This window comes from Calypte anna, chromosome 8 (assembly GCF_003957555.1).
Source record: "Calypte anna isolate BGI_N300 chromosome 8, bCalAnn1_v1.p, whole genome shotgun sequence".
Classification (NCBI taxonomy): Eukaryota; Metazoa; Chordata; class Aves; order Apodiformes; family Trochilidae; genus Calypte; species Calypte anna.
This window is the reverse complement of record NC_044254.1, coordinates 12,158,432-12,230,520: the sequence shown is the minus strand read 5'-3', so window position 1 is coordinate 12,230,520 and position 72,089 is coordinate 12,158,432. Positions and strand designations below refer to the sequence as shown.

Below are 72,089 nucleotides of genomic sequence, written 5' to 3'. Positions count from 1 at the left end.
ACAGCAGGCAATAGGGAAGCAGAGGGAATCAGCACTTCAGTAATGACTGGAAGAGAAAACATCTTTTAAAGTATTTATTTGTGCAAACACCATGCACTATTACAGACATTTCTAGGACTCTCCCATTTGTTTTATTTCTGAATTATTCTTTCTCCGAGTGTTTGATGATTTCACTAATCTTGCCCTGTGCAAATGAATTTATTTGTCTGTAAAAAAGTCTAGCGTTTTATTTTTTAGTATCCAACATGCCCACTACATAGAGGTTACACCACTGGAAAACATATGTCCCTTTTTAAAGTTGTGCTGTGTGCAATGGAGGAAAAGCAGCACGTCTTTGAAATGTATATATGACGATGCAAAATGGTTACCACTTTTTCAATTTTGGAAAAATATTTTGTAAATAACAATTGGGAAACAGTAGTTTCTAAAACACCATCTCACTGAGATTTATAACTACTTACAGTCACTGTAAATAGTAATAATTATTTTGTAGAGAAGCATAAAAAAGGATAAAAATAAAATTCAAGCCAGATCCAAACTCCTCACCTTCTCCCAATTTTGATGACTCCTAAATACAGGAGCTTTGAACTGAACAGGTTATTTAATCTTTGTATCTGGTGTTTTTCTTCCTTTCTTAGGCATCTAATTTATACAGTGAAATATCAGGACAGACTGTAACACTCTGCCGCTGATACAGCACATAGAAAAATGAGGCATAATCTTTTAAATACAGTATTCATTATAATACTGGCATTTGCAATGCTTTACTTTTTTACAATTCAAGTAACATCTTAGTTATGGAGGTTATATATATGCATGTCACAAAAGCACATTTAAGGACAAGCAAATATATGGAAAAAAACAGAAGAATGATGATTAAATTCCATGGGGTATAAATCTGGTCATGAAGGACACTTCCTGCATTGTGCATAATGGAGAGTAGGGTGTATTGATTTACATTCCTCAAATGTGTACATTTCCAGTGTGTACATTTTCACTAATTAGAAAAAAATTTGGATGCTAGTGCTTCCCATAAATACTAAAGATCACCAAGATGCTGCTCTTAGGCATTTTTTTTCTTTTAATCTGACTTGAAATTTTTTTATTTCCCTTATGAGATTTCAAGAAATTGAAGTCCAAACCACCTAGCTGTATCAATAGCAAAGTAATTCAGATGACATGCTCAATTTTTAGAGTCATTAGCTATCTGCAGACATTGTCTTAAGCAGTGGAGTTCAAAATCCTAAAGAGAAAAAGAATATATCTGAGGGTAAAAAGCCTTTGTGGGTTTTGATGGAAGTACATGGAAGAAACCAGCAAGTACAGTGGATAATGGAAGATTGCTAGTGCAGGTAGTAGGCTTATCTATATGACAAATTGACAAAGAATGAGGAGGAAAACTATGTTGATTTAATGCTGGCAATTTGAAGCATAGGCTGCACAGCTGTTTCAGACAGAAATACCAAGATAAATCCAGAAGCAACCCCTGCTCTGACAGATTAATAAAATACCAGGAATTATTTGAGCTTCTTAGAGGAAGGGATCACTAAAGAGCCCTTCGAATACCCAAGGTATTGCACTTAAGAACAAAAGAACAGCTCATCCAGCCCTCGCCTGCCTGCTATCAAGAACATGCTTTAAACTGATAGTCAAGCTTTTCTAGCAGACATGAGAAAATACATGTGAGAAGTAAAGAAGTAAAGAATAAAGTGAACATCTGCTATTGATACAATTTTAGAAAAAAGACTGTCAGTGTTAGAGCCTTCAAACAGGACACCTAGCAAAGGCTTACCTAAAATAAGAAAAATGTGCCATACAGGATCTTCTGTAATTATGTTCAAATTATGTTTCAAATTATGTTCTTTAAACCCATTTCTAGCAATAAGAATGTTTATCCAGCTAAATGAAAAAGCCAGTCTTTTTTACACTTCAAAAATTAGACAATGTGGCTATGTATAAGCATTTTCACCACTACTTTAAACATTCCTGTGAATGCTGAGCCCTTAACTCTCTGATAAAAGATCTCATTTCCCAGAAAGAGGAGCTTGGAGAATCCTGGATCTGCCATGTGTCTAGTATGTGGTCTGCATGCTCACTGCTAACAGTACCAGTCTACCTGGTCATTAGAAAATGAATTTTAGCACATTTTACTAACTGGCCAGCTATCGGGAAGAGGGCAGTGGACAACACGCAGATTAATGTAATCCAAGTATTGCCCTTTATTGAGTGTAGCAGTAGCCCTTTTATACACAGGCTGATAATATAAGCATATTGCTGATTGGTACAACACATTCTTCATATGCCACAGGGTGCTATCTAACTGGTTAAATACAACTTGTTATGTGCTGTCTATGCGATGCTTTCCCATCCTGTTATTCTTTTCTGCTGCCAACTCCCTTATCTTTTGCCCGTAGCTGATCTTTTAATAACCTTGCAGCTGGGCCTCAAGGCCCTTGGCTCACTCTGGCTAATGCTAAGTAGTCAGGATTGCTCACATGTCCATTTTCTTCCAAAAACTCTCCAACAGCCAGCCATGCTTCTTAAATGGATTTCTGAGAAAGGGTTTGATTTACCAGAATTTTTGTTCAGTTCCACACAATCCAGCATTCTCAGGAAGGCCACACTGACAGCAGCTTTCCACTGCTCTGCTCCAGAACCCTTTGGAAAATAGCATGGATTAATTTACAGACCAAAAGATCATTGCTGAGAGTTAGTTCTTTGCTAGAAGAGAAGCCTGCTACGGAAAAGAATGCTTAGGAAGTGATACGACTGCAGGGCACCATTAAAAAAAGTTAAAAAAAAAAAAAAGAAAAAGAAAGAAAGTAGCTTCGGTATCCCTCTCCTGCTTCCCCAAAAGAAAGAAATATTGCTTTGGAATACTTAGGTGTGATGGCTCACTAATGAATTATTGATGGAAAGGTAAGACTTGCTTTCTTTCCCAGTGGTTACAGCAATGTCAAGTGACAACATGTCAGTCTGCCAAGAAATACCAGTGGTGTGAAATAATTCTACCAGAGTAACACAATCACCCTTTTAATGATGAGAGCTCTTTTGGTGGGTATATCTGAAACAGTCCTATAAAAGATGCCAGGCATTACCAGGAATTTAATATTTAATTTTAGGAAAACATAAAGATTAAGTAAGCCTCTCTGAGCAACTTCTTAAGCCATGCTTTATTTTTAATTTATCTGCATTATCTTACTATTTATTGAACAGTTCTTTTCCAGCACTGTTTTTAACAGTATAAGCACTCGAAGCACCAATGTTAATACTAAAATGACCTGTGCTGTGAAAATACCCAGGGCCTCCTTATCTCAATGCTGGGAAGAACTCTCAAACATCAGCCCAACAAACAGTTCCAGAGGCTGGTGAAGGGCATAGATTGCCAAATGTTCTCTACTATTTATGGTGAACCTACTTTTTTGAAGTCCCTATAGATGTACTACAGAAAATGTGGTATTTCAGACACTTCTTGTCAGGCTGTAGGTTCTGGTGGTCAAGAAGGAAATTCCTTTACTAGGGAACCCATTGGTAAAATCTGTTGCAATTTTTCACTTCATTCACAATATCATTGCTTAAATACAATTTAGCAATAAATTTAATTTTCCTAAACAGATTGAAGTTTAAACTTAATTTTATGCTTAGTGCTAGTGAGAAGTCTAAAGCAATTACTTTCCAGGACAAAACTTGAAATTCATCTAATGGACTTGATTCTTACAGGAAAAAATTTTGCAGACTCAAGTGCATTTTTGAAAATTTCTCTCTCATACTCAAGAATAAAGTTAAGATTATTTCAGAGTTAGTTGCATTCAGTTGGAGTCAGTTGAAGGAGAGTCTTAAAAAAATTCCATAACCTGCATTCTGCTCCTCTATAAAGTTTTGGTACTTTGTATAAGAAAGTAATAGCCTAAAGATGAAATCTGTGTGTGTACAAATCTTGATCTGCACATTATCTATCAAAACAAAGTCATGGGTATGGAATTAAGAAGAAATGCTAGACTGACCCATGCTCAGACACTTTAAAAAAAAAGATGTTGAATATCACCTGAAGGTATAATTTGTCTAGTAGTTGTGTTCAGCCTGCAGGTGGGGTAAACTTGTCCCTAAAAACAATCAGCCTCTGCTGCAGGTAAGTGTATGCATAATGCCCACAGAATGCTGCTGACAACAGCATCCTGTGATGGCCCAGCTGGGAACAGTCAAGCATTTGCAGGTGCAGAAAGGGCTCCCTTCAAAATTTCTTCTAAAGCCTCAAGGTCAGACTAATACATCTATAGCCCCCATTTTTACTTTTACCCAAAAATGATTTATTTGCTATCATATGGTCTCAGATACAAGAGCTCATAAGTTGGTCTCTTTCTGGTCAGGAAACTGTTAACCAACATCATTCACTAGGTCAAAATGCTTCTGTTTTGTTTGCATCTCAGCTACAATGACTTTTATTTTAAACCCTGTGAACTCATTCCTACTAGACAACCTCAAATTCCCACCACAATCAGCAGCATCACTTCTAATGAACACAGAATAAAGCATTTTCTTATTTTTAGAGTCATACATTTAATCTCTGAGCAGTGACCTCATGTTTTGTTTTCTTTCAGTGGTTTGTTTCTGAAATTGCTTGCTTAAGGCTGGGTAATTTTGTCATCTTTGATATCCAGTGCAAGGTCTATTTCTGCCCGACTTGTGTTCTATTCCCCTTATTCCCATGCCTCTTTACTTCTCTTGCACAGGCTTCTTTGCTTGTCAGTCCTTTCTGCAATCTTTTTTTCATTTTTTTTTATTAATTATGTGGCTACTCATCCAGTTAGATTCTTTCTACATTTCCTTTTTTGTTCTGGATATTAATTCTAGATAGTTTTCCAATTTTTGTGTAAGAAAGTTCCAGGCCTCCTCCACACGTGTGGCTGAGCTTCTTTGGTAAATTGATTTAATCATGCGTATCTGTAGAGTATCAAGCTTTGAAATCCTCAGTTACATACCTATTTGTTCTACTCTTGTAATTTAATTTTATCTGAATCTCACTGCATTCATTTTTCAATCTACATCTACATCTACATCTACAATATCTTCATTACGTAAATCAAACCTTAAAGTCGGCCTCTTATCAATGAGGTAAAACAACCTCTCAGCTATTACCATCAGAAATAAACAGTTCTATCAGCATTTGTCCTCCAAGTCATAATGAAGGAGCTAAGTATTTCCATATGTGGGGCTGCCCACCCGTATGGTCACAATTCCTGGTAGTACTTAAAGCTTTAAACATGCACAAAATATTAAAATATAAAATGCTTTAAAAAGATCCCTCTTAGTAACAAATCAAATCCTACAATATCCTACATATTCACAAAATTAATAGAATTTTTCTATCATTGCCTGATTTTGAAGCTCTTTTAATTCAAACAACATAGCTATGCTATTGCTATTTCTTTACCTCAAATTAATGTGTAGTTCTATTGGGTTTTATTACCACATCCCAAGCCACACCCATTTTTCCATTACATTCTTCTAATCCTTCTAACATCCCTCATGTATATGTATTTATATACATTTTATATTTATATACATTTATATACATTTTAATTACTTTTTCCTGACCATGAATTCTAACCTAAATTAATCAAAATCCTTCTGCTGATTATGATACCCAACTATAACCCTGAAGAACAGCTCTGGCCTACTGCTTCTCCCTCCAGAAGTCAGCTGCACTTCCCTTGCCAAATGTCCAACCTCTTCCTCCCAGCTGTGCCAGTGGCCACCCCTGCCCAGCTGCAGAGGAGAGGGAGGTAGAGGTGGCACCACACATCTCCCAGGGGTACAGCTGTCAGTGCAGGGCTGACAGAACAAGCCCTGACAGGGAACACATCCCTCACACTGTAGAAGAAGCTGGAATCAGACTGGCTTGTCTGTTGTTATGCAGGTTCCTATTTCCTCTTCTTACTGCCCAGGTTTCTGCTTGCTGCCAACTTTACCGTCACAGAAGATACTTGAACTCACCTTTTATGTCTAAAGGAGACTGGTTGATCAGTTCAAAGATCTCTCAGCCTTACCACTCAGTTTCAGACTCATTTTGCCAATTATGCCAATCTCAGTCCCCAGAGGCAAATTACCAAAGCTATTTGCTTATTTTCAGCTTCTTCAGTATGCAGCAATAGATGTCATCCTTTACCTTTTGATCAGTTGTGAGATAATTTTTTATCCATTCTACTCTGTGTTTTGGTTACCTTAAAACTGACCAATTAATTTGTGAATAGGCATAATTTTGTTCTAAAGCCATTAGTATTTCAAGCCATACTTTACTGGAGACTCAGTTCTTCAGCTTCTGTACTGATTTGTACATTACTTTGGTTTTTTGTACTATAAAAAAAATAAGAAAAATGCTTTATTAATTAGACAATACTTTAAAATATGTTTCATAACCAGAGGATTGTTTAAAACTTTTAAAATTTGGATTTAAGTCCACAGCTACTGTGCTTGCTCTGGTTGTTTTCTTTGACTTTCTTTCCTCACTTCTATCAGGCATGTACTTATGTTCAGGTGCAAATGTAAAATTAAGGAAAATGTTAAAGGCATTCGCAAACCAGCAGCACATTGTCATGTCACCCTTAGACCACTTTCTTTGTTGCATTGTAATTTGCATTGGTTCTGTTAAAGCACAGGAATCTTCCTGGGGAATGCTGCTAAAGCCCTAAAAAGGCACATAGATACCAAAGAAGATTTGCTCCATTCTACCCAGTAACTCTTACTGGGTAGACTGGAGCAGAGCAAACTCTAACGCAATAATCAAGCAGAGAGGATAGCTGAAGGCAAGAATGGCCTTCTTATGCTCCAGCACTATATCCAAAATACCCATGTTGCCTTACCAGCACAAGGCTTCAAGGCTGAAACCATACAGTTTATCAGGAGTTTTATTAGATATTTTTGGCAGCGTCTCCTATATTTTATAGTATTCCTCCTGGCAGCTTGAATAGGTTTGTGAAACAGCAATGCAAATTCACATGAAGGCACTCCTAAGCTATTCCAGCCCACTTGAAGAGGTGAAGTGATTCCCAGCTGATTCACAACATCAGTACTAAACTTATGAGTTTAGTACTGAGCCCCCTTCCCTTGCCCTCAGCTATTGTGTCCAACATCAACAGAGCTTGCCCATTCAAGAGGCAGTCTAAGAGACTTTAGAATGGTTAAACTGAAGTTTCCTCTTGAGCAAACCCTAAGATGTTGTAAATGAAAAAATAAACCCTTTCCACCCAGTGTTCTCTGTTTATTGCTGTTTTCCACATGTATATCCCATGCAAACAAGGTCACCAGTCTAAAATTCCAGGCTGTTTCATTAATTTCATATACAGTTGAGAAATTTGAACAAACTGGTAGCATAAGAGTAAATTTAAAGAAGAATTCTTACAGAATATCAACTACTGCAGCATACATGGCCACAGGCAGCAAAAAGGATTGCAGCAGACAGTAATTTGCTGTCTTAAGTGATACAATATTGAAAAACCTGTATTAAGGCTTCAGAAGTTCAGTAAAGTCAAAAATAGCATGCAGCTTTGTTTCACAGATAAGGAAAGCATAGTTATACACTTAAAGTAGAAGAATCTCTCTGATTTCCAAACTTTTTCACAGTATGAAGTAGGATAAGTGTAAATATTGTACTACATATGTCTCCTACATAGTTATCCTATAGTCCTTTCATTTTCTTAAGTTTATAGCTTCCTTCTAGCAATCACTTATCAGAAAGACAAATCAAGAAGAGACATTTCATACCTTTAAGCTTTCATCTAATATGACAGGGATTTAATTCCTGGGAGCTGGGGATGTCCACTCACTTCTCCCTGCAGTTTCATCTTGCCTGAAAACTTTTCGCTTTCTCTCGGTGGAAAACAAGTACTGTCTAACCTGAGAGCTCACTGTAACTCACCAGAATACAGTATTTCAATGCCACAGACCATCCACAAATCTCATTTTAAACACAAGTGCTCTTGCAAACACATAGGGTCAAAGTCTTAAGTGATCTGTTATCACATCATCCCTAAATACAAAATCATTTGAATAAAATAGGGAAGCAATTAATCTTGTTGTTAGTTCCTCTAAGATACAGATCAACCCGGTCTTTCTCATTTGCTCACAAACCAAAACTAATAATGGTTATTAAATAAAAGAAAACTACAGAAAGCACTACTGTAAATCACATCTGTTGGAATACTCCCTTTCCCATCTGATCTAGAGCTCTTGCAGCTGCAGTCTGACCACACTGTCCAAATTTACTTGGTCTTGGATTATGTCTCGGCATAAAGCCTTGAAATTTAACTTGTTTCATCTGCTATTCTAGAATTTGGCAATGGTTCTTCTAAGTATTTGGAGACAAATATTTACCAGTTTTGAAGACAGTCTCCAAAATTGTACGCAGTGCAAACTTACCAAGATATGTCAATAGTAAATAAAATGATTTTTTTTTCCTTCTTTGGGCTTTGAAATAATGAAATCTACTCTCCTGTGTACTTGTGCTGCCATCCCCCCCCCCCCCCCCCCCCCAAATACCCCACATCCACTATGTAGCATTCCAACCAGGTAGTATCAGATGCCTCAGCTAAGCCTAAAGTAGACAGACAGTGGTGAGAGAACAGGTTGATTTGTCATCCTGACCACACAGAAACAAATATTCTCCAGTACTTCACTGTCCTCTGGGAACAACTGATATTTTTACAGCATAAAGTTGTTTTGGGAGGTTAAATATAAAATAAATGGATAATAGTAGAACATCTGTCTACTATACTATCAGTTTCATATGTATGAATCCTGCCAGGAAAACTCTGATGTTTCCCAAGAAGGTTTGTCTAAGTAGGGGGTACAAGATCTAGCCAAAATGTAAAAAAAAGTCTTTAATATATAAATCTATCTTATCTCTTTTTCTGGTTTAGGCTTCTTCACAGTGTTGAAACTGTTTTGAGCTATTAGCAACTTTATAGCAAATATTGCAAGGAAAAGTATATTGTTGGACCAGCTGCCAAGTTTTCACCCAAGAGCTTTTCCACATTAATATTTGATAATGTAACTAACCTAAAATGTTGTAAACACAGCTGTTTCCATTCTAGGGTTGATGTCTTCTATGCTGGGTACACTCATTGCTCACAAAGTACCCTAATATTACTCCTTTGTGGTTATTACTTTTTCATAAGCCTGCTTTCCTGGCTAATCATATTGTCTGATAACATACATTGCTCTTTTGGCAACTTCCAAGCCTCATCAGTTTCCAGACTTTTTAAAATAACCTCCACTATTAATTTAAATACATAATTTGTTTGCAAGGACTTAACAATAGCTCTTTACAATATGTAAGCAGCCTTTGATAGGTCACAAAAAAAAAAAATCAGTTACACTCTGTGTAAATGTCAATAAAGGTATCTATGAGGTAAATTGAGAATTTACACCTGAAGATGCTGCAGTTACCTTGTCAGGTTATGTGGATTTCCTTCCAACTTTGACAGACTGTAATTGTTTGCTTAACCTGGATATTGATTGCAGTTAGACTGCTGCCTCGCTGCGTTCAGCTGCAATTCTCATTTTGTCAGTTTCCCATACATCACTTAAAATTCCTCTCTGCAGTTTCATTGTTCACGTTCTTTCCTCTGGGTCATATTTTACTGTCCATGACCATACTTTCATTTCTGCATGATGATGATGGGTTGTTGTTTTTTTTTTCACATTTTCTGGTATCTGTAGAACTAAAGGTAGTTTTTAGAAAGAATGACCTTGAATCACTGACCTTTACAATTAGTATTGTAGCGAGTTTTATAGAACAGATTTGCTCAGTGACAGAAGATTAAAGTGAAAGATTCTATAGCAGTGTAGCTATAGAATGAATTTTCCATTTGTTTTATGAATATTCATTATACATACAATTTTCTGTCAATAATATTAAAGTATTAATTAGGTCACATACAGGTCCCAATTTTATGTCAATAGTTCAGATGTGAATTTGAGGACCAAATCAAACCTTTCACATTAAAAAATTCTTAATAGTTTTCCTAGTAATAACCAACTAAGACAAGAAGTGCACAAAGTCTCTTAAAAAAAATCAATTAAAAATCATTAATATTGAGGGTTAATTCAATGACAATATGCCTCCTGGATTGGTTTGAGAGCCTCACCTACCTGCCAGCTCCTTTTGGTAAAGGTTTTTTAGTCACTGAAACTGAGTGTGAACAATAAAAGACAGCTAAATCCTTATAAAGCAGTTCTGTAAAGGCCAATAATCTTTGTAACAATGGCAAACCATAAAAAGTCAAACAATGATCACAGGTCTGAACAGTGTTTTGAAACCCTATACGCTCCACTCCAACAGCTGAATTAAAGAATTAACTTCAACTTAAATAGATTATAAACAGACATCTGTAAATGAGTAGCATTCCTATCCGCCACTGTCATTTCTTTTCAGTTATTTAACAAATAGGACTACACCTAGTCATTGATAAACAGGTTAACTGAGGTCCAGTATCAATTTTTTCCTTTTACCTGAAGTTCAGAGTCCCCACACTAGGCATCATGAAAATTAAAAATAGAAAGAACTCTGGTTCATATATCAAATTAATTCAATAAACCTTTAAAGGTATGTTAAATATTAATGTATTCATTGCATACTTCTGGACTAGGAGATACTCTAATATTTCATGACATGAAGTACAACTTGCTAAATATACCATTCATCAAAAAACAAGAACAGCAGCAATTATATGGAAACATGAAACCATTCCTTCAGCAGAACAGAAAATGCTAGATTAGAACAGATGGACTCTATCTGACAACAGCACAAAGTATTAAAAAAATAATCAATGCTTTCATATCCAGTGAGGCTTGATAACTCTTTTTAGATATTGCAAAAATTGTGAAACCCAGTAACACTTCACCTGAAATAGTTTCACATCTAAAATTTGGCAGAGTCACATAGCTTAAAAGGATAGCAAGTCACTAGGTATCGATCAGGGCTTTGTACATCTAGAATGTCATAAAAATGATCTACAGCTCTAAAAGAGATAACATGATTATGAGTACACTACACTGTAATTTCCTTTGGGCAGTCAGAAAGCAAAGACAGTCTGATAGTCTCTGAAAAAAATAAGCTTGGAGGATATCCACTGTCTGACGGATAATTTTACAATATTTCAATTAAAGCATCTTCTAGACTTAAACTAATAACAACAACAAAAATAACAGAAAATCTTAACAATTACCTTTCAACCAAACCACAGCAGGAAGCTGAAAAGCCAAGCAACTCACAATTTATCTGAGCTTTAATGCTCAGACTCCTTTGCCAGTTCAGGCATAGAACACAAATAGTTAACCTTATTTTGGGCCATTGTATGGAGATTACTATAACGCTCACTCTAATAAATGGTATGCTGTGAAGGTCAGTCTTAATTCACCAACAAAATATCTTCTGGGTGTAAATATAATGACTTCTGCATATGCATCGTAAAACCCTGACAAGAATGCTACTTGACAATGCATTTCAGCCCTGGAAAAATGCTCAGATTTGTGTGAAGGTGCTGAATGTCAGCAGATTCAGTAATATGCTTATTATTTTCCACTGCAGTGGTGGAACAGAGTAAAGCACCATGAGCCTTTCATACCAAACTACTGCCTGACTAGAAAGCCGAATAAATAAAACAAGATTTAATCCTGTCCATATCACTGTGCAGTTAGTGAAACTCAACAAGTCAACATTAAATATTCGAAGTGGTATCATGGCCTGAAGGGATCACATGCAGCCTGCACATGAGAGCAAAGGGATAGCTTGGTTCTGCTTCGGTGTTTGTAAATTTAATTTGTTCAAGAAAAAGCAGCTCTGGGAGGGATTACTACCTAGGATCAACACTCTTACCAAAGGAAAAGGGAAAATGCAAGTAGGAATAATATTGACATTTTTGTAAAACACAGTAGCTTTTTTGGGCTCAAGTGAATAAATAAAAAATTGAAGGCAATTGCAGCTCAGCCCTGGCATATGTAAATACTCTACTTGGTGGTCCTGAGTAGAAGAGACTGGAAGTTTTGAATATTTCGTGAAGATTACGTAGGTATTTTGAAAATATGAAAATATGGAAATTTACAAAACATTAAAATTTATTTAGCAAAATATCTAGTATTGTGCCTGTGCAGTAGTTGTTTTGTTTGTTTTTTTTTAATAAGTGAGGCAGTAACATTCATGGCATAACATCTGACATATTGACCTTTAATTACTGCCAAAAGCTAATTCCACAGGTTCAGGGAAGGATATCTGTTGTTAAATACATAAATCCCAGGCGCTGAGGAAACATAGAGCCTGTTGCTACACATGTGCACAAACACACATTGAAATGAAGACTAACCAAGAACTGCAGTAATTCACTTTTGAAATAACAGTACAAAAGAAACCTGTAAATTCCCTCTAGTAAGCATGGTTCTGTATTTATGTTACCTGCAATATCTCTGAATAGGACAATTTTTCAGCTGCTGAAAACTGTCTCTGGTCCTACAACAGAAAATGAGCAACAAATTCTTGAGTCTGTAAAAAAAACCCTTTTTTCTAAATTCTGCTTGAGGAGTGGCAGTACCACTAGGATTGTGTGGAAGGAAAGGTGCCCTGAAGTTATGCATACCCCCTGGGCCCTTTCATAAGAAACTAGGGACAGCTGGGATAGAAGGTGGAAGGGCAGGTATACGTGATGACAGAATGGTCTATTTTGTTTTAGCAAGGGTCCTTGGGATGATTAGAGCTTCAAACCACTGTTAAATGTAATGCATATTTTCCTAGAGCAAAGGACAAGGAATACCTTTTCCTCACAGATTGGTGCTTCAAATAAAAAGAACAAAACGATAAGCACTGCCACTGAGGGATCTAAAAATATGTTAAGCTTGATTAATGAGCTAATAAAAAGCTATAATAAGAAAAAATCCAATTAAAGCATCTTGTGAGATTTCTCTCAAACAGAGATAAAGAACCCAAGAGAAAGATAAAACTTTGAAAAATTAGCATGATCCAGATGACAGCCTTAGCATTCAAGCCTACAGTATCCTTTTTTTTTTTACTGCTGTCCCTTATTTATCATCTCTGATGTGTGCTGTCTGGAATTCTGATCCTCAATGAGTTTTCTTTTATTTTGTTATTGCCTCAGAAGTCTAACAGCTGAATTTAAATACAGACACATTATAAACTTTTTCTCTGTTGAGAAAACCTATAGGCCTTTGGCACAATGTGTGGCACTTAGAAACAAATAAAGGCAAAATCAGATTAAACAAAACTCATCCGCCACTTTTATAAAATGAGAAAACAGAAACAAACTATCTACACATTGATGTACAACAAATAGAGTAGAAACAGTAAAAAAATTATATTCTGATACCCACTTTTTGTCAGCATGTGGTACCAGAGGATTACAGGAACACTGAAAAGGAGCAGCAAAAGATGCAGAGGTGTAAAAAGCTGTAGATTTGGCACTGAATGGGATGCACCTGCATTCCACAGAACCCCAGCCTGCAACTTGAGGAGGCTGGAGGTGAGCAAGACACAGCTGAAGGCCTGAAGCAGCCTGCAAGGAAGGCAGCACACTTGAGAAATACGAAATTCCTCAGCGACACAGAGCTGGGGCACAGCAAACAACTGCAGGACAGGGACAATCTACACAGGATCGAAGAAAAAGAAGCCTGAGGATCTCCTACTGGGGTCAGTCGGTACTTTAAAACTACACCTATTTTAACTTACTGAAACACACTCTTGCAATCACCGAGCATCCGCTTAGCCCAGAAAGGCGCAGTCCATCTCCCTCTGGTGGCGGATCCCGGAAAGAGATGGACAGCAAAATCTTGTTGGTTAGCCAAAATCTGTGCAATCACTGCTATGTAAAGGTTCAATCTAGCCCAGCACATAGACAGTCCCGCCTGAATTCTAGCGGTTTTAGGTTGATTTGGTTTGAGTTTTTCCCTTAAAAAACCAAGAACACACCACAACAAACCAAAACTGATTAACTGCACATTTTCAATTGACCCTGCCTTATTATTTTTCTCTTTGTAGAATTCACTGAATACTTGGTGTTTATCTCATTCATTCAAGCTGTGGCTCAAGACTTCACTAAAAAGCATGAAATATCAAGAGAATTTCCTTATCAACTGCCAGGAGTGCTTAATGAACAAACACTTTTCAAAACACTTCCATTTTAAGCCAGGGCTTGTCTTTTCTAACTTGACAGCAAGGGAACCAAGGGACATTATGTTGTATTTGCCTTTTTAAGTAGCCACCAGGGCTCTTAAAGCCTACATTCACAGCAGAGTTCCCGTTGACTTCAAGCATTTCAGGTGGAACCTGTAAAGAAAACGTGTCTAGTTCTACACTAGTGCAAACGTCACTAGTTCTACACAGTGCAAACGTGGGCCTCAGTGCCTCGCCCAGCACCGCAGAGGAGCTCCCATGTTCAGCCCAGAAGCTGGCTCGCTAAAGCCCACCACAGGTTATAGTAGCCTTCCTATTCCCTGACCTGCCTGCTTGCTTCCCAGACAACCCCGCCTCCTGTAACGAGCAGCGCTGCTCATTACTTCCTGTTCAACACTGGCAACTTCACAACTTCCCAATACTGATGTTTTTACTTCCTGCAGCTTTATTATTTTAAAATGTTTGGCTCCCCGCACCTTTTCAGATGTAACGTGGTGCTAACTTGTCCTAACAAATTCATCTATAGCCTCCCATCAGAAAGCACACCAGACGCCTCGATGAAGGCAGGAGTCAGCCTCCTCTAAGGACACTTCGGCTGCGGCCTCAGGCGAGGGACGCTCCCTGGCTGCTGCCCAGCGGTGCGTACAGCCTGGACGCCCCTCCGGAAGAGCCCGACCCGGAGACAGGAGAGCCTGGGCACGCCTGTCCTCGCCGGGCACTCCTGAGGACACAAGCTGTTGGTACAGTGACCCAGGCCAGAAGCAGGGACGCTCCGAAGTCCGCCCCCGCAGGCGGCTGATCTCAATCCTATGGGTCCCGCCTCAGGAACCCTGGAGGCGGCCAAAGCAGGAGCTGGCGACATGGCAGCGCGCCCGACGCCCCCACGAAAACGTCCGTGGGCGCTGAACGGAGCAGCTGCCGCTCCTCCTTCTTCGCGCCCCCCTCGCTTGTATAGGGTTTTGCGGCCTCAGTCACAGCCCCGCTGTCCTAGGAGGGGCAGACTCGCAGATAGAGCCTACCCGTAGGAGCTGCACCTCCCATCTCCGCTTCCAGCTCCCTCCCAGCCGTGGGCGGCCCCATTCCCACCGCGTCCTCTTCTACTGCTGCGCACTGGATGCGCCCCCGGGGCGGAGCAGGGCGAGCTGCGGGCGGGGGAGCGGCGGCCGGTCAATTGCGGCCCCTCCGGGGAGCGGCTGGTCCGCGGTCGAAAGAAGGATGGAGGCAGAGGGCCGGGTAGCGGGGCCGCTGCTCCCCCTGCCTTTTCCCAGTGCTGGGGGAGGGGCCAGGACCGCGGCCGAGGCTGACTCCCCCGCGGGTGCCCCCGGGGCGGCCCGAGGGCCGCTGTTTGCCGCCGCCGCCGAGGTGCTGGCGTTGGATGATGAGGAAGACGACCTGGAGGTGTTCAGCAAGGTACGGCAGCGCCCTCCCCGGGTCGGGTCGGGCCGGGTCGGTTGCTGGCCACTGCCTTTCTCGCCGGCACTTTGCCCCTCTTTGCGCCCCGGGGAGTGGGACAGGACGGCCCCGCGGCGCCCCGGCCCGGGCGGCGATCGCGGCCTCCGCCCATTCTCTCCTCGCCAGCCTCGCGATCGGGCGAGCAGCTCCGGCTCTCTGCCCCCCCGCAGCCCAGGGCAGGGCCCAGGGCAAGGCAGCTCTGCCGCTCGGCCGCTGTCCAAAGACAGTAATCACCCGGGGCTCGGGGCCTCCGGCAGCCCCGTGGCCCCGGGCAGCTGCAGGGCAGGAAAAGGGGGAGTTGGGGCTGTTTGCTACTTCAGATGTGCTGTGCAAGTCATAACTGAGCTCACCCTAAGTTTTGCAAAGTAACTTTATCATCACGTTTGTCGTGTACCATATGTATATCTGTAAATTAAAGAAACATCTGTATTTGGTAATTGCGGTTGTATTTAAAGACAAATAAATATTTTAAAGCTTCACCTTGAGTTTTCTTTTCAAAGATGAAGGGGATTATAGCACCATCACGTAGGAGGTTAAAGAAGGTAACATCTGTGTTTTAATGAAGGGAAGAAACTGAATGTAATTGACTATATAGTAGGGCCCATATTCTCAAAGCACACAGCCAGGTACGTGGGCACCAACATTGTGGATTTTAACTAAACTAATGAAGTGCAGTATGGCTACCACATATACTGTTTCTAATTTCGTATTGATTTGGTTAAGACAAGACTTACTTCTTCCCTTCTCATCCATTAAAGAAGAGAGTATGTAATGGATTTATTGATGTAACCAAGGTAAAACCTAAAATATAACATAAGGACCTGCAGACAGCTATGGTGGGGAAAAATATGCATGGTAAATAAGAAAATATGAAATAAATTTGTCTCAATTCAATTTAGGACTTGCAGAATCATTATTCCTCAAGTTATATGGCCATTCAAGTCCCCTATGTGCTCACATATATATAGGAGGACTAGACCATGCTCACCTTCTGAGACTTCAGAACTGCTGTGCAACAGGATGTGTGATGCTGGAGAGAAAGAGCAGATATGTTTCCTATTTGAAAATGTCACACCAAACGTATTTTTAGTAGGACTGACTGTTATTTGAATTAAATAGTATCTTTTATATTTCTGTAAACAAGATACATTTTTTGGTATGCATGAATAAAAACATTTGAATAAGAACTTCATTCTTAGGATCTATGTATTTTAACTTAGATTGCAATAAAATTCTTGGAATTTAAGGCCAGATGGCCTTAAAATCACTATTGGTGATTTAATGGTCTGTAACATGCAAAATGTCAGGCTAAATTTCACCAAGTTATCTGTGTTTGACTGAAGCATAATTGGGGTCTAGTGAAATCACATTCTCTAGAGAAGTACCAGCCTTGGTTTGACATAGAGAGATGACTCAGAAATATAACTTCAGTTGTTTGTTTCTTACTTAATCCTTATGTTTTTATTAGGTAAGCTCAGGGAGTTCTGCATGAGGTATCTGCCTATCAGTACAGCATATCAACAACTATGCTGGTTGCTTGTCAAAAACCGTGCTCCTTGGGAATAAAAACCCCTCAAACAAGTGTAGTTGATAGGAGTCACTGCTGCTACATGGCAAATATCTATAGATTTCTCCTACCAAGATTTATGCCAAATATTTCTTACTTATGTTAAATCTTAACTACTACTAATGTATGCCACATGGTAACTTTTTCCTCCAAAGAAATCTGTCATAGTCTGTGAAAACAGAGCATTAATTTCAAAGCCTGGACATCTGCATTGATCGGTTATATATAGACCAGAAATTCATGGTTTGCTTTCAGGTGGAATCTGAGGGCTGATCTTTTGAGCTGAGGAAAAATTGTGAAGTTGATTTGGGATTACAGCCCATTTCTTCTTGTCCCATGTATTCAAGAGAAAGTGATGGGTTAAATGTAGCTTCAGACTAAGTTTTGTAAAATCTATTTCCCCATAGTGTATTGTTTCAGGACTACTTCATTTTCAATTGTATCTCAATGGAGTTTCTTATGCCAGTGTCTTTAAGGTAGCATTTGCTGGCCACATGGACAGCAGTGAATGCAGTGCTCAGTGCCTGAAAATGACATCATTTTTCTCAGTTAATCAATGAAATGTACCAGCTACCAAAATAGTAAAAAATGAGATTCTTAAAAACTTCCAACCTCAATGCCCTAAGTTATTACTAAAGATGTAAAATACAGGGCTTTTCTTTTATGAAAATTCCTAGACATTTAACCTGATAGTGTCAGAAATTATTGATCCTGTATCCTGTGATATATCTAAAATATTACACACTAGCATCTTCTTTGACAACTCTGATAAAGCATTTAATGAGATAATGTAAATTTCACTTTATCCTAGTTTCCATTACTGTAGAAAAAGTTCTGGGGTGTTTTTAGCAGAGACAGCCCTGGGGGCTGAGTTAAGAGTCATGCAAATACAATGTTTTGAACCATCTTTCTTCCATGGGTTTTGCAATACCCGTTCAGTTAGTCTTTGCCTTCCTTGTTAACTTATACAGTCTGGGACATGACCTAGCATTGACAAAGCTCTCAGAACTTTAGTTAATACTTGAAATCTTTAGCAGCGTTTCTTTCAGATTCTGTTTACAGTGTTTACAAAATTCATTACAGAAAACTTAATTCAAGTTGTTTCTGGAAAAGATGTACTTAACACTTCAGAACTGCATAGAGGCTAATTTTTCTTCCAAAACAGGTTGATCAAGGATTTGAGACTGATTTATAAGGAATTTCTTTCAGCCGAGGAACTAGTCTGTCTTCCTGAATCTCTTTGCCTCTTTGAAGAATGCACCAGCAACTAAGTTATTCTCTTACAAGACAAACTTGGCCACCACCATCTTTTATGTCCAAAGCTGTCTTGGATCCCTGGTATCAAAAGATTGCAAGCTCTGGATCCTTGCTGGGAAGGAGGGATGGATAGATAAAGCATGGAGGCAACCCTGAGGCCAAATATCTATGTTCTGTGGGGAGTGGTGGTTTGGCAAATCCAGAGGCTTAAGGTCTTCTATAGAGAGCTGCAGGCTCAGCTGTGTGCTCAGTGTTCTTTGAGTGCACTCCTGCTCTAGGAGCATTTTCCTTCCCTTATTTATTCTGGAGTCTCACTGACCCATTGTAGCCAAATGTGAGAGTAGGGTAGGGTAACTGCAAGTATTAGAGGAAGCAGAAAAGAACAAGGCCCTCGAGCTGCCAGTAATTTGTTGATTTTCCACCTGGCCTATTTCATCTCCTGGCCTATAAGTCAAAATGCATGAACCTATGTGCAGATTGGCACACACAGCTCTGCTGACTGCTCTCAGTAGGGAAGGGAGAAGGGAGGTGCAGGTAGGACAGGAGGTAGGAGGCCAGGGGAGGACATCAGTATCAGTGACAAGACATTGATTCTCTTTGTGTGAATGAAGAGGAAAAAAGCTTTTTTTTAAAAAAAGCAGAAGATAGAAGAACTGTTTTCCTTGTGCCACAAAACTCCTTCTGCCCTCATCCATATGCACACAAGAGCATAGTTCCAACCACAAAATTACAGTGGTATATAAAATAGAAAACTATCATCTTTTTTTTACCGTGTTTCTGGGATTACATCAGACTTATGCCACAGTAATTTCAAGAACTGCTGGAACTAAACCTGAAGTATGAAGATAAAGAAAAAGAAACAGATGTTTGTTTAAAACTCATATGCATTTGTCCATGTGCAGATGAACACTAGGGTTATGTTACGATGAACCTGAAGACCTGATTGTTCTATGGGGTTTCGTTGCCCATGTTTTGTTTCACATATCCATATGTCCTTCCATATAAAAATTGACTGTTAGAAACCTGCTGTTATAGAGCAATTTTTATTAGCAACATAGAAGGAAATAAAACATCAAGGTATTAATGCCACATGTTAAATGAAAAAATATGAAATACATTTTCCTTGATTCAATTTAGGCCTTGCAGAATCATTACTCCTCAAGTTATATGGCCATTCAAGTCCCACACATGTTCACGTATATATTTTTTTCCCCTGGAAACTTCCTGTTGTCTCAGTGCTTTGAACTGTGTGGGCTGAAGTAGCAGTCCTCATTCTTCATGTAGAGCATGGCAAGTTAGTGCTAGTGGGCAGTGAAAACATCTTCCCTATTTTTCTTCCCCCACTCAGCACAGTGCTGGCTAGATAGAAATTATGCTTAGGAACAGACTGAGTAAAAATAAAATTACTTACAGTTGTCCAAGTAAGCAGCTACATACTACTCCATATTTGTGGGAGTACCTTGACAAATCCAAAGGAAAGGGATGGCAGTAGGCAATGAGGTTTAAGGCAAGAGGAGAAAAAGAGAGGAAACATGTTCCAGAAAAAGTTTGGATCCTGTTGAATTCAAAGGAAAACAACTCTCACCAAGCTCAGCAGCACTGCAGTTGTGTGCTTTTACCCCTGAGATCAGCCTTGAGATGATGCTGTGTCTGAATTCTGTGACTCCGACATTTCCACTCCTGCCACTTGAGCTATTTTTTCTTTAGCAATATTTCTTTTCTCCTTGCTCCACAGTTAGTGAGGCACCAGAAAGGGCAACTTTTTGCCACTTGGTAGTTAGTGTAGTCCAAATACACTTTTAGAAAATTTCCAGAAAGCAGATTAATTTTAAAGTTCCTTATAGAAATACTTTATTACACTGGATTTATTAGAAAAAGTGTACAAAATCTTTGATATTTAAAATAGTGATTGATTTTAATTGTCCAGATTTTTTTTTAGTGATAATTAATTTATTTTGCTCTTTTATGGTGTTAGTGAATTGAGGGGTTTTTTCCTAGTAATTATATCCTTCAAGATTTTAGGTTAGTAGATCTCATCCAGACTTGCATCCAAGAAAGAAAATTTTTTCTTTTTTTTTTTTTAACCTGTTTCTAATTTCCACTCAGTTTCTGAGCATTTGAATAATCACCACTGAATGTACTGAGCAGAAATAGCTGCTGGAGGGGCATATTCTTAGAGAGCAGTGGTGGAAGTGGTTGATGCTATCAAAAAGTGGTTTTCCACTTCAGCAAAGCAGTGGTTTGACTTTTTCGTTTTAGAAATCAAGCAAGAAACTTGTACTACATCCTTACTTACTATTTTCCTTTTTAAAAATATTAAATTGATGTATCTGTAAATATTTTCCATTCTAATCTTTGTTTTAAAATGTATGCAAACTGAAATACTCAATTAAAAAAAATTCTCATTCAGATTTTTTTTCTTTTTTCTTTTAAAATCATTGGGTTTTATCCACTCAGTTCAGGTTATTAGAGATTATTCAGACTTAGTAATCCTGAGTAACTGGCTTTTAACAATTTTAATAAAGATGGTAAATATCCTTCACAATTAGTGAGTGCTTGGATTCATACTTAATTTTAGCCTTCACAGCAAGTTCTTTCTCTAGCTAATGTTCTATGATTCTATGCATAACATTCTTGTGAAATGGTAGCATTTTGCTCTTTCATCAGTTTTAGAATGTCTCAGATCTGAAACGTGTTTGCAAGTGTGAGTCTATATGTAAAGATGTATTTATTGATATGGATGTTCTCATGTCTTACCTGTAGGATACATCACTTGCTGAGGTAAACTCACTAAGTCCTTCAATGCCAATATCCCCCTCATCAATGATAAACCAATATAAATTTGAAGATGAACCACAATTAAGAGATCTCTTCATTACTGTAGATGACCCTGAAAGCCACATTACAGCCATTGAAACATTTATTACATACAGAGTAGTCACAAAGGTAAGCATCTACTCCTGCCTACCATGGCTTACATTGGTAACAGCAGTAGCATTTTCACTCTACTTGCACACCGTTCTCTGGGAAAATACTACATTTACTCTGATTTTGCCATGAGTTACAGATCCCTAAAGCTGTGCAGTATATTCTGAAAATACTCAGCGTAAGTCTGCACACATAGATCCTTAGGTTTTTTATGCTGAGAAAGATAATACTTTTTAACAGCCAAATTAGTTCTGTATGAGAATAACATTTCCTGTTACCTTCTTCCACAGAAGTATGAAACAGCAAAGCCTGATTTGGTTCAAAGACTCTGTATTAGTCCAAGTATTGATGACTTACAGATCACTTGCAGGCTATCAGTCTTCCGTCTTGCATAAATATTACCAGTTACAAAAGTCTTCCAATTCCATTCTTTTGTAATTACAGTGTCCTATTGTAATTACAGTGTTCGCTATTACACAGACATTTGTTTCCCGTTTACACTTGAGTGTGAAACAATTTCTGGGGAAAGTGCCACAAGTCTGTAATGTTAGGAAACAACTAAGTGTGTTTTTAGCCATCCTGAATACAAAGTATTTACTGGAAATAAGGAAAAAAATCAGTCTTGTGAGACACGCTAGCTCTTCTGGGATTACCAGCAAATATTCTGCAGGCTGTATTTTGAGAATTGCACTGTTAATTTATTTTGAGTTCTTTTAAAAAGATTAATTTAAAAGCAAATTTTCAAATGGGAATTATTCATCCTTAAATAAAATATTAAAGATTAGGATGAGAGCTATCTTTGTTAGGTTATTAAAAATAACTTTCACTTTAGGCATGATTTTGTAGACAATAGAACATTATTTTCTTCAGGCAAGTATAGAAGGCTCTAAGGTGGATTGCTTTTGCTTTATCTGTTCTTTCTTATCATATTTAATTTGAAGTGCTGGTTGTTGATGATAGAGTAATATCATTACTCCCATATACCTTGAAAAATTTTTATTCAACCCTCAAAAATGTTTAGATTGCAAAAGTGTGTTTAAAGGCTTGCTTGCATTGCATTATAAATCTCTGTACAGCAATGAATGCTAAATAGCATACATTACTTTAATGAAAACATAGCTCTTTGTGGCTTGGTTCAAGAAGACAGAGCAGCGATAAAATAAATCTTACAATCTGATCTTTTGCAACACTGTAATAAGAATTTTTCTAGGCATTAGAAGTTTGTTGGCAAGTTCTAACAAAGGGCTACAAAACTATTTGATAATGGCACACAATCTGTGAAGCAGCTCAGGAAGCATTACTTCTATAATAAACTGAAGTTTTCATGTTTTGAATGTGGGGATTATTGACTTGTGTCAGCAGGTCCCAAGGACATATGTCAACTATTTGGTGCTTTTTTCAGAATGCTTAAAAATGGACTTTCCTCACTTGTACATTACTAATCCCTTTAAAAGGAGTGCCCTAAAAATAACAAACTTAACTGTGATCACTAGAGGAAAAATGGCAATGGCACACTAAAATAATGATTGAAATCTTTTGGAAGCACTGTGTGCCAATTATTTTAAGTCACTTTGTGTACATTTTAGTGCTTGCTTTTCTTTTTTTTTTTTTTTAATAGTAACTGATTTCTTGCTAAAGTGTGATGTGTTTTATCACCTAAAGCAGTTGATCATTGCACTTAAAAAAACAGCAAGCAAATAACACAGGCCATATGGCATCATCTGTGCACTGTATCCTGCCTTCAAGAACTCAGTTCCCCCCAAAATCTAAAACTTTTTTTTTATTTTTACTTTTTTTTTTTTCCTGGTATTCTCACCTGGGCCTGTTTTTCTTGCCTCTGGTTTGCAGACATCTCGTGGTGAATTTGACTCTAGTGAATATGAAGTTCGAAGACGGTATCAGGATTTCCTTTGGTTGAAGAGCAAACTTGAAGAAGCACATCCAACACTGATTATTCCTGTTCGTTTGCTAAAACTTAAGTTATTTCTGTTTCTTTATCAGATGACTACAGTTTTATATAGAGATGTTTGAGGTCTTTCTTCAGTTTCTGAAATCTCACCAACGTTAAACCAACCTAGTTTCTGTAGCTTTATACATGTGATAATTAAAAATCCCATAAAGGTATTTCTTATTTTTGTAATAGTACCATTTGCATTAATTTATGTTCTTCTTTCTTGTTACAGAATCTTTTTAGACCACTGTTGAATGTGATAACTTTGTAACAAGTTGGCTTTTGCATAGTGGGTTCTATAGGGTCTATCTCTGGTTTTTATTAAGTAAAAGAACTAATACCCTTAATATATGCAAATTATAGAACATATTTTTATATTTTTCCCTTAGCCATTGCCTGAAAAGTTCATAATGAAAGGAATGGTGGAACGATTCAGTGATGAATTCATTGAGACACGAAGAAAAGCTTTACATAAATTTTTGAACCGTATTGCTGATCATCCAACTTTAACTTTTAATGATGACTTCAAAATTTTTCTTACTGCACAGGCCTGGGTAAAATGACTTTATTTTTGTTTGCAGTTATGTGAAACCATGTCTTGTGTTAGTAGAGTACATCAGTTCAGTATTCAATATTGTCCTTCCATGGCTTGTTACAGAGGCGTCAGAAGGCAGCAGTGTGTTTATGGGATGCTCATCCCCCAAGAGAATATTTTCTTATGTGCTTTTGGTAATCATGCATGTGGCCATGTATGTTGCTGCACCTTCCAAAGTAGTTTGTTTTGCTTCACTTTGGATTTCTGTGGCAGATTCACAATATTTCAACATTGCATGCTTTTTGCTATACATGTGAGTTACTAAGATTATATAAAAAGTAGTATTTTAAATTAATTACTGTTTTGGCATGGCACTGTCTTGGTCATCTGCTTTTATTATAAGTTATAGTAGTCTCATAAAAGAAAAATACAGCCTTTGAATTTCCTGTTGCATTTTTGCAAGGTAAGTTGAGCTAAAAATCAGAGTTTTGTACTCAGGAAAGCCTTCCTCTGAACTTCAGCAGGGGTTAGGTTAATGCAGCAACATATAGAAAAGAGTTGGGGAAAAAAATAGATGCATTATTTTTTACAGTAGGAATATTACTTGCTTTTTTCAATTACTTACTTCAGCAATCATTGCTTCTGCTTTCCTGTTCAAAAGGCTAAGTTGCAAACTAGCTAATGCACACAAAGGAATGAAAGGGCAAAGGTTCTCTGCCATCTTCAATCACTCTTGTGAGAGTGTGATATATGACATGCTTATGTTTGCCCAGAAAGGCTTAGATAATAAATGCACTTGACAGATACGGTTCTGACTCTGATAATTTTAAAGTAAGATTTATATACAGACATACTGCGTTACATAGTTTTGTTGTTGTTGGGTTTTTTTTGTCATTGTTGGCTTTTGTTCACTTGTTTTTAAAGGAAAAAGAAAAACTTTAAATATGCAATATTTTCAGAAAATTTTAAAAAGTACATGGAAGTAAACATGGCTTGTTCTGTCTGTAGGAACTCTCCTCACACAAGAAACAGGGTCCTGGTTTGCTAAGCAGGATGGGACAGACCGTCAGAGCTGTAGCATCCTCAGTAAGGGGAGGAGTTAAAAATCGTCCTGAAATGTTTACAGAAATGAACAATTACATGGAAACATTTAGTCAGAAAATTATTGTACTAGACAAAATAGCTCATAGAATTTATAAGGAAGAAAGGGGTAAGTAGAAAACAAGTATCAGTTTTATTGATTTAAGAAATTAATATATTGGGGAAAGTTCTCATTGTGCCAGGCAAAACACTCTTTCCTGCAAGCAGGGGAAAGGGAGATTTGTGTTCATACTGTGCTTTTTGTAATGGTTTTTGTTTTGGCAGACCTTCAAGTTAGCTTGAAAAACTTGTTAGTAGGAAGGGTTTTAAGGTGTTTGAACCACTTGGTAAGAACTTCGAAAGAAATGTAGCAAGTATGGTTATCTTGTTACTTGTGCTTTCTGGAACACAGCATGACCTTTTGTACTTTCAGTGGAATGCAAATCATCAAAGTTTTCTATGCTCCTTACTGGCATAATGCTTTCTAGATACCAGATCTGGTGGGGTTTTTTTGGGTTTTTTATGTTTTTGGTTGGTGGTGAGGTTCTTTTGTTTGGTTGGTTTTTGGTTTTTTGTGGTTTTTTGGCTTTTGTTTGCTTTTTTGTTTGCTTTTTGTTTTTTGTTTGTTTGTTTGTTTTTGTTTAATTCTGAACCTTGTTTTCAGTGTTAACCAAGTAGATTTTGTTTTTATATATAGCTTTACTGTTGGCCATAATTTCTGTCATGGGAAACTGTATCTGTTAGATATTTATTAAGAAGGATGATTCAATCTCATTTTTTTCTTTTAAGTAACAGCAGTTTGCACACCTACTTGGAATGCTAAATTACTGACTTTCTGAGGTTGACCCTCATCTCAGACTATGCCTGTTCAGTAGAATTTCCATTAGTCAGCCCTTGAGGGATTTTATTGTCTATATAATATAATCTGAAGAGGTACACTGTGTTCTTAATAACTGAGCTCTTGTGCTTTATTGTGCAGTACCAGATCTCAGCATATCCTCACTAAATTTGAGAGGTCTTATAAAAGAAAATACATCTTGGTGACAATTGTACATTTCAATGGGAATAGCTGGCTGAGGTCTGTAGGTTCAAGGCATAAGTGTCAAGATATTTCTTGGAAAAACTTATGATTTTTTACATGCTCCCAAATGCTGTAAGTTATATCTTCTTTCTAGATTTTCCAAATAGCACTTGTCAGAACACTTGTGTGCAAGCTTCACTGTTGTGCCTATCAACTGTTGATAGATGTTATACAAAGAACATTCCTGCATACAGGAGGCTAACATGGGATTAATTACATCTTCCATGGAAGTTTTTTTTTGTTTGTTTAATTGACCTCAAAGTAAGCATTACAGTCTTCATGGCAAATGTCTGCTTTTCATCTTTTCTTGGACATTTCGCCATTGTAAGTTCAGTGGTGATGAAAATGTGTTTTAAATATATTCACAGTACCCTGCTGTGAACATGCAGTTTCCAGGTGATATCCAGCCTTCCCCAAATTTAGCTCTACCAAATGGCACAGTGAATTCTGGACCTTCTGTCTGCTTACAGATTAACAGTTGGTCGAGAGACATAAGAAAAATAATTCACTGGGTAACCTTGCATTTAGATTAATAACAAGCACTAAAAGAGATAACACATGCAAAACTAGAATAAGCTTGTTGTGTCTCCTGAAGCTTTTGAGACATACCAAGGCTGCTAGTTTTAACTAAAAAGGTTTTGAAGTTTTAGTGTAGCAGAGGAATTCAGGGCAGTAGAAGCAAGTCAGACTGACTGTTGCCTAGGACTGCTATAGCTCCTGTCCTTCCTTAAGCAGACCATGTGAAGGAGCCGAGGTCACTGGGTGATCTGAATGCAGCTTTTTATGTCTACTTACTGGGGCATTTTGCTGAGAGATTTCTAGGATCTCTTTAGTTCCAATACATTATTGATTAATTTACTCATAAGGAATGAACTGCAGTTTACTTATCTTGCCATTTCAGCAAATTTAAACATTAGCTTTAATCTCTTGCTCTGATCACAGTCAATAGAGGGTTGCAATTAGTTTCATTTAGACATCTATTCATGAACAAAAGAGTAATATGTGTGTATGTTCCTGTTAAAGAGTATTTTAATGAAATGAAGGAATACGGCCCCATCCACACACTGTGGTCAGCCTCAGAAGAAGATATAGCAGACTCCCTCAAAGGTGTTGCCAGCTGCATCGACAAGTGCTGCAGGGCTACGGAGAAGCGCATGGCAGGGCTCTCAGAACACCTGCTGCCCATTTTACATGAATACGTTCTCTACAGTGAAATTCTGATGGTAAGGTTTCCTTTAGTATTGCTTATGGCTGTATTTAAAGTTTGGCTTAGGCCAGTGGTAAACTCTAGAAGACAAATTCTAACTGATGAAAATGATTTTGCAGTCCTTCTATTCACTATTGTTCCTAAATGTGCACAACATAGGATAGCTGTGTATTAGCAGGGATCCAGTTGGTCACGGTTCCCTTGCTAATCAGGCAAGAGGTCCCCCTTCCAGATAAGAAGAGCTTGGTAGTTTTCAATGGCAGCTCCTTGGCAGCTGTGCTGAGGAGTGTCTGGTTTTGCCATCTTCAGAGAGGCTGGCATTGTAGCAGAGGTAAGAACACAGAACAGTCTGGAGACCAGCAGCTGAGAAAGGCCTCCTCTGAAACTGCTGAAATATGAGCTCATTGGGTAACAGATTGTGGGGGGTAAAAGGGGTGGAGAGGTTTTTCCCTTTCTAGGAGCTGTTCCTAAACTGTTTTTCTTTCTGCAGAACAGCAGGGAACTTCCAGTCCCTGTGTCATTATATAAACACGTTAGTCTTTACCATTAGCTGATGCTCTCAGTTCCCTTTATGTACATGTTTTTCTTACACTTGGAGAGAATGTAAAAAATCTGACTACAGAGCTGATAAACCAGTGCAGATGGATAGTTAACATAATTAAGTAACTGAATTCAGCATGTTGTAATTCCCACACTGCTGCCTCTGGAAAGCAGAAAATGTGTACAACCCCCTCTTTGTCTAGGTTTTGAGCAACACAAGCTGCAGTCTCTGTGCCTGCCTTACCACTGAGAGCCCAGCTCCTACTCTCGTGATTGCTCTAACACACTGCTAGAGGCCAAGGCTAGAGCAAGACCTAAGTTAACCCAACCTTTGCAGGCACTGTGCAGGGTTTTGCCACTTTCTTGGTAAGGGTTTAGCTGCCAAGACAATAAGAATGCTGCAATGGCTGCTGTCTTTAAGACAGGAATCACTGAAAGAGCTACAGAATGTTGTGTATCTCACAGGTCCTGTTATTATTACACACAGCTCTGAAGATAATTTTAGATTACCAGCAGGTCTTCCCCCAAGCTTTCCAAACTTATTTTTCAGAATGTCTAAGTCTGTTACCCATGAGCCATCCTAGCCTTCAGGCTACTGAAGAGATGCTGCCTGCCCATTGCTTTCTAGCCCGCAGGCTGGCTTACCTTTCTCAGCTGTTCTCTGCTCCAGAGCAGTGAGAAATTTGTGTGGACAAACCCCAGAGTGGCTACCTGACTGTTGCCCACTGCAATTTTTTTGCAGTGTTCTTGATGCAACACTTGTAACACAGAATTAAGCTGCCGTGGGGTCATATCCAGAGGGAAATCTTCCTCCACTATCTCATTCCTGTTCTGCAACTGTTCCTTTCTTTTCCTTCACCATGGATTTTTATTTTTCCTACAGCTTACTTCCCTCAAACAGTTTGGAGAGGGAACTGCTATTCACACTAAAAATACAAAAGGGGAAGTCACACACAATACAGCCTGCTTTCAGAGATGTGTTTAACATCTCATCACAGGAACCTTTATGTGGTGCTGCTAAGATTAGGTGCAAATGTGCAGAAGAAGGTGTGGTCAGTAAAACACAGTCCCTCTATTTGCCATTAGAAGTCAGCACTTGTATATGGTTGTAACAAATTAATACCAAAATAATTTGGTTTATCTTGTAAATTAAGTAGTATTTGTGTTAAAAGTTGCCAAATAGTAATTAAAACTGTTTTAAAGAAGCAAAGAAAATAGTAAGGAGAAAACATTTGTAATACAAAGGAAAGCTGTTCCAGACATATTTGTTTTGCTTCTACGCTTGCACTAAACATTTATTAAACATTCTGTATTTATATTACCAAAATATATTCTCAGCTATTGAAAAAAATTTATGAGAATTAGTATGTATTGCTAATCTATTATGCAAAATAGTCCAAAGTTTACCATTATTTTCTAGTCAGTACCTGTCCAAAAACAAACACTGGAAAATTATTTGAAAATCAGCCTCCTAAATTGTTCTGTTGTGTTTGTGAAAGTGGCAAGATTGCAAAGGTGACTCAGTCAAATAAGACAGCTAGAGAAGGCAGAGCTGCTTGTGCCCGGTGCTGTTTCAGCATGCCCTGTACTGAAAACCTCTTTAGTATATGCAGAAGCAGCAGTAAAACCAGTTGTGGTAAGGTAATGTAAAAGAAGGTTTGAGACTTGTAAGCACACCTGAGTGCACATTTACAGATGAGGAAAACAAGGAAAAGAGAAATTTGCAAGGATTTGTCAAGGCCACAGGGCAAATAAGTATCATAAATGGAAATTTAATCTGTAATAGCATTCCTGTTTTATAATTCAACAAGTAATGTTCCTTCTCCTTTCTAATTATTTTTTTTACATTATGCTAAAACTCCAATACCTGATAGGACAGTTTTAAAGGAGATAGTAATTTACATTTGCTGTAAATAAGAATGTGTATCAATGTTAGAACATCTGTCATTTTTATGACAAGTTTATCTGATTTTACTGAATTGCAGTTGTCACAAAATAATATTGAACGTTAAAGTCACATTTTCAATAATGCCTGGTTTACCATTTTCAGTCCTTTTATATACTTCATATGTAACTTTTACTCAGGATACTTTTGTTCATGAGATTTCACAAACTCATGTTTCTGTTTTAAAACAGGAATATTCAGTAAGTTGAACTGGTACTAAGTAAACAAATGTTGCAGTTTCCTCATACACCCAGCAACCATACTGTATAAAGCAGACTTTAGATTTAATAAGATTCTTGAAAAACAGGTAAGATAAAATACAGGTTTTGAAAAATAAGCCTTCATGATTTTAAGATATTTTTTTGAGAAGAGTCCATGTATCATGTCAAAATTATTAAATGGCATCACTCTACGATCTTGCTCAATTTATTAAATAACCAAGTTGATAGATGGTTTTCTAAATACATGGCTAAAATGTGGTGTGGTCTACTTCTCTTTTTTTCTCTTCTATATTAAGGGTGTTTTGAAAAGGAGAGATCAAATTCAAAGTGAGTTCGAATCCAAAGTTGACATTTTAGCCAATAAAAAGACGGAAAAGGATCCGGTGAGTATTGCAGAAAACTGAAATCTTCCAGGCTTCATTCCCTGAAGAAAACATGTCCCTTGAATTCATGCTTTGTGACTGGATGGTGTCTCTGTAATTCTCACACTTTCTTTGAAAAGGCTTGGTCTCAGTAGCTATGTATGCCAGGCAATGGCCTGAGAAAGCTGCAGGACTTCAGTAGATAGGCTGCTGGAACAAAGGTTCATAGTGGGCGACCACTGTCTTTTGTCAACACAGACTGTACTGCAGCTTCTTTTTAGCATTTCTGGTTACTTCCACACTGGGAGTTAAAAGAAAGGAATACTTGCTGCCTCTTGTAGCTGCTGCTTCATTGATGTAGGAGAGAAAGGAGGTGGTTAGAATGAGCAAATCTTTTAGTTAAACTTATCTAAAATAGAAAGTTCTGCATTCTACTCTTTCAGTTTTCTCTCTTTTCTGTCTGGACCAAGGGATTTTTTTTTCCACTTCCAGTATAACACCTTCATTCATTCTAGTGAAGTCAGGATGTAACTGGTAGCCCATCAGCCATGGCTGCTGACTCTCAAAGGTATCAGCAAGGCTCAACGGGCCAATGTATCAAAAGGAACTTCTGGGATGGGCATTTGCATTTTTTATTTGTTGATTGTTTAATTCTCCAGCCTAAATAATGTCGTTTCAGCACAATGTTAACACAAAGTGTTATGCTGTGTAAATAACAGATAAAAATTACTATATAATAACCACTTTTAAGTACATCAAAGGAGAATATCCTTGACATTTCAGCTACTTTTTATTAGTTGTCATAATTAGCTTTCATGTAAAGATGAGCTGTTTAGATAGTTTTAGGTACTTGGAATGAATATTTTTATTTAATTTCTTGTCACTGAGCTGAATAAATAAGAGTGTATTACCACTGTTACCTACAGTGTCTGAGGTGTATTTTGTAAGTTTGTATCTGTATCTGTATAATGTAGTGAGACATTAAGTAAGTATCTCTGTGGTGTTTTTTTCCCTAAATATAAATTGTTTACTTATATTGTCCCCCATATGGCCTTTGTGTTCTTTAATCCATTTTTGTTCTGCTTCCTGTGCTGTGCTTCTTGTCCTTTGTCCTTAGTTTATGTCTAAATTTGAAGCTCTGATAAAATGCATTAGGATGGTGAGTTGGAGAAGTCCCCTGGGCTAGGAGCATAGGTAGCAATGACAGGTCCCAGTCTTCTGCTGGCTGCAGGCCATCATATTCCCGTGCTGCCTTGTCAGGGCACTGGCAGAGCTGCTGTGAGCACCTCCCATGGCCTGCCCATGCCCCCAGCCCCCTGCTCCAGGGCTGCTCCATGTGCTGGCAGCATGCAATATTTGCATTGCATGTAAAAGCGCAAATATATATGAAGAGTGACCCTTATGGATCCCTGCCAACTTGACATAACTCTGTGATTGTATGACTTCAGTAATTTATTCTGGCAAAAAGTGATATTACAGGTTATCACATAAGTTACTTGTATGCAGTCACTTGTATTAATTTTCTCATTCTGGCTTTTCTTTAATCAGTACTTCCCATTTGGGGGGTTTGCTGGCGACCGGCTGAAAACTGCTGCATTTGCACAGAGCAGTTCAGCCATGAATTGCAATTTTGTGCTACTTGTTTATCAGCTAGACTTATTGCTGTTCACCACAGGGGAAGAACATTGCTGGAAAGGATGTATTTCAGAATGTATATCTGTTATTATCTGATGGAGTCCTCAGTCAAGGTGTATGTGCTCTCTTTTGCTGAACTGCTACAGACAAAAAGGGATATTTTTCCTTTAGCACAGTATTGATCCTACCAAGCTGATTTAATATTGACAATGGCTTACTCCATAATGAGATGGTTTTACTTGCTTCCAGGAAAATTCTGAGATCAGTTTGTTCAAGCTGGTCTTTTTTCAGTTTCTGTGTTTCCAAAACTGTGTTTACTGCTTGCTGAAAGCTTTTGGGTAGTGTGTTTACCCAGGTGCTGAGATCTTTATCTTTCCAGCCCTGCCATTTCTTGCTCATTTCAAAAAATCCCAAGAGCCTGATTCCCCTTGTGGTATCATGAGAGCAGTAAACCAGATGTCTGTTAGTCTAATTTGATAATAAAACTCTGTGTTTTCTAGCAGAGTGGCAGCTGTATCCTGAAGAATTTTTTCTTAATTAGAAATTGAAGGCTATTTCTATTAAGATTAGTTTAGCCACAGAGAATGCTGTACTGCTATTTTTAACTGTCCAGGTAACTTTTAAATGTTTGCTTAGCTTTTTACCATGTTTTAATTTTTATTATGTGTTGAAATAATTCACCTTTCTAACGAGACTGACTTGTGTTGAGCACTCAGTTTTGCTCTATTTGCATATTTCTAGTTCTAAGTAGAGCTCATGTAGCTTCTATGATCTCATAGACATCTGATTGAACTTGTCAGTGCAATCTAGTAGCCAGAAATTCTGCTGACGAGTGGCATGAACTAACCCTAACTCTCATCTCATTTGAAATACTTTTCCACCACGGATAAATAATCTCAAACTGTCATTAGAGCTCATAAAAGGCTGTGAATTCTTTAGTATTGGTCATGACAAACATTAAATGATTTAAAAAACAGGAGGTTATATAGAAGGAGAATACAAAGCATCCCCAAGGTCAGTGCAGCTGAAACAGGCTGTAACTGCAAATTAAACCTTATGAGATGTCAGGCTCATTGGCTGGGAAGAAAAAAACAAATGTTTTCTTGAGCTGTGCTTCTGCCAAGAGGCTTTTAGAAAGCTAGTTGTGATGCTGCTGAAAACCAAAACCATGTCTACTACTTCAAAGCTCAATGCACAAAGAAAGCAGTTGCTCAGGTGGTGAAAGTTTTGAAGACTGTGATTCTGGATGCAGGCTCTGACAGATATTTTGGAGGACTTCTGTGTCTCCCTGCTTACCTAGACCTTTCTTAACTCCAGAGTTCTGGCTTTGCAGATGTTGGAGTTTGTTGCTCCATCCCTCCCATGCTCCAACCTGAAGGCATGCACAGCAATGCTACTGCATCCCTCTGTGATTTGGGGTTTTTAACAGTTTTTGTACTGCCACTATTGCCAATAGTAATTCTGACAAAAAAGTGGGTATGAAGCACTCTGACAGAACCAGATAAGCATTAAATGCTAACTTAAAGGTTCTAGTATCCAAGCTTGAAACTGATAACTAGAGATGAGATGTTCAGTGCTGAATATGTTTTATCTCCAGGCTAAAAAGGGTTAGCACTGAGCTGTAGGATTAATTCACATATCAAATAGAAATTTATGTTATTTTGCATAGTTGGATAGTATAAAATGTACCACTTACCAGATAATTTGGCTATTGGGACAAGTCCCTTTGGCTACAGGTCACACTACTCATGTCTGGTAGTGCTCTGCCCTGACAGTGTCTGGCTTCCTGTCCAGTGGTCCAGTGTCTGATGAGCACTGTGCTTTCCTTCTCTGGGGATCACTGTTGTGAAAAATAATTCATCACAATAGCTGCCTCAGTGAGATCCATGTGAGGAAATGTATTCAGAATCATATTTCATTTGCAAGATAAATGTTAACAATTTACACCTTGTAAATGAGAAACACAGTTGGTAGAGTTTTTGTTGAGACCAAGGTTCTTCTTTGATTTCTGTTGTCATGGCTGAAGAGGCTGGCATTCATGTTTCTTTTCAGTTGTGAAACAGTAGTTCTTAAGCCTCTCTACCTCAGATGGCAAAGCATGGCATAATGCTGTCTTTAGACCTTAAGTCCAACCCTTTCCTTGCTACAACATAGTTCCTTTTGGACTCTAGAGGATGATGTTTAAACCACGCATCCAGGCATGGATGTTAGAACAGTCTTCCTGTCCGCATCATGTTGTGACTCCATCATGGAAAAAATTTATAGCTCTAGAAAAGGCAAGACAAAAACTCCCCTGTAAAATAAATTTCTTCAATATATGAAGGATAATGTAAGGGCAAGCTGCTTCATCCAGGACTTTGAAGTCAGAAAAATTCTTTATGGTTGTAGCCTAGTTCATTCCCATATAAGGAATTTTTTCTTTCAAAACCAGAAAATTGATTCAATTGCTTTTCCTGTTCTAAGAAATCTAAAAATATTCACTGTTTTGAGTATTTTGTGTGAATTCATTTTTGCTATTTGAAGAAAAAGCACTTAACTTGGGATGTGCCCAGGGTACCAAATCCAGCTGCCTGTAATTCCTTAAAGGAAAAGAGGTATATAAAGGTAAAGGTACAAAGGAATTTTGTTCTTGATTAATAACCAGTCATTCATTAAACTAGAAGTGTGACGAGGAAAATCGGTGTAGAACAAAAGTTAACTAAAAATGTTTATTCATCAATTTATCATGGAATGTGGAGAAAATCCCTTCAGATAAATTTTTCAGTTTTACTAGATAAGGAACTTTTGGCTACTTAAAGAGTGGAAGGATTCTAGCAAGTCAAACTGATTTGTTATCTGTGGTTTGTGCATTAAGGACTGGGCCATTTTGGTCAGTGCTGTTTAGTTCATGTCTGATGGCAGCAGGGTTTCCAGCTGTTGCACTGTAATAGTCCTCTCAGCATGGTTCAAGCTAGAGGCTGCACACCAAGGCATCGTGCATCCTGCTCTGCCAACAGCATAAGCATTCCTTGAAAATACTGGAAGTTATTTCTGTAATCCTGAAGTTCAAATCAATGAAAGCACCAGCTCTGCAAAGAGCACGAGGAGCTATCCAGCCATATAGGGCTGTTGTATAAGAAAAAAAAAACATTTGCCTGACAGCAGAATACAACGAAAAAGAGGAAGGTGTACAGAACCCGAATTGCAATGAAAACAATACAAGGAGATGAACATTTTGAGTATGATGTTCCTCGTTGGTGGTGTTTCTGCCTGACCTCCCTCTTGCATCAAGACAGCTATGTGAGGTCCTAGCAGCTGAATGGCATGGCAGCAGCAGATGCACCTCATTTTCTGAAGTGCTAGCCAGAACTGACACAGCTGAATAGCAAGTGACAAGAGACAACAAAATTAACATCAAAAATTATTGAGAAGTCTAGAAGAGTCGTTAAAGAGGGGGCCTCTGTACACTTAACTCATTCTCATTAGCTAAAAAGTAATTTTGTGCATCTACAGTAATTAGAAGAAAATAGAATCAGTAGAGTAGCCCTCAAAGTTTCTGATCCTGGATCACCGTGTAAGAGTTTATTGTCTGCAGAAGTCCTTTGGTTTAATTTTTTTCTCTGGTTCTGTGTTTCTCCTTACATGATCACAAAGAGGTGAGCTCCATAAGGAAAGATGGCAAGGTGACAGGTGGCAAATCAGAAAGTTTGAGTTTTTGATTTCTGTTGTCCTTCCCATTCTGGTTTCTCCTGAGGTTATTAAAGGTTCTGTCAGAGTTTTCTCATTTTTTCTGGCCAAATCTAATTTGAATAGTTGATTAGGCTTCAGTGTAGCCCTCTGTATTTTCAATTTCAATGTTTCACTGTCAAATGCTAGTGAAGAGGTACCAGAGTCTGTAACTTCTCAGTCAGTAAAAATATCTTCAATAACACTTTAATTCTGGTCTAGCATTTCTTTTATTAATATTTCAGAAATTGTACTGAGTTATTAATGAAGAAAAAAAAAACCCAAATTTATCCCTGGAGGATTATTTTCTGTGCTAAGTAAAATAATAGCCTTGGTTCTGCAGTTCTGCTTCTCTGCACTACAGTCACGTATTTCAATCACTGTTGTCATTTGCTGATTTTACTAATATTTACAGTGGTGATTCTTCTAATATTTTTTCATGTTTACAATTCCTTTTTAGTTCGCAGAAGAGATTGGGAAACTTGAAGACAAAGTTGAATGTGCCAATAATGCTCTGAAAGTGGATTGGGACAGGTGGAAGCAAAACATGAAGTGTGATATGAGATCAATGTTCACTAATATGGCTGAGAGTAATCTCCGTTATTATGAAGAGGTAAAACCCTGCCCTATAGCAATGTTATTTTTTCATTTATTATGTCAGTGGAAAAGGCCATGGGTTTTTTGTAAAGAGAATTTTTTTCATTTTAGCTCAAACTTGTGTTAACTTCAGTTTTGGCAAGAAGAGGGAGGTAGTTATCTTTAATTTGACATGCTTCATGCAAAACAAATTTTTTTGTTCCATAGTGGTTGATCCTGAGTTCCTAATCAACAGAGGGCACTCTTGTTTTACTAACCACAACAAGTTGGAACATATTTTTTGGTTCAATGTCAGCTGCTGTATTTCAGTTTATGGCAACCTTTTGCTGTAATTGCATGAAGAAGCCCTCTGGAAAGCTCAAACTTGTGTAAATGAACTTGTATGAGGAAAATGTTCAAATATAATTCCATTTTAGACAGCAGATTCAGGAAGTCCTCCTTGTTATTTCTCTAAGGAATTGTCTTTAAAAGAGTCAGACTTTGCAAGGATAAAGAATAACAATACAAAACTTTAAGCAGTTAATATAAAAGCTTATTGCACTTTTCTAAAAAAATACATATTCTCAAAGATTATAACAATAATAAATTCAATCTTTTTATAACTGAAACTTGCTGCTTCAGAAATAAAGGAAAGTTGTTAAAATTAGATTTTTATCTTCACCTTTTCAACTCAAATGCCATGGTAAGGCTTCCACTTCAAAAGAATATATACTAAGAAAAAGAGCTTGAAAACACATAGCAAAATATGTTAAGCCTTATTAAAGTTTCTGCAAATATGTTCATGCATGATGTTCCTCATAGATGGTTTTCTATGCAAGGCAATCATATTCTTGATTGAAGTGTGCTTTTTGAGAATATCCCAGATGTCTTGAATATTTTAAAATTTCTCCTTATTTGGGCAAAAGAAACTACACTAAGCCATCTACTGATTTTAAATTAGTAATTTTCTCAGATATATACTGACATCTGTAGCTTCCAATACTGTATTTTGAACTTTTTATGGATTTCCCACTAGCCAATGACACTGTCCTGGTTTTACAAATCATTTTCTTAAAACATAATTGAAAAGACAGAGCTCTTGATCATCAACTCTAATTAATTAGCATTTGGTCTGTGAGATCCAGGGCCATTGATGATCTGTTGCTACATATTAGGATCAAAATATTTTATGAAAACAGGCAGCAATCTTTTGGCATTCTTTCACATTTTCTTCAGTTATTAATTATTTATGACTTTTGTATCAGTAATATGTTTGTTAAAATTATACTAAATATATTGGAATATTTTGTTAATGAATGGTTAGCTAAACTAAATCACAACAATAATTCTTTGACTCTCTTTCTTGTCTAGAAATTAATTTTGCCAAATTAGAATTGAAATGATAATGAATAAATGAATGATAAAGCTTGGTACTGTACATGAAATGACTATTATTAAGTCACAAACTGTAGAAAATTGTTCAGCTACCTCTATAACTGCCAGTGGCTCTTCTTAAATAGCCTCTGAATTACTGTAGAGATTGGATTATACTAAAACATTCCTTTTTTTTTGAATATTGAAATTTACATAAGATGTTTTTGCTGTTACATCTCAGTAGATCTAGATTTTAGGAAGAATATCTTACCTTAATGCAGTGGATATGATAATAGGAAACACTGCCAACTGTATCACTCCTTGTTTGCAAAATGAGGGCTTAACCAGTTTTTTTGTTTCCTCAGAAAATCATTATCTTAATCCTGACATTCAAGGGAATTCGATAAAAATATTATGAGATTGGAAGTTTTGATCTAAAATATGCCCATTTATTTCAGACCTGTGGTTAATGCTAGTTGTTAATTACTGGAGAAGTGATCACTGTCAGAGGCCCTTATGTTACAAACTACAGGTGTGTGATGCACTCCTGAAAACAGCAGACACAGAAGCCCTGCCATCTGCTTTCACTGTTTGGAAGTGAAACTTGAGGAAGGGAATCTTAGAGACCAGACAGTCAGACTATAATTTTTATGCTTTTAGTAGAAAAGAAAATCCTACCTGAAAAATAATGGTTTGACTCTCACTCATAAAACTCATGCACAAATATAGTGCCTGTGAAAGTCTTTTTGACTTTTTCAGTCATTACTTGCCTCACTGACATTCTTTCACATGTCAAAAGTTAAATTATATATTCATACTTATGATGCACCATTTGAAGCCTTATGAAGCCTTTTCTTGCTTTAGCATCCCTCATCTCATTATTTGCCTTTTTTTTCCCCCTGTATCATGTCCTGTGCATGCTCCTGAGGCATGGATGCCATGGATAGATTAAGTTGCCCAGCTCTTCTGTCCATTTCCTATGAGAAATCATCTCCAGCTTTCTAACTTTGTCACTACCTGCTTCTTCTTTCCAGTTTCCCCCCTCACCCCAATTCAACTCCTATCCTTGCTTTTCCACAAGCAGTATCCCATTTCCTTCTCTACACCAGCATTTCACTGTGCTCCTCATTATTCCCTAGTCTTGCTGACTTTTTCAGATGCACAACCTAACCAGGAATCATTCCTGTTAGTGGCCATTCTTTGCATCCCTTAAATTTCTGAGAACTACAGAGTAATGAGAGATGGACATCTCTTGTTTTCTTTGGCTTCGTAGAGAATCCAGTTCTTTAAGAATGTATAAAACAAAAGCCAGTGTGATCAAGTACAGCATGGCAGTGTGTCCAAGTACACTAGAATGTCTAAAATGTTATTTTCTCTTCATCACAATAGGAGTAAGGAAAATGAATTTACATTTGTTTGGATTCTTACTAAATTGTAGTTGCCTAAGGATTCTGCTGTCACCTTGTTGAGCATCAATTAGTGAGGATAAAAGAGTATGTCTCCCTTAAGCCAAATTAATGTTCATGTTACATGAAGTGCAACTTTAAAGTGTTGGTTATAATTATATTTCCCTTGATTTACTAATTCAAAATGAGCAGCCTTTCAGTTTATTGACTATCTATATTTAACGTACATGAATTATAAGTGTTCCTTTGTTTCTACACCTGTGGAATCAACGAGCTCTGTGTCTCTCAATGTCTTTGGAAACAAAGACACTAATTAAAGCTCAGTGTTGAAGATTTACAGGGTGTTCCTTTGGAGGTCTGTAAGAATGACTCATTCCTGTGGTAATGTACAAGCTGTGTTATAATCCATTGAAATATAATGTCATTCAATAGCCAAGAATTACCATAACTCCAATCATTTGGTATTCCTGTAGGTGGTCTCAATAGTTCATAGAGTTCTCTACTTCCTTTTCTCTGCTTCTGGAAAGGAGTTGAATATATGCTTAAGTCACTCTCTATGCCACAAAGGCTTAAAGTCAATAACATACCTATTACTCTTGACAATGCAGCTGACATACTACTTACTATACACAGTTTTTTTCATTAAGAAACTGAAATATTAACAATAAATAAGTCTTACAAAATTTCTCAGGAAATATCTTCTTTTATATGAAAACTGGGACTGCATACACCATTTATCTGAACTTTGAGTTAAATAAATACCCTGAAAACAGCATTTCCTAAGTGAAGACTTTTGCCATAAGCTATTCAAGCCATGGTATTTGCTGCACCCAACTACAATGAAGTATCTAAAATCCCTCTGTTACTGCTTTGGATATTATGCAAAATTATGCAAAATATGCTAGCATTCATGCTGCTTGAACTTACAGCTCTCTAACTGCCTTACATTTCTAGTGAATGATTTCAGAACTCTGCCATTAAATAGGTAGGCTTAATCAAATTACATTGAAGAGCCTAAGTCTTGGTATTACTGCATAGCTTTGTGCAAGCAGACGAGTGGGAGGATCTGATAGCCATGAATAATGTTAAAGTATAAACTCAGTCGACAAAATGAAGAAGACACACAGAATGGCCAGAGTTGGGGGAATCCATGATTATTCAAGGGCATAGAACCAGGCATACTCATAAAATTATGGGTGACAAAAGTAACAAGAAAAAGCAAACAGAAGTCAGCGATGATTTTTGTCTCTGAAGAAATAAAAAAGTAGAAGACATGGTCTGCAAGAAAATGTCAGAGGTTAAAACAGCTGAATGACCTAAGAGATCACAAAATAAAATCATATGGGAGCTTATTCTGAATTCGTTTCTTTGACCACAGTGAAACTGGTGCTACCATGAACAGTGACCTGCAAATGTTGCAAACTGATTTTTTATTTTAAAGGTCTTTTTGACCTTTTGTATAAAGCCTTTAAGACTTGATTATTAGATTCGCCCCTGCTTCATGTGACACTGGGGCAGCTGAGTCTATCTTGGATGCTTGAGCTGGAAGGTGGCAGCTTGATTTTAAAATGTCAGTGAGGGAGCTTCTAGCAATTTGTCTTCACTGAGGCACTCAGACTCAGATTTCTGTTTGCTAGAGCTCAGCTTGGATTACAGTCCTAGAAAGCTGCAAGGCACATCTGTTTTCCTAGGCTTGTTCTAGGTGTGGGACAAGAAATAATTGCTTCATCTTGGAGTTTTTTGTTGGGGATGACTGATGGTTTTTTTTATGAACCACAGTTTAATTAATACCATATAACTCCTTGTTTTGTAATTCTGTAATTTCAATAATGTGATTTAAAATACATGCATCAGCACTGGCTGGAATGTGACACTGTCTTTCTGTTATCTGCACAGCATGAGTCAAACTGCACATGTTAAAATGCAACCACAAGATGTTGCTTATCCAGATAGCTAAAATCATAGAATGGTTTGGGTTGGGAGGGAGCTTAAAAATAATCTATTTCCAGTCCCCCTGCTATGAATCTGCTGAAATCTTTCCAGTCAAAATGAAAAACTTTTCTTTTGTTTCATTTACACGTTATTCAGTTTTTAATTTATGCTCGCTTATATAACTAATACACATTTTCCAAAATCTTGGAGCAATAGTGGTTCATTTCACTGTCAGACATCACAGTGCTGCTACAGCTGACAAGTTGTATAATTAACCATACAAAAAAAAAAAAACAAAGCTGGGTCTCTGAGCCTTAGGCTCAAGCTTTTTATATTGTGAAGCATGAACTGCATAAATGACATTTTATTAGTGATGTATACTTCAACATTATTATAGAATTTTTTTACTTCATTCTCCTGGTATGTTGAAAATGGAGATCTAAATAGAAGATCAGTCAGCTTTCACAAAGGAGACAGAAAGGAGAAAAACCAAACCCAGGAAATTAAATGTGCATGCAGAGAATTGAAATTCATAGTCCAATTTCTTGTAAAAGCCTGGCAGAAGACATAAAAAAGCCTAAATCCACAAAATGAAATAGCAAGAGCTTAAATAAGGATACTTTAAGTAAGATATTCTGATTACTACGGAAGGTCACACATCTGTTCTGCACTATCATTTTTAGGAAAAAAAAACAGCAAAAAGGTTTTCATATAATACATCTGCATATCAAACTAAAAAGGAGATACAAGACTAGAACGTGTAGTAGAGATGATATCAGCATGGTTTGGCTTCACAAACGAAGATTTCAGAAGGGCTCTCCCCATGCTTGCTGCAAGCACTGATGGCTGCAAAGGCCATTGGGATCAGGCACAGCAGAAAGTATCTTGTGAATAGGGGTAATAACAGAAGCAGTGTCATGTGTGTTTCTGTTCCAGTTCCCTAATCTCTATGATTGATACCTTCAAAATACCATCTTTTATGGCATTTTCTAGAATAGAAGCTGAGAATCAAGAGTGTTGCTTGTGTCTGAGACACAAATAAATTAATAGTTTCTTAGTGCAAGGAAACAAAAACTATCCTGCACAGAAATAGTGAATCCCACCATTCTTCCTACAAGTATTTTAAAGAAATTTTTATCACTGAAGTGAATGAGAGTTCAAAGATGTATCCAGCCATGTGGGAGTTTTTGAAAATCATATGAAATTTTTTAAGTTCTCAGGAACTGCTAAGGTAGAAGATGATCGATGTGCATGAGCAGCTGCCCTAACTTTTTGATACATGACCAAATGTCTAGTTAAATGCATCGCTACAGAGGCCTCTAGGGCAAACAACAAATCTCATCTATTTTTCTACAGATTTTACTGGATAGAGTGGGCTTTGGGAGTCAGAGGGAAGTTGCTGTAATGATGAAGAAGTAATGGTTTTGCCCTAATGAATCTTTTTGATCAATTTATGCCTGAACAACAAAGTAGGTCACCAAAATAAACTAAATTATGCTTGAAATAGTAAAAAAAAAATCAGGAAATCATTTATGGTTTTGGAAAAGAGTAAACTGTGTCAATACCAGCAAGCATCTTACTACAGCAAAGATAACAGCTTTTTTTATCTGATTAAGCTGCAAAGGTTTAACAGGATTAGTTTGACATGAGAAAATAAATTAGAGGCTATGCTTTAAAACAAAGACTCATCCATGCACAAGAAAAATCATATTTTTCCAACGCCAAATCTAATTAAATATCATCCTACCTTACGAAAAAAGCCCCAGTCATCCTGCATTTATTAGAGTGCCTCATGATCAGTGGGAAACCAAACTCAGGTATTTTTGCTAGATTTATAATGTCGAACTAATCTTTGGATTGGACTGCAAAATCTAGCCACATATTCTAGTGGGTTTTTTTGTTGGGACTGGTTAAAAAAAGTCTCTGCTGAGAAAAATAATAGTGTTTTTTTTTTTCTTTGAGGCTGGAAATATCCTAGAGACTACAGTAAACACATGAGAAACATACAAGGAAAAAATTAGTAAATGTTTAATTGCTATTGCTGTTTGAAGCCAGAGTTCAATATTGCCTGGTTAGGAACACTTCAGACATGATAGCTAAAAAACAATACCAGCATCATCACCACTAACTTTGTCTCTTGTTTTGGTTTTAGTAATGCTGCATCTTTAGGGCTCTGCAGAATATCTATACCTAACCTAATAAAAATACTTTCAGTGACAATCAGCTTTCTCAGATGTAAGCTCCACCCCATGGACAATTTGTGATTTCATCCGTCAGGGAGATACCTCTATGGGACAAAGGTGCGCTGCTTCAGACAGCAGTGTCACACCTAAGGCACGTGAAAAAGGAATAAAATAAATGGTGTGGTGTTAACAAATGCTTAATTGAAGAACTCTGCTCTGTAAAATAAAAAATCAGTGCTATTTACTTCAGAAATTGGAGCAAATTTTGAAATTTTAAAAATTAAAACCTTTTCACGTTGTTTCAGAAAATCCCCCCTATTTTAGCAATGCACTTGAGGAATTATGTCAATATTTGGGTGTCAGTATGGTGTAATGTCAATATTTTATTGGAAAATTTTAATTTCCAGGGTTTTTTTTTATAACACCAAAACATAAAACTTATTCCATTAATTTGCCTGCCCTGTTCTAATGACAGACTTGAAACAGTAGAATGCTGGTACTTTGGGTAATGAATATTAGAATGCATGGGTTATCTAGTGATAGTCTTGCCATGACTTCCAACACTAATCTATGATTTAGAATGGTTTGCCAAGCTGCCCAAACTCATTTAAGACAAACTGGGAAAAAAAAAAGAAAAAAAAGAAAAAAAAAAAAAAGAAAAAAAAAAAGTTTGTACAATTATGAATACGTTTTTCCATGTGGAGAAAAATTACATTTTCCTACCTCCTGTCTTTCTCTTCCCATTTCTTTCCTTTTTACTCCATGGAAAAATGAACTATCTGTGTGCTTAGAAAAAAAATTGTCTTAATCTAACCAGGAAGGAAAATTGAGTATACATAGGAATACAGAGAGATTACAAGGGAACTGTGCCTGACAGTGTGCTTTCTATATGGAAAAGATCTTTCCCTGTAACTAAAGGGAGAGATTAAAGAAGAGCATAATTAATGTTAGCGTCTTCCATGCTAAGACATACATTACACTGCTCACACTGTGCACTTGGCATTATGTAAAAATGACCTTTACAGCTCACTTAGCATGCTGGCTAATGTTTTGCATATCACTGAGCTGCCTAGGAAACCGTATTTTGCTCTTACTGTAGTCTCAAGGAAGGAGCTTGTGATAATGTGTGTGTATTCTGGTTTCTGTTGGTTTGGGTTTTTTCCCTCTTTTTCTCCCTGTATGCAAGTTTTACAGAAATCTATCTGCTTTATTCATATGTATCTGTGTTGATTTTTTTAAAAGTGCCTTGCAACATGGGAGTCCTTCCTAGCATCTCAGACAGTGGATCCTCATGTGGAAGAAGATTCTGAAGATAGGCCTTGAATAGTATCTCTGCTCAATTTGCCTTTTCCAAGTAGTTTTTCACAACCAAAGAAGTGCTTTACACAAGATCAGATACATTATTAAATTTAACTGTTTAAAGTCAATGAAATGCAGGAAACCAGCTTATTGAAAGCTCAGGTATCTAGTCCTGAAATACATTTGGGAACATGCTATATATTGCTTTATATTGCTTAGCTATGACTTTACATATTTTTATGTGAGTCTTTGCATACAGTTGTTTTCATAAATACTTCAAAATTTGGAAATAAAGTATTTTAAATATGTAAAATAGCTCCATTTTAATAAAAAGTTTAATATGGAAAGCTTGTGTTCATTCTGTATCCTCGTCTTTAAGATGTATTTTGGAATTTTAGTGTGCATGTTGTATTGTCTTTTTTGAATAATTTCATGTACTTGTAAAATTCATTATCTTAGTCATCGAGGAGCTCTATAAGATTATTTTAATAGATTGCAGTAATCACCAAATGGCAATGTGGTATGGAAAAATGCCAAATATATTCTGTGAGATTGACATTGCTTTACAGTACTGTTAATTCAGTTTTCAGTGTGCAGTATTTACATGTCCATTAAGCATCTTCCATTTGACATTTTTTAAAGGATAAAGAAAAAACCAACAGTTCATAAAACAGATGGTTTCTACAATTATATGATGCTGGTCACAGCACTGATCCTGCTAACAGAAGATCTTCCATTTGCAGTTTGCAGGATCAAACCTTTTACTCCCACGCCTGACTCTCCTGTAATCCTTAACTTCCTTCCTCTTTTGCAAGTGTGGAAGACAAAGGGATAAGAAAGGAAAAAAGAGTTTTGCAATAAAATGATTAGCTGATTCACTCATGCAATATGCATTAAAGTGTTCCAGTCATTGAATTATTCCACCCAAAAGGTCTGTCAGTCTGCATTTATAATTCCTGCAGTTGTTCTCCCTGGTAGTTAAGGTCTGAATAACCCTAAATCTGAAAATGGAAAGAATGAGGTCCAGGAACAGTCTAATCACAGCTCTGGCCTTGCAAAGCAGCAGTGCTTCAGCTGTCTCCTCCTCCTCTGCTGGTAATTTTTGAGTTTGCTCTTGTCAGACACCTAATGCAGGGATGGGGCTGTTCCTGAGCAAATGGCTGCACTTTGGTGGCTGGGGGCCTGTCCAAGCTGGACGAGTAATTTAGTTGCTTTGATCTGAAGACATTTACATTACAACTGACACCTGGACTACCAGCATGACCTTTTCAGCAATGCAAGAAAGTCTGCACTCCTGCTCACCCCATGAAGCACAAATGGAAGCTCAGCTGTTGGGTTTTTTCAGCTATACAAGATCAGTTAAGATGCTTCTGAAATACTGCAGGAAGCATGCATCTCTCCCACCTTGGACCACTAGCAGCTGAGAGGCGAGTCCCTGTGTGGAGGCAGGCAGAGCATTGCTGAAGGGCTGTGCTACAGTGTCTGGTCCAGCAATGCTGGAAGGGGGTGCTCGTGTGGCTGGTCTAGGTATCCTTCCCACTGTTTTGCTTTTGTTTGTTTTTTAATGTCAGAACTTCTATAAACTGCTTAATGCTTTTTTTTTTTTTTTTTTTTTTTTTCCATCTAAACTGTTAGTATTTACATGCTCAGTATCAATCAATTCCACAATTCTATTTGAAGGAAAAAACCAATTCATTTTGCAATTTCCTAAGCCAGCTACCCAATAATTTCAGGTAATGCCCTCTGCCTCTTAAACTGGGAGAAGAGATTTGTTTCCTCTTTATCCTCCCTGTGCCACTCAAGAATTTAGAAACCTCTTGTGTGTCTTCCAAGTGCTGCTTCTTTTCCCAGAGGAAAAGCCATAGTTAATACCATATTATACAAGAGGCATTTCACATCTGTGTTCATGGTTATTGCTCTTCACTGTATTTTCTAGTTCTGCTGCAACCAGTATTCAAAATGCAGGCATATATTATCATAATTGTGCTTTGATTTTTTTCATCATTCTTTTCTACTAATTTATTTTTTAAAGTACCACTGAATGCTGAGCTGCCATTCCATAGAACTGTCCACTAACATTAAGAGCTATTCTGAAGGTTACTAAATAATTTAATTTCCATCAGCGTGTGTAGGAGATTTGGCTTCTCCCTAGTAAGCGTTGATTTGCATTTATTAATACTCAGTTTAGCCTGCTGTTTATAGCTCCTAATCTCTCAGTAGTGTATAGTCCTATGAATAGGAATCTGGCAAGATAGACATCAGTAATGCTCTGAATATCAGAGAAGCAAAAGTTCAAGAAACTGAGCTTGAACAGGCTTACCTGAAGGGATATGAATGTTTAGTGTAACCATGCCTCTAATTAAAGCTCCTCTAAAAAAATGTAATGTCAGGTTAGCTGAGATGAGGAATGCCATTGTGCATTGTTACTGATTTCACCAGAGCAGAAAGCTGCTTTCTTAGGCATTTGGAAATGAGAAGCACCATCAGAGATTTTGCATCCTTGGTAAAAACATGGACTGTGGTTCTTTATGTTCATGGTTCATTTTTAACTTCTTTTCCTCTTCAGATAGGCCATAACTTATAGGGGAAAAGACTTAAATAATCAGTTCTATAGAGGCTTTATTTTGCTCATATTTTTTTTCTGTTTATCTAATAGCACTATCATCATACAAAAGCAAGGTCTGTTGTTACAATCAAGCTATAGGCAGGATTTCACTAATAGTGTACTTAAGTTAGGATATTTCTGGCATTAATTAATCATTAAACCAACCTCCCAGCAGGAGCTTTGCTGGCCAAGGGAAATAGCAAGGACTTTTATTTCATATGTCCAAATCACATTTTAATATATCATATCAGCATGCTGACTATATTGCATAGACAGTACTTTGCAGCTTTGTGACAAATGGATGAGGACAGAGGTGTATGTGTCAGGTTCCTCTGATATGTTTAAAGTTTACTCAAATAAAATGGCTAAATCAACATCTGACAAGTGGATGGGCTCCTACCATGTAGCTGGTGGGGCTGGCTTGAGTGACTAGAGGATCAAATTGTACAGCCTTAGTGGAAAGCACCTGGGCAGCAAAATGTTGATAAAGCACTGCACAGCTATGATGCTTTTACTGTGTGAACCAGTTACAAGCTGCTGATTTGTTACCTTGACTCTAGCCCTGCCATCATTGTGGAGAAAGAAAAGCCTTATCTATGCAATTCCACAGAGGCAGGTTATTGAATACTGAATGATTAGAAGAAATGTTGACTAATCAACTGAACTTTCAACTCCAAGAAACCTACTGTGTTGCTTTTCCAAGATACACCAATTTTTTGGTGCAGCCCCACTGTTGGCAGTTGTTCTGCCTCCCTGGAAGGAACAGAGAGGTGACAGCTCATCTGAACCTGAAAGAAACAGCCACAAACTTTGAGTGGATTTGAGAGGTTTTGGGAACCTGCAATGTACAGGTAGGTACATCCTGCTTCAGGTAGTAGATACAATTAAAGAAATGCAGAACTGCAAAAGGAAGTCCTTGTTTAAAACAGAATTGGAAAAAATCTATCAAAAAATGTTGTATTCATTTTCTTACAGGCAAAAGGCCAAATTTGAAGTTTAAAATTTTTTGATCTAAATTGTAATATGAGTTTTCAGCAGGAATAACTCTTTTGATAATGGTATTGCGTAGAAGGTTAGTAAAGGAATAAGCAGTATTATGTCTGCATTAAAGTTAACTAGGAGTTACTAGTAAGCCATTAACCATCAAGGCCACACTAGGAAACTTCCTTAGAATCAAGGCAACGTATTATGTGGTGTAAGAGTCACTGCTTTTAAAGTAATTGTTACAACACTATGCAGCTTAAAGAGCAACTGAATTGCCTTTTTGAATTAACTTCTTTAATTAAAATATAAATAGTTGTTATAACATGTTCATTTTTTTTTTTTTTACAAAAGTAAAGCATCTCACCAAGCTCCTTTGCAAGTGAAAAGAAAGAAATTTGTTTTTAATTGGTACTCTAGAACTGCATTTATTTAAATAATAAATTAGGCTTTCACCACAAGGTAAAAGAAGCAGTGTTTAAAATGGGAGCTGAGCAAGAAGCCCCATACAACTGTGACAAAGCCCCTTACTTCCAAGTGGGGAACTCTTTTTCACTGGGGTGTTGCTTTATTTGAGTGTTAGGTTACAAGACAAAGCCAGTGTTGCTCTGAACATCAGCACCTCCTGCTCAGGAGCCTGCTTGGGCCCCACAAACTGGTATTGAGCCCTTATGGCTGGCAGGGACTACCTAAATGAGCAGCAGGCTCCAAGAAGTATCAGAACTGCTAATGCTTTTTCATCTCTTTTTACTGCTTGATACTCTGATATACACAGCACAAGAGCCCAAAGTTCCTATCTGATGAAAGCAAAAGAGAGAAGCTTATGAGGGTCCCTTTCACTATGAGTGAAAAATAAAATAAAGTGAAAATTAATTCTATCAAAGGAAAAACTACTACAGGAATTTAGTATATCCTCTGACTTCTATCCACCAGCAATACCTATGCAGTAAACAGAAAAACCTGGAAGATGCTGCTGACATAAAAACAAGGCTAAAAGCAAGGTTAGAGAAAGATTTGTAAATAGGTTTGAGAGAAAACAGCTAAGTGAGAATAGCTCTTTGAAAACTATATATCCATTCACTGACAGGACAGTACAATTTGATAAGCAGATTAATTGTGACAGCTTAACATAGTCAAGTAAGTTGTTCAATATTTATTGATGCCTTCCAGCATGTTGATTTATTCTTGTCATTACACATTTTTGTTAATATCTCATTGTGGGGAAGAAAAGTAATGACGAAATATAGAAGGGGAGGTGCAAAAGCAGAAAAAAGAACTAACAATCTTCTGTGATGATGACTGTGTACTATAGCATGCTAATTTTTAAAAGAATTTAAAAATATTTTACAAATACAGTTGTGCCTCATCTTGTCATATATGGTAAGGCAAATGAAGAAGTATACTCTGCTGAAGACTGAACCTAGAAACTTTTGTTTATGAAGGTCTTTTCTTAATTTCTGAATTTTTTTGTGAATCAGAAAGACTCTCAGTACAGACCAGCATCAGCCCTATCCAGAATATCTAATACAGAAAGGCACTACTGTGTCAAACTGGCAACTCTGAGCCAGCTTCTTTTAAGCAAGGTAAAGAAAAGTCATGCCAAAAGTGGCTAAAAGGCAGAGATGTCAATTGAACACCTTTGCTGAGGTTTTTACTTTTTTTCACCCTTACCCTAAGAGCTGCAAAGCCACTCCCTACATGTCCCACACTGGTTCCTGTTCACCCACTGAGCACCTTACCCAGGTTTCGTAAGGGCTTTTACAGCTGCATTGGGAGAGTGCATACAATCCCCTGAGGAGGGCTGGGAGCCAGGCAGGTACTGGGGACAGGTAACCCTGGTTCTGCTGGTCCCAGAGCTGTCCCAGTGCCAGAGAGATGCTGAGGAGCAAAAGGAGGCACTGTCCTTAACCGTGAGAGATTCTGTGAGTGGTGCAAAGCATCTGTCACTTGGATGGAAATTTATACGTAGGTTTCAGAATGCAGAAGATCAAAAAAATAGTACAGAAGGAAAAAAAAACCATCTTGGATACTATTAGAAAGAGATTTGATTTTGTTATTTAAATTGTATTTAATTTTAATCCTTACCTTGAAATGTTCCTCTTCTTGCTTTATATGCTACCTATTATATATATGCTACCTATTCTGAATGTGTGTTGTGCCTGCAGGTCGCTATGGGAACTCTAGCTTCACTCCTCAGAAAGTCATTGTCTGCAGTTTGACAAAGCTGACTGTTATTTCTACATATGCTCATCTGTCCTTAGAAGCATGTCATATGGATGAGATTTATGGAAAACAATATAATTTCATATCTGCTTTTTAATATGTCATCTCATTTATCAAAGGTATTTATTTAGAGCAAATAAACTGGAAGGCTGTGAAGATTTTCCGTGGGAGTCTCTCTTCAATAACACAGATCCAGATGTAAGGCTGTTCTAATTTATTACTGGTAGTACAGGTATTTTACAGCAAGGATGTAGGAATACAGGTACAGTTCCATACAATGGACAGCACAGTGACACATGGCACAGCCATGTGCCCAGGAAGCTGGCAGCTGACATTTAGCTCACTCATCTGTGCAAAGAGCTGATCAGTGCAAGGAACATTTCAGTATTAATTTTGGTTTTTAAAAATTGTGAGATCAGAGCAGAACTGAGTCCCCTGTGTAATTCTAATCATGCAAGTGTATTTATATCATGCCTTTTGGGTTCCAGTCTCACCATCCATTCTGGGACATGTGAATATTCCTGATCTTATTGCTGACAACTCCATCATTATGCTGTGATCCAGAATCCATGCAAATTAATGAAAAGACCAAATATTGTTCATCTGTTCTAATACAAAATATCTCAATTAAGCAACATTCAAATTTTACTTGTAGTATTTGGGGTAAATGTGCTCATTAAAAATAAACTGGAACAGAAAAATACAATCAGTATCTTGACTTACTCTTAAATTTGGCAGTGACCACAGTATTTCTGCTATTTGTTTGTAAAATGCTGAGGGATGATTGGGTTTTTTTGATGGGGGAGCATTTTCCATTGTCTTCTAAGTATCTCAGCTGTTCTCTAGCAGCAGTAATGTGTTTAGAAGGGAAGCAAAAAAGCCTTAATTATAGGCAGTGTAACCGCTACAAATGTGTATTCTACTGATACATGCTCTTGAGAAGGATGTAATCAATCCACACTGTTTTCCACTGGTGTTTTATATTGTGGTCTTGTAAATAGATCTTAAAATAGCCAGTTTATAAAGAAAGCTAAATCTCTATAATTAGGATAGCTTTTAGTATTTTTTTTCAAAATTAATCCTAGAAGAAAAGTGGGAGGATTGGGATAGAGCACCTTTGATTTTGAACCCGCTACTGAAGTAAAAGAATGGTAGTTATTTTAAAGTTGATGTTGTTTGTTTGTCTTTTTTTTAAGAAAAATGTACAGATGTTCAACAACATACACAACAAATTAATGCAGTGTGTCAGAGAACTACTCTGATGACACCAAGCTGAGTGGTGCTGTCAATAAGCCAGAGGGAACGGATGTCATTCCAGATGGACCTGGACAAACTGGAGAGGTGGCCCAAGTGAACCTCATGAGGTTCAACAAGACCAAGTGTAGGGTCATGCACCTGGGTCGGAACAATCTCCACTACCAATACAGCCTGGGGGACAAGGTTTTAGAAAGCAGCCCTACAGAAAAGGGCTTGGGGGTACTGGTGGATGAAAAGCTGGAGATGAACCAGCAGTGCACACTTGCAGCACAGGCCAGTCACATCCTGGGCTGCATCAAATCATGGCCAGATTGAGACAGGTGATTCTGCGTTTTGCTCTGGTAAGACCTCACCTGGAGCATTTCACCACCGCATGTGTGCGGTGTGAGCAAGTAAATGATCTCCTCAGGCAGGTGGTTAAAATGACAGAGGAGGTGGAGAGACTGAGAACCATTAGAGAATGTGAGAGGGAAATAGACTGGTGGAATCACACCCTGAGGCAGGGGCAGATGGGAGAGGTTGAGGAAGTGATGGATCCCCCCCCCTCCTGTCACCAGACAGAAGGAGAGGACTTAAGAGATACGAATGAATGGAAGGAGGTCCGGCCTTGGAAGGGCACGAAAAAATCCTCCCCCCCAATTGCCCTTGAAGAATAGGTATGAGGCCTTGGAAATTCAGGGACAGGAAAATGTAGTCACAGAGGTAGACTTACCTAGTGAACCACCTAGGACTCGTCAGTCACCCCGTGTCCTTAGGACTTCTTCAATCAAGAAGGAAAGGAGAGTAGTTGTGGTGGGTGACTCCCTTCTGAGGGGGACAGAAGGGCCCATCTGTCGACCGGACCCATCCCACAGGGAGGTCTGTTGCCTCCCTGGGGCTCGGATTAGAGATGTTAAAAGGAAACTCCCTAATCTTGTGGGTTCCTCTAATTACTATCCACTGCTGATTTTTCAGGTTGGCAGTGATGAAATTATCACAAGAAATGTAAGGGCAATGAAGAGTGACTTCAGGGCCCTGGGACGGCTAGTTAGGGGGTCTGGAGCGCAAGTAGTGTTTGCCTCCATCCCTCCTGTAAGAATGGGTGGGGAGGTATTTAGGAAGAGTTTACAGGTCAACAAGTGGCTAAGAGACTGGTGCTAAAGACAGGGCTTTGGTTTTTTTGATCATGGGATGCTATATGAGACACCTGGCCTGGTGGTGGCAGGTGGGATGCACCTGTCCCAGCGGGGGAAGAGGCTTTTGGGGCAGGACTTAGCAGGGCTCATTGAGAGAGCTTTAAACTAGATGTGAAGGGGGAAGGGGAGAAAACTGGGTCTGTTAGGGACAAACAAGAAGAATGAACTGGGGCCCGAAGGCAGGTGGTCTAGGGAGGATTTAGTCCCACCAGTGTGCTCTGTTTGTTTCCTGAAATGTCTGTATGCTAATACACGCAGCATGGGGAATAAGCAAGAAGAGTTAGAGGTCAGTGTACGAGCTAAGGGTTATGATCTGGTAGCGATAACAGAGACATGGTGGGATAGGTCACATGACTGGAATATGGCCATGGATGGTTATGTGCTTTTTTGGAAAGATAGGGTGGGGAAGCGAGGTGGTGGGGTTGCTCTTTATGTGAGAGAGCAACTAGAATGTGTTGAGTTTTGTGCAGGGGCTGATGAGGGGCAAATTGAAAGTTTGTGGGTTAGAATTAAGGGGCAGGCTGGTGTGGATGATACAGTTGTGGGGGTCTACTACAGACCTCCTGATCAAGGCGAGGAGGTTGATGAGGCCTTCTACAGGCAGCTGAAAGCAGCCTCACAACTTCAGTCCCTAGTCCTCATGGGAGATTTTAACTACCCCGATATCTGCTGGTTGACTCACACAGCCAGCCTTTCACAGTCTAGGAGGTTCCTCCAGTGCATTGATGATAACTTCTTAATGCAAATGGTGGACAAGCCGACTAGAAGAGGAGCGCTGCTGGATCTTGTACTAACCAACAAGGAGGGCCTTGTCGAAGCAGTGGTGGTCAATGGCAGCCTTGGCTGCAGTGATCATGAGATGGTAGAGTTCAGGATCCTGTGTGGAAGGAACAGAATACCCAGTAGGACAAGAACCCTGGACTTCCACAGGGCAAACTTTGGCCTCCTCAATCAACTGTTAAGAGAAATCCCATGGGACAGGGCGTTAAGAGATAAAGGGGCTCAAGATAGCTGGTAATATTCAAGGACCACTATTTGCAAGCACAGGATCAGAGCGTCCCTATGGTTAGGAAATCTAGTAAGGGAGCTAGGAGACCAGCATGGTTAAAAAAGGAACTGCTGGGAAAACTTAAGTGGAAAAGGAAAATCTACAGATCATGGAAGGGGGGGCTGGTCACTTGGGAGGAATATAGGACTGTTGTCAGAGGATGTAGGGAGGCAATTAGGAAAGCTAAGGCCTCCTTGGAACTTAACCTTGCAAGTCAGGTTAAGGATAATAGAAAGGGCTTTTTCAAATACATAGCTAGCAAAACTAACACTAGAGGCAATATTGGCCCACTAAGGAATGAGCTGGGAGCCCTGGTGACAGAGGATATAAAGAAGGCAGAGGTGCTGAACGCCTTCTTTGCCTCTGTCTTTACTCCTGCAGGGTTTCCACATGAGCCCCAGATTCATTTAGCCCCAGAAGTAGTCAAGATAGATGAGGAGTTTGACATGGTAGATGAGGATTGGGTTAGGGATCAGCTGAGTAATCTGGACATCCATAAGTTGATGGGTCCAGATGGAATGCATCCAAGGGTGCTGAGGGAGCTGGCGGAGGTCATTGCTAGGCCACTCTCCATCATCTTCAGTAAGTCATGGGTAACAGGAGAGGTGCCTGAGGACTGGAGAATAGCAAATGTCACTCCAGTCTACAAGAAGGGCAAGAAGGAGGACCCAGGTAACTATAGACCGGTCAGCCTCACCTCCATCCCTGGAAAGGTGATGGAACAACTTGTTCTTGTCACTATCTCCAGGCATATCAAGGACATGGGGGTCATCAAGAGCAGTCAGCATGGTTTTACCAAGGGTAAATCATGTTTGACTAACCTCATAGCCTTCTATGAGGAAATTACTAGCTGGACAGATGATGGAAGAGCGGTAGATGTGGTTTATCTTGATTTCAGTAAAGCATTTGACACCGTCTCTCACAGCATCCTTGTAGATAAGTTGATCAAGTATAGGTTTGGTGATCAGGTAGTGAGGTGGATCAGGAACTGGTTGAAAGGAAGGAGTCAGAGAGTTGTAGTCAATGGGGCAGAATCTGGTTGGAGGTGTGTGACTAGTGGAGTCCCTCAGGGGTCGGTACTGGGACCGGTGTGGTTCAATATCTTCATCAACGACTTGGATGAGGGTATAGAATGTACCCTCAGCAAGTTTGCTGATGACACTAAGCTGGGAGGAGTGGCTGACACACCAGAAGGCTGTGCTGCCATTCAGAGAGACTTAGACAGGCTGAAGAGTTGGGCAGGGAGAAACATGATGAAATTCAAAAAGGGGAAGTGCAGAGTTTTGCATTTGGGGAAGAACAACACGATGTCCCAGTATAGGTTGGGGGCTGACCTGCTGGAGAGCAGTATAGGTGAAAGAGACCTGGGGGTCCTGGTTGACAAGAAGATGACCATGAGCCAGCAATGTGCCCTTGTGGCCAAGAAGGCCAATGGCATCCTGGGGTGCATTAGAAAGGGTGTGGTTAGTAGGTCAAGAGAGGTTCTCCTCCCCCTCTATTCTGCATTGGTGAGGCCGCACCTGGAGTATTGTGTCCAGTTCTGGGCCCCTCAGTTCAAGAAGGACAGGGAAGTGCTTGAAAGAGTCCAGCGCAGAGCTACTAAGATGATTAAGGGAGTGGAACATCTCCCTTATGAGGAAAGGCTGAGGGAGCTGGGTCTCTTTAGTTTGGAGAAAAGGAGACTGTGGGGTGACCTCATCAATGTTTTCAAATATGTAAGGGGTGAGTGTCAAGGAGATGGAGTTAGGCTCTTCTCAGTGGTGACCAGTGATAGGACAAGGGGTAATGGGTGTAAATTGGAGCATAGGAGGTTCAAGTTGAATATCCGGAAAAATTTTTTTACTGTAAGGGTGACAGAGCCCTGGAACAGGCTGCCCAGGGGGGTTGTGGAGTCTCCTTCACTGGAGACATTCAAAACCCGCCTGGACATGTTCCTATGCGAGGTACTCTAGGCGGCCCTGCTCTGGCAGGGGGGGTTGGACTAGATGATCTTTCGAGGTCCCTTCCAACCCCAAGGATTCTATGACTCTATGACATGGACCTGATGGAGCAGGTCCAGAAGAGAGCCATGAAAATGATCAGGAGGCTTGAACACATTCTATGAAGACATGCTGAGGGAGCTGGGGTTGTTCAGCCTTGAGAAAAGGCGGCCCTGGGGAGACCTTCCAGTACCTGAAGGGAGCCTACAGGAGGGCTGGAGAGGCACTGTTTGCAAGGGCATGGAGTGACAGGATGAGGGGCAATGGTTTTAAATTAGAGTAGATTTAGATTGGATGTTAGGAAAAAGTTATACACTATGAGTTAGTGGAAAAATGGAACAGGTTGACCAGGGTGGTAGTTGAGGCCTCATTCCTGGAGATATTCAAGGTGAGGCTTGATGAGGCTCTGAGCAAACTGATCTCATTGAGAGTGTTGCTGATCACTGCAGGGGGGTTGGACTAGGTGACCTTTAGAGATCCCTTCAAACCCAAATTATTCCATGATTCTATGATTCCAATACACATGTATCAAAATGGAACCAAGATGCCACTGAAATAACTTAATTTTCTGAAACATAGTTTGGTTTTGGATTGTAGTCTCTCTGTCCTTCACCACATGCCAGCAAAAGGCTGTCAAAAAGCAGATTAACAAGCTTAAAGTTTCCATACTTGCTACATGAATGTAATTTTGTGAAGCAAGAGCTTCTCATCTGGTTCTCCCATGTAACAAAGCTACAGATGAGGATCCTTGCCCATCTTCTGTATCATTTCTTTGCAAGAACAAGTCCATATGTGAAAGACCAGTGAAATAAAGTATGTCTATTTGGTGAATATTACATCTTTTCACTGTATAAATGATTGTTCTCAAGTGAACAGAACCAAAACTATTAGAATAAACTAGAAATTGCTTTTGCTTAATTTCTTCAAGTTGCTTAGGACACAGTGATATCCCCACCCTGTGGCAGAGGGCAAGAAAAGCTTCTCACTTTTCTGCGTCTTTGACAAAATACAGGCAGAAGGTAGGAGAAAGGCTGCAAAGCCTCTTGGCCTTTTCTGTTTCCTAAGTTTTATCATGTGCTTCTGCAGCATATGGGTATAACTAATTACATTTTCTGAACAGATGTGCAAAAGATGGATTGATTTGCCAAGGCTGGTAAATGTCCAATGAGGAGGAGACTGGTGTGCCCATGACAGATTTTTGTAAATGAGACATTTATGGAAATGAAGAACATAAAACTTTTCATCTTAATATGTTATTCCTGAGGTTAAGAGAAGAACAAGTCCATAGGGAAAAAAAAGTAATGTGTCTCCATTTCCACTTTTAGAAAATTTATTTTTTTCAAAGTCTGTTGGGATTTTCTAGCTTGTTTCCTCTCTTCTCTCCGATTTTCAACTTACTATTGAAAAGAAAGGAAAGAATTTGGAAGGAAAAAAAAAAGCTAAATCCCTCTTGTACGCAAAAATAAGTTAAAAAAATATTTTTTTAAATGCTAGAATAAAGACCAGTGAGAACCTCTACACACTTCACAGTGCAAAAGAGCAATCAAGGAATTCATGACCTTGTTACTTGATAAGCTTTATCAGAGCAGATTTGACTAACTCCTCAGAACTTAGTGCTCCTGGATGTGCCTACCCAGAGCACAATAGAAGCCTTATGAAATCTGACCCTAAAAAATATACATTCCTATTTTCCTAATTCAGTATTAAGGTGTTAGAAAAGGATGCAAAATTAAAGTAACATGTTATTCAATACTCACTAACTCCAGAGGGGCCTTCTTTACTTTTCTTTGCTCTGTTTTAACCAGAGCTGAAGAGTTTGCAAAGCTGGTATATCTTCTGTAGAGAAAGAACTAAAGAAGAAAAGTATTTTGTCTCTCAAAGTGACTCATAGCTGTCACCCCTTTTATTTTCTCATGTTAGTCTCTTCATTATTATTCATGTATCTCAGATTTGTTTATTTACCTCCTTCAATTTTCAGGTGTTTCCTTCAAAGCTAATTTCTTTCTCCATTCCAAAACCATTCATTTCTCTCTGACACCATGTAATATTTATTACATTAGTGTTAAAGCTGCATGAATAATTTATCAACTATTTTGCCTCTTTTCCTATTCAAGCATGGCCCGTAATGGTTTACTTGAAATATTCATTTTTTGAAATGTGTCGCTGAATAATTTTTGCAAATAAATCTTGGCTTATGGATTGTTCAGAGGTGCAACCAAAAACACAAGTGGAAAGCACCAGGCACTTATCCAACTGCTCCCTGATGGAAGCTCTTCCTCTGATCCTGTGTTTGCTGCTAAAAATGTCCCCACTTGCACCTGGCTGCCTGAAAATACTCCTAACTGTTCACTTAAAAGTTCTGATACATAAAAAAACCCCAAAACAAACAAGCCAAAAAACACACCAAAGAGATGCATAAATTTAGATTCGGAAAAGGAAGGACATGAGAATCAGTGGTCAAACCAAACTATTCAGCAGTGAGCATGCTATCCACAGGGAGCTTGCTGCTTGTTGGGCTTAGCTGACAGGCTGCCCGTGCTGTCTTCATTCAGTTACTCCCTTTATTCCTCAGCACCATCAAACAGCACAGGTTACCCCAAGTGACAAGTTCCTTAAAAGCAGCATGTTGTTCATATGATTTACACTGCCAGCCTTCAGGAAGCCTGAAAGAGAGAATGTGGACATGAGGAGCAACCGCGGAGTGATTCCCTTGCAGCATGGATGCCGGCAGCAGTGAGAGGGCAGCATCGAGCCTGCAGTGGGGGGATGCCAAGAAGCAGCTTCACTTATATCCAGTAGTGTATTTTTCAGCCAGCCGTGGCAGCCAGTATAGGTACTGTGGTTACACAGATGAGGGATGCCACGCTTTGGGGAGTGAGGAGCTGGGCTTTTAGCTCTAAATCTGGAGGAATCAGCAGGTCCTGTGCCCCATTCCCCACCAGCAAGCAGCTGGGTTTGTGATCACTATATGCTCTCATCAGGGGAGCAACCACTGCCAAGTAAGTGTCCCAGACTACAAGTCCCTCTGTTAAGGAGATCTTTAAGGGAAGATCCTTGGACAAACCTATCGCTTGTATCCCCAGCTTCCAAATTGTTTCTGGACCTTATAAACAGGTGGCAGTACATTTTGTGGGTACTATGTCTTCTTCAGTGAGGGAACTTGTGTCATAAATAAATAATAAGAACAAATTTTAGTAGTAGCATGGTTATTTTTCCCAGACATCTGTGTAAGCATCTGTGTAAATACTGCAGTTCCTTAGATTGTCAGCTTTCAAAGCTGGGGTGTGTTTCATTGTTGTTAAGTGCCTAAAACAGCAGTTCCTGCTCTGCAGTTGGGACTTCTGTTTGCTTTTATAGTGGAATTATTTACCCCTGCACGTGTATTTTTGGTATGTCCTAGGGATGCAAGCTAGTCATGTTTGTAGTAGGAGCAAGCAGTCATCCCAAACTCTTGGCTAGGCCCCAGGAAGGTGTCAAGGCAGTAAAGCTGTTTGCAAAATACTGTTGAAGTTAGCTCCCAGTGACATTCCTCTTGCAGTGAGAAGGCTGGTTTTAATTCACTTGCTACCTGTCATTTCAACCATATACTGCTTAATATTCCAAATTTACCACTAATTGAACATTAAGTGATGTAACTGCTGCTGAAGTCACTGACCAAGTTGTAGAGGAGTCGGGGACAAGCTTTCAGACTGTCAATGCTTGCTCTGTGCTTATGCCCAGTTTCCACCTCCTCCTTTTGTTAGCAATGCTAAGCAGACAGTGATGACCCTCAGCTTCTCTTGAATAAAAAAATGGAAATTAAATCAGTGTGGCTATCTGCTGCAGTGTGTGAGAGCTGCCAGCTGTACCTGTGCTCTGTAGAGGCTCTGGGAGTGTGTCCAGGGGAGCAGGAAGTGAAATACCACGTGGGAGAGACAGCAAGTATCAAATGGAGCTGTGCTTTGAAGAGGACAGAGAGAAGGTGCACTTACATACCAAAGCAAACCAGTGGCTCATGGAAGAGAGTGAGGAAGACAAATATAGTTTTTTATAGTTCCTGGTTTCTAACACAACCTTAATACATAGAAACTTATAAAAGAAAGACCACAAAGCAGACAGCTGGTAATAAGCATCAGTTTGCAAATGACTGACTAGAAAAGCTGTGACTTTTAGGAATCCTGTCATTTTTTTCTGTTAGGCTGAGCTGTCATCCACCCTAGAAGATTCTCTGGATGAATATGTATCCTGTAATTATTAATTACTTTCTGTCTGACCCCTGGAGTTGTTATTTATAAATGGTGAATTGTCAGAATTTGATTCACATTCAGTGCAACCAACAGTGGGAATGATCAGAAGAATTCACTTAACAAATATAGACAATAAAATAAAATGTCACATTTTATTACATACTTTTGTTCCATCTGTCTGAGCAATTTTAAATGCCAGATTTAAAGAAGTGCCAGCAGGCCACGTCTTTCAGGGATGCTTGCACATGGCTTCACTGGCTTTTAGCATTTCTTTTCTATTTGGAGGATAATTTGGTGGCACAGTAAACTCCTGGAAAGGGGTGAGGACACGTGTGTTTGCAGTGGGACACTCACGTGTGCTCATGCCCCTGTCCCAGCAGAGAGAATCCCCACCTCCCCACTTCTCCCTCCCTAGCTCACACAACTGGTTTCCATGGCACTGCCTCAGCAGAGCTTGTGAAGGTCACCATTGCCCACATCTGTGCTGTGTGCTAGTAAGACACTACATTATCATCTCTGTTACAGTGGGCTTTTTCTATCATTCACAGCATTCTCTTACTTGCAAACCACATACTGAAGCTTTGGAAAACTTCGGGTTATCTTTAAAGTACCTGTGTTTCCATAAGTAAGGCAGAGCAATGGCAGCAGTGGTTTGGTATAAGGTTGTGGTGCTTTTCTGGCTTTTCTAGCAGCTCCTATCAGACCACTCCTATTTTGTTCTGTCTCCTTGCTGGCAGCCTGCCAAGTGCCAGCCAGTCAGACACACCAGGTTCACGTGTCCTCCTCCCCAAGGAGGGAAGCGAATCCACCTCAGCCCTGAAGTCCCTCAGAGACTGTGGGCTTCAAAGTTCAGCTCGAGCTTGAAACACCTTTGATGCATTTTCTGCTTCAAAAATGCTGTGCAAAAAAGAACAAGAAAAAAGACCCAGAGGAAATAACTCAGGAGAGAAAAAAAGACTGGGAAATGTATCACAAGGAGGTAGAATAAAAAATGTAGAGAGTCCCTGATCAAAGAGAAGAGAAGGGAAAAAAAAGAGATAATGAATAAATAAGTAAATGCCACATACTCCACATCCATCTCCTACTTTCTGTGCCAGATCAGTGGCTCTTTAGCACAGAACTGGTGCTGCACAGAGAGGAGAGGGTTCTTCTCCTTGGTAAAATCTGACTGGTTTTCAAAGGGAACAATGGTATTCCACACTATAACCTGTTAATGCTCCAGCATTAGTGCAAGTAAGGTACAAATGAATGAGCTGCCCGGAGTAACTCTTGCAACAACTACCCCATGGAAAAGAATCTCATTTCATGCTTCACCCTTTGCTGTTTTCATAGTTTAATCCAAGCTGGCAACTAAGAACTTGCACTGGCTCTTCTAAGGCGTGTGTCTTCATGGAATAGCATTTTCAGGGTTGGAAGGGACCTTTAAGATCATCCAGTGCCAATCCCCCTGCCATGGGCAGGGACATCTCCCACTAGATCAGGTTGCTCAGAGCCCTGTGCAGCCTGCCCTTAAAAATTTCCAGGGATGGGGCTTCCACCACCTCTCTGGGCGACCTATTCCAGTGTCTTCCACTGGTTCAGGTGGTTCCTGCTATAGTTCTTCTTATAAGATGCATCTCAAATCCCAAGTTACAACAGTTTAAAGGTGTATCCATTATATCTTAACCTCTGGTCCTTTTGAACCAGACCATTAGGTTTAACTTTGCAACAAACTTCTCCCTTTGCCCCAGCTATGCCTTGGACTTACAGACTGCAGTCCCTTAGGGGTGCACCTGCTCCAAGTGGAGCCTGACCTATGAGCCACAGACTCCAGGGCTATACCTACTGTGGCATAGACTTACCCAGGGCCACAGTCATTATGAGGTGTACCTGTTCCAGTGTGGCCTTACCCAGAGTGGCCACAATGCCTTCAGAGATACACCTGCTCTAGCATGGCCCACAGCCACAGTCCCTTCAGAAGTAAAATCCAATATGGCCCTGCCCATGGCTGCAGCCCCTCCAGCTGTGCACCTACTCTGTCAGGGGCTTATCCATGGCCATATGCTTTGATGTGCTCCAGCAAGACCTCATGCACTGTCACTGATGCTTCAAGTTGTACCTGCTGCAGCATGGACTTCTACTCAGGCACAGACGTTTTGAGGTGCTTTCAGAGATATACCTGCTGTAGAACAGGCATAACCATGGCCACAGACACTTCAAGATGTACCTACTGCAGCGTGGACTCATCTACAAGTCACAGTCCCTTCAACTTGAATTCACACTGGAGTTCCAGCCTGTCCAGCACAGCAGCACAGAAACAACTGTGATGCCCTGGGCATCTGCTAGCCCAGGTGTATGGCTATTGCTGTTATCAGAATGTTCCCAGGCTCAGCAGAGTAAGATGATAAGCAGTACAGCAGTACAGCAAGCAGTGAAAGCAAAAAGCAGCCACTAGTGAACAGTAGACTCTAAATGACAAGCAAGCCCCATGGCAAACACATAAGCCTCTCATCTGAGAGCTAAAAAGCAGTAATAGCTATATCATCGACCTACCACACTCCAATGAAATCTGTCATTATCTCAAACTCTTCAAGACCCATGCTGGGCACCAAAAAGGACTTTCATGGTTTAACCCTAGCTAGTAACTAAGGTCCACACAGGTGCTCACTCACTCCCCCAGCTGGCATGGGAAGGGATTCAGAAAAGTGAGGAAACTTGGGGGTTGAGATTGACAGATAAAGCAAAAGCCACACACACAAAGCAAAAGAAGGAATTAATTCACTCCTTCCCACCTGCAGGCAGGTGTTCAGCCATCTCTAGGAAAGCAGGGCTCCATCACATCTAACAGTTACTTGGGGAGACAAACTCCATAGCTCCAAATGTCCCTCCCTTCCCCCTTCTTCCCCTGGTTTATATGCTGTCATATGGTCTGGAATATCCCCTTGGCCACCTGGCTGTCTCTCCTCCCAGTTTCTTGTGCACCTCCAGCCTACTCACTGGTGGGATGGTATGAGGAGCAGAAAAGGCTTTGATGCTGTGTGAGCACTGCTCAGCCATTGAAAACATTTCTGTGCTCTCAACACTGCAGCACAAATCCAAAATACAGCCCCACAGTAGCTACTACAAAGACAATTAACTACAAAGACAATTAACAGGCTGTCCTGTTTGAGTTCTCTCTGAGAAACTGTCAACTTCTTGAAACATGTAAAAACCCAACCATGTTTAGGAATGGAGAACAGACAGTTCCCTCTACACCCACCCACGAATTTCAGATGTAGGGACCTTAAAAGGTACAAAATTTCAAGCTGCAGATCCTTGGCACTTACTGCATAAAAGATTCGCTTAACAACTCACAAATTACCAGCTACTTGGAAATACAGGCCACAAGGCCAATGTGGCCTTCCATTGAAATTCAAACTGCATTTTGAGGCTGAAATTTGCACTTGTTTTCAAGTGTTCATAATAACTTGGTTAATTCAAAAAAAAAAGAAAAAAAAAAAAGGAAAAAAAAAGACAAAGTGTTATTTCAGCTAATTTTAGGTGCACCTGTGGAGATAGGCAAAAGTGTGGAGGCAAAACCAAAGCCATTTATTCTTCTTGGGCCTTAATTTTCTAAATTTAATTAATTAGATTTGGAATTCCCAAAAGCTAGACATTAAACTTTCATATCTGTTTCTGTGAACTGGAAAGCAAGATGGTAAATTGCTTTGATTGCCTCTGAAGCACTTAATGTCTTCTTCAGCCTTTCGTTTAGCAGCTGGCTGTACACGGTAATGGTCAAGAGGAGAAAATGCCAAGCATTTATCAAGTTAAGCCTCATTTTAAAGAATATACCAAGAAACATATTTATCATCATTTTTCATTCATGGCTTGGCTTCTCGAATGAAGATTTAAGAAGGGCTCCACCCACGCTTGCTGCTTTACGAGTGTGGGTTTATCCCTCGAGCCTGTGCTGTAGCTTTTTCAGGTGATACGCAGCATGAATGGAACTGGTCCCACCCTTCACTCCTTAGGTTCCTCTGCCAGGGCCCAGCAAGCTTGGATGGTGACAGCAAAACATATGTAGTGGAGATAAATACGCCACACATTTTAACAACCATTGAGCATGTTTTTGCATTAAGACACTGAATTTAACTAATTCTACATCTTTCCATAGTAAATATTTATGAAGACATTGAATTGTTTCCCTAATTAAATTTTTATCCTGATGCTTTCTCCCCGTAAATAATACCAGAACCAAAGCCCTAGTTCCTGAAATAATGTAGGCAATATGGGGACGTAACTTAAGTAATGGGTTTTGAATGTTAAAACTTTGCTAACTCCACGCTACTATTAGTTTTGCACCCTGCCATAGAGTAAAGTATAGATTAGACTCACAGAAATACCCCCAGCTGTGCTCATGCCTCAGGGTGGATTTAGATCAGACTGATTGTTCCATGAAGCTCCCAGTCTGGTGGGAAGTCACACTGGTAATTTGCATCTTCATAAAAGAATTAGCAGAGTTGTTGCTTGGAAGTTCAGTTATCCTTGAGCATGCATAAAGCAGAATATTGAAAATGCATTGTGCTGTTTGCACAGCTGCAGAGAGCTAAATACACGGGATGTTTGCAGGTTTGGTCTGTCCAACTTTCTATGCAGCCTGGGAAACACAGGACTATTGTGAACTCTGCAGGAGAGCTAAAACCATGGGCAGGCACTGAGGCAGAAGTGAAGCTCTAAATAAAGTCTGTAGACATTGTGGACATTGAAGATAAATTCAACAGGAGACTTAAGTGTTTATATTATGAGGTGCCAGCTGCACCTTCAGAGAAGGCTGAGCTGAGCTTTGAATTTAAATCAGGGGTTCAGTATTTATGTGCACAACGTAATTTCTTTCTTTTTCCCCTCTTTTCTTGAAATTTGCAGTATTTGCTCTTTGAGTACATGATGGATTTCTTACTAACTAGAAAGTAAATCAAGCAGTTAAGGATTGAAATTATACTGTAAAATAGATCCCTAATGACATTAGATTTTGTTCAGAATGCTGATTTATTCACATTGCTATCTCTTAGTTATACAATATAAAAAATAGCTTAAAATACCCACAATAAATGTTTATATACTTGTTATGATAATTTTTCCTCATAGGGATTATTACAGCATCAAAGCTATTGCTTTGATCATCCCTGCTTGCCAGCACAGCCATTCATTGCCACAGTACACCAGGTTACAGCTTTCCATGCTACAGTACTCCAGCTCAGGGGAGGATTCCGTTTCACCAGACATCTTGGCCCAGTCGTTATGGCCCTAACACCTTGGTGATCTCTACCCAGGTGAGACTGACCCTTCAGGGCTCTGTAAGACTCCCTGCATCACTGTAGCCATGTGCAAGACCCAGACATGTTTCCCAGAGGGCTGGGGATGGCTGGTGGGCTGATAGTTTGGCACTTGGAAGCTCCTTGCCATGGACCTGCCTCAGCTCTCCATGTAGAACACCTTGCGCTCCAGCCCAGGCAGTGCTAGAGGAAGCCTGGAACTGCATTTCCCACCTGGCATGCCCCCGGGCACCAACTTTAGGTCTGGTAGCAATGAGATCACTTGCGAAAGCATCTGAAAAATATAATGATAGTGGCCTGTGCACCCCACTGAGAAAGATTACACAGCTGGATGGGGCTTTGAAGAAGCTACACAGACATTATGAAACACTGTACAAACTGTGGGAGAAATGAATATTAAAAAGACTGGCCCAAGTAAGTTGCAGCTGCTTTTGTCTATGCAAGGCACTTCATAAATGTACGTCCTTTATTCTTGCATAACTGACATAATATTTCATGGACCACTCTTTACTGCTTGCTGCCACTGTGCCACATTTCAACTGCTCATCATTTTTGCAGAGAACAGGAAGAATCACTGCAGAAGAGGCAGGCATGACACATAATATTTATCTATGAGTAAGGAAGATACTTTGATGTGGCTTGTGTATTTATTGTTAGTGACTAATGAAAGTTCCAGCCCAACATCTGAGGATCCGCATTTCTGGCTGCCTATCTCTTAATCAGAGCAACATCTTAACACCAAGGATTCTGCAGCCTGTGGCATCTGTTATGGGAATGTACTTCATCAAAAACTAAAGAGAAACAGGCAGATCTGATCAGAAGGAAACAAAAATATTACAGCTCCAATGTTAGCAAAACTAAATGGGTGTCTTTGAACACATTACTTTTCCGAGAGCAAAGACAATTACAAAGGGAAATACAAGTGAGGAAGGTTTTTTGAAATTCAGTGAGTAAATAAGAAAATCTCATGTATAAAAATCCAGGGCATTTTGTACAATTTCATGCACTGATGAATCTTTGCCAAAAGGAATAGAATCCCTCAAGCTTTCAACTGTACATGTAATAAACTACATTGAAATAACCCACAGGAATTCAATAATTTGCCCCAAAACATTATCCTCTTGGGTCTTGTGGCAAACTATTTGTTCTACAATAAGCCTAAAATGTTACTGAGTCAGATCTGCCCATATTGTATTCAAAAAGCTGCACCTTTCCGAATAAAAAAACCCCACTTGGAAGAGATAACAATGTACTTATTTTATTGGAATACTATTGATCCTCCTAAAACTAAGTTTGAGGTTAATCAGATTTGCTCCAGTTTATTGCTTCTCGTTTATGAATTATTGGAAAATCATCAGATCCTAGAACAATCGAATTCCCTGAGTAAACTGCAGATCAATATAAAAATTGATTATGTCTCTTTCCACAGTATACTTCTTCCTTTTGAAGGAAGTGAAAATGTTATACAACTTAAACACTGAAGAGAATATTAGGATTATAGCTGATTTCTAGCAACTGCCAAACACCTCTAGCCCTGAAAAAACATTTTTTATAACTGGCCCCCCCAGCCTTGATACACTTCTTTTCAGTGATTCACATGTTTGTAATCTATAAAACTACTTATGGTCTCTCTGTGTTTAGCACTGCCATAAACTGTCTTTTCATTGTATTGTAATTTCTTGAATAGTCAATACTGTTCACATTCCTATTAAAAAAGAATTTTTTCATAGTTTTTAATACAGGAAGGAATTATATTTAGCAAAGAAAGCAAATCTTAAGAAGCAGCAATGCTAAACAAACAAACAAAAAAGTTCAAATAGTTCAAAGAAGTCCATGTTAAGCCTTCAACCCACTTCCACATTTGTTTATCCCAGTGGACAGGGGTAAAAGATGGGTTTTGTAACACATGTGAAGGACATGTGAAGGATCAAACTAATTTTGAAAGTGATACTATAGGAAGGAAGATCAGATGATGTCCATATTTGACTTCTTTACAGGTTAACTCCTGATCTGTCATATTTAAATTAATACTTCCCTATTATTAGTTTTTAAATGAATAATTGAATGATTTTATTTATTTATTTATTTTATTGAAAAAAAAAAATTAAATAGTAACATTTGCATGCCAGGTTGTTACATGTAAAGCACTCATACTTCGGCTACTTTAACAGCTGCAGAAGAGCTGTTAAACACCAGAAGAGCCATAACATAGAGGAATGCCTCCACCATCCACTCCCTACATTTTGCCCTGCTGTGATTTTCTTTATTTTAGTTTATAGTCTAGGCATTATTTGCTAGCAACACAAATCATGTTTGTCAAACCTGCAACATCATTGCACAGTTACAGCTTTGACAAAACAACCCAGACCAAGGGTCTGTCCTGAAGAAGTGTTTGTATATCTAACCAGGCAGAAAGCAGATCCTATTACTGATATGTACACTTCCAATCTGAACAGTTCAAATTGTAAATATTAAAAGGTTTTATTATTTTATTATTTTTATGTTGAGTAGTTGGTAGCCTGTTCAAAGATGCAAAATAACTGAGAGAGGATTTGTAATTGCAGAGTAGACCTGAGATCCATTTAGTCCCATATTCAGTGTTCAGTGGGTATCAGCACTGGATTCTTCATAGGAGGTTGGGTTAAGAGCAAATTTGAAATATCAGTCCTACAGCAGAAGTCATATCCTAAGGGCAGGGATTGATTGCTTACTTAGCCTAATGATTTAATTATATGTCAAATACCTTGAAATCCTATGTACAATAAGCATGAACATTTCCATCACCTACACATCTAATTCTCTGTATCTTTCTGAGCTCTTAGCTTCAGCAAAACCCTGTGGTATCAGACGCCTTGAAGCAAACACCAAACACCCTAATGAGGATGACTCTTTTTTTAATACAGCCTCATTTGTTGATGAAGGCATACACATTGCAAGACAGGTCACACCACAGTCATACTACAGCTCTGACATGGAGCAGGATGCTGCTAAAAGTCTGGCTTTAGTCCTGGGGCACTCCCTGTGCTGCTGGGGCAAGGGGGTGGCCGAGTGGGTGACAGCTGAACGGCAGCACACGGCTGCTTTCAAATGCAGCAGGAGGGAAATTGCCAGGGTGGAAAACATAGCCATCAGAAGCCAAAATGAGCTTTGTAGAAGAAGAGGTAAGTCTGTGTTAAACCTGTGGGCACAAAGGGTGTACTCTAGACATAATCAGAAGTGGTTACAAACAGTACATGGCATTTCAAAGTGTCAGCAATAACCATTACAATAAATACTCAGCAAAACGCTGGAAATAGATGGAAAAGGTTTGAAAAGTGCTTGATTGAGGATCACTCTCTCATCTCATTTCTTGTACATATGTTTTTTTCTACTCCCAGACCCCTTGGAAAGTGAATTTGATTTCTGACTCATGAAGGGAAAAGGAAAAAAAAAAAAAAAATAAAAAAGTTATTCACTTGGCAGCAATTTGGTACCAGAGAGAATTTATTGACAGAGTCAATAAAACCAAAAGCTCTACATGTTCTATTTGGTTTAGGGTGGTAATGTGTGGAGAAAAACTATATATCTTAGTTGGGTAGTATTATCTATAAACTACTAGATAGGCCCTTAGGTGTTCTGAAATAACCTGTAAATGGAAAATCATCTGCAACAAAGAGCATGAAGATCATAATTCTTTGCTTATTTACTACTTCAAAATATTTTAAATCTTGTTTTTATTTCCAAGAGATCTCAGCCTGCAAGTATACAATGCACCATTATAACAGCTGCAGATAATGTTAAGAGTACTAAATTGCAAGTGCACTTTGGAGCTCTGCACTGAATCATCAATGAGGGCAAGAGAACTGTTCTTCCATTACTTTAAATGTGTATGGATTACCAAATAAAATAAAAATATAATGTAGTATTATTATATTACCATACAGTGAGTAGCTTGCACAGTAATTAGAAAAGAGTAATCATAATAACTCTGTAGTTAAAACATTTTTAAAAGGTTATGGAATTTAATTTCTTACCTGAAAAAATGTCAAAAATGAGATACAGATATAGGGTCTACTTCTGATCTCAGAATTTCATTATATGAAATGCATTACAGAAGATGTTCAACTTTTGCATAATTATTTTTTAATAGTTTAACAGTCAAATAAAATATTCAATTGTTTGTACAAAGAAGCATAAATTAGCACAAATACATTAGAAAGCATTTTTAGTAAAAGCCTGCTATGTTCTATGAATGGTGAGGGCTGTAAAATCTCATTTTAAATGAACTCTTGAACATTGGAGAGACATTCTCCTGCTTAAACACAAACATAAAATTTTTTGTCTAACGTGGCCATATTTTTCTGCAAGGAAATGATATCATAATATGCCATAAACATCTAAATATTTTTTTCATCAGAAGATTAAATATGAAATATTCTTAATATTTTTTTTCATCAGAAGACTGCTTGCAGGTACAAAGATAAATTTATTACAGAAGATCCACCGATGCTTTCACAGTTAATACCCAATAACATCTTAATTTAGGATTTGTTTTTTCCATGCTCATAACTTGATAAATTTGCCCTGGATCAAAACATAGAATCACAACATCACAGAAGTGTAGGAGTTAGAAGTGACTTGTGGAGATCATCGAGTCCAACCCCCTGCCAATGCAGGATCACCTAGTGCAGGTCCCATAGAAATGTGATTCTTAAGAACTAATGGTAGGGATCTCATCTACCTAAATGATATTTAGATCTGTATTTTTAAAATACTGGAAGAAAAATATTCCATAACTAAATTATGATGGTATGTGACAGCCACTCAAATGCACCAAAAACTGGCAGAATGGTCAAAATCCAGTTTGTGCTCTAGAGCAGGATAAATGTTAACTTTTCATCAGCATCATGAAAGCTACCAATCTGACTCTGAAAATCACCATTCCTGCCTGTAGGAGCCATTGCTGTGGCTTTGGCATTACATATATTGCTATATGTAACCACTAAGAAAAACTATTGGCACTGGGAAACAGGAACGATCATGCATGCAGCAGTCTATGAGCAATTAAAGTACAAAGGGTTCTCCATCCTCTAAAGGGCCATCCTCCAAAAACTCCTCTTAGATGTCTGCTCAGTAGCCATGATACGAGTCACAAGATTTCACTTCCCATGGACTTGCCCAGCTTTCCACAGATAACCTATGTTAAGATAGCAAAACCTCCAGCCCTCAGCCTAGGTGTCAAACAATTCAGCTTTCTTAACTTATTTTCTCTTTGCTCCTCTTTCCAGAAACTGTACATCTAAACCAGGAGTTTTGAGACAGCACCATAGGTATTGGCAAATTAAGCCATATGCTGTTTTCTTTCTGGTTTATTCCAAGACAGGTAGGGGCAGAACTACTGCCAATTGCTATCACTAATTAATACATGCTAAGTACGAGATGGCTGCATGCTACAGAATTAGCTTTCCCAGCTTGAAATTTGCATGGCTCATTCTTTCTGTCCTGTAAGCATAAGAAATCTCTTTTAGAGTTAAGACACAAAGAAGATTTCTTTGCTTCAGAAGCAATATTCCAAAATGGAGCTTAATAGACTTAAAAATCCCACAAAGTATGATTTCAACAAAGGGCTCTTCAGAATTCACAAATCTGCCACTAAAAGTTCTCAAATAGCACAGACTTTGCTTCTCAAAGGCAACAAACTCCCACTGCAAGCTAAAGCATTTGACATTTGATTTCTACAGACTCTAGCAAATCCCACAGCTATGGTGTATAAGCATCTTCTCTTGGCCTCCTCCAGAGATTATTTTATGGAGCTGGCTGGGCAGTGCTGGCATCGCAGCCAGCATGAATGCACCAGCAGAAAGAAGCAAAGCCAATCTATGGGCAGTTCTTGCCACATCCATGCTCAGGGTGCATGCTCGAAGGGTGACTTTGTGGCCTTCCTTTACCACCAGCCTGCTGGAATGAGGTATAGTCTCTGCTTTTATACATTTCTTTCCTGGGAATTCTTCCAGGCTAATCTGTTTTGCACAGACTATTTGGGATGCCTCTGCCCCCACTAAATCAGTGATGAGACACTAGTCAAAGTGCAATGTGTTTTAATTACATAGGTGACCACATTGGTCAACATCCAGGAAGCCAAAATCATCTGCCATTTTTATACATCTGTTCAAACATCTTACAAGCAAGTGTATATTTGAGGGTTTTTTCAACTGTTTTAGGATTGCATCAGGTGAAAGAAATAAGAACACAGGAAAATAAAACAACTCTTAAATGATATTTTTTAATGAGGAAATACAGCTTTAACTGTTTCTTCTACATTTGTTCTTTACCACAGGAGTACCTACTAAATCATTAGAATAGAGAAAGGCATTATTTTTTAAAGTTTCAAGAAAATCAACACATCTCCAGTAATTTTTACCATCTCCCACTAATTCTCAAAGGTTTACTTACCTGACAGCTCAAGCAAAGGTCTTTGTTGGAAGAATCTCACACTCCCACTCCCCAGGCTTTCATTCACTAGGCTAAGTCTAAAGTGAGGCACTTAAAGATGCACAATTGTTACAGAGAAAAATATTTAAACTCCCTCAGCTCCTTCAAACCAAACTTTCCCTTCCCACTTGGAATTCTTGGAGTCTCCCAAGTGCTTCAGAAAAATCTGTGGGCTGGTCAGGTAGTAGAGCAGGGAGCAGTGTAGCAAGTAACAAGACCAGGATGAAAACAAAAGTTCTCTTGCCATGATTTTGCTGTTAGATACCACGATGACCAATTGCTTTAATAGATGATGAGCCTGAATCTTACTATAGTACCTTCTCATAACTGCACAGTACTGTAAGGTAGGTCACCTTATCTGATAAATGGAGCCCTACAGTGACAGTCAAAATGTTTGAGTTAGCACTCCCACAGCTGT

General features: G+C 38.8%; 1 protein-coding gene across 1 annotated transcript; it reads left to right on the top strand.

Annotated features, from left to right (window-relative positions):
- Positions 1–15,357: 15,357 nt before the first annotated feature.
- On the top strand, positions 15,358–44,699 carry SNX7 (sorting nexin 7). Its single transcript, XM_030455122.1, has 9 exons — positions 15,358–15,586; positions 21,216–21,398; positions 23,229–23,339; positions 23,721–23,885; positions 24,875–25,076; positions 27,051–27,250; positions 30,237–30,323; positions 36,103–36,255; positions 44,356–44,699. Exons 1-9 carry the CDS (start codon positions 15,392–15,394, stop codon positions 44,434–44,436), a joined length of 1,377 nt encoding a protein of 458 aa, XP_030310982.1. The 5' UTR covers positions 15,358–15,391; the 3' UTR covers positions 44,437–44,699.
- The last annotated feature ends 27,390 nt before the right edge of the window (positions 44,700–72,089 follow it).

What these genes read in the sequence shown, in the direction of transcription:
- SNX7 (XM_030455122.1), top strand. Translation starts at nt 15,392, where the DNA reads ATGGAGGCAGAGGGCCGGGTAGCGGGGCCGCTGCTCCCCCTGCCTTTT. An exon ending in CATACAGAGTAGTCACAAAG is followed by an intron (nt 21,399 to 23,228) that starts GTAAGCATCTAC and finishes TCTGGTTTGCAG; the next exon opens with ACATCTCGTGGTGAATTTGA. An exon ending in ATCCAACACTGATTATTCCT is followed by an intron (nt 23,340 to 23,720) that starts GTTCGTTTGCTA and finishes TTTTTCCCTTAG; the next exon opens with CCATTGCCTGAAAAGTTCAT.